This window comes from Nomascus leucogenys, chromosome 4, assembly GCF_006542625.1.
Source record: "Nomascus leucogenys isolate Asia chromosome 4, Asia_NLE_v1, whole genome shotgun sequence".
NCBI lineage: Eukaryota > Metazoa > Chordata > Mammalia > Primates > Hylobatidae > Nomascus > Nomascus leucogenys.
This window is the reverse complement of record NC_044384.1, coordinates 16,080,243-16,151,768: the sequence shown is the minus strand read 5'-3', so window position 1 is coordinate 16,151,768 and position 71,526 is coordinate 16,080,243. Positions and strand designations below refer to the sequence as shown.

Sequence of the window (71,526 nt, the reverse complement as noted above, 5' to 3'; positions counted from 1 at the left end):
AACTAAGTGTTATTTCTTTCTAAACCTTACTCAATTTGCAAGATTCTCAGTGCCTATTAAAAAGCAAATCAATTAAATGTGGCTTTGAGTTTGCTTAAAGAGTAACAATCAAAATATTTTGAAAAAAGTAAATTGTGAGTATGGAGATTGGAACACACATGACCCATATGCCCTTCGAGGCTGTGCATCTAGGGAGGTGTTCCTCTAGGCAGAAGGAAGAGCTAAGACGCCCTTCTAGGAGTTGCTGCCCAGCAACGATGGCAAATCTCCACGCCCTTTACTGAAGATTAAAGCTAAGACTAATCCAAGCACTGTTTCTTTTAATGAACTGGTAGGGCCAGTAGAAATGCTCCAGGGTTGGCAGGAAAAACTGGAATCTGGGGGGTGTAATTTCCTATTGAGTTTTTTTGGTGGTGTTGTTTTCCTGAAATCAGGAGGGTATGGAGTGCTTATGAGTTATTGGCATTAGACGCAGTACCTAGTACATAATAGACTTGATAAATGTTTATTGAATGAATTAAAATGAGATATTTTACAATTAATGGATGGAATACTTGAGAATAATAGGTGTGTGCGTGTGTGTGTGTGCGTGTACACGCGCATGCTCACTTGTGTGTGGCTGCCTAAAGTTTTCTTGTTCCTTTTTCTTGTTCTTTTGTAGCAAGATAGTTTTCTTTCGTTTTCTTCCTGGATTTGGCACTCCTAAATAATGCAACTGCAAAAATAACTCTGTTACAGAGAATGACTTGTCAGGACACAGCTCTGTCCATCTGTAGTAAGTAAAGTATGCATTTAATGTATGTCTTCATCAGGCTATATACCTTTGGTTCCCAGCGTTGGCTGCACATTGTAATCACCTGGGGTGATAAAAATTCTGATGCCTGGTTTCCACCTGAGAGATGCTGACTCAGTTCGTCTGGGGTGGGGCTTGGGCATAGATTTTTTTTAAAGTTCCAAGGAGATTTTAAGGTGCATGCAAGGTGGAAAACCACTGCTGAAGCAGATGTGGAGAACTATAAATTAAGAATCCCAGCTACATAATTGACTTATGCTTCCTAGTTCCTTGCCCAGCCACCACCATCTCTCCAAAAACCCGAGGTAAGTTCTTATTTTGGCTCCAATTTAAGACCTCTGTATTTTGAGAACGATGATGTTTGTTGTTTGAAAGAATTACTTTTATTGTGCATAGACTTTCTGGAGGTAGTTTTATTTAATTTAGTTCCTAATGGCCATGACAGTGTAAATTCTTTGACAGTAAATTAATCCATGTTATTTCTGAGTTAACCTGTAAAGGATCTCTACAAGGGAACCTGAGGTTGAAATGGAAGCTTTGATATCAGATGTGGGATGCGTTAGCAGGGATGAGCCCTTGAGGGCAAAAGGCCCCAAAAGTATTGGGCTTTAAAAAACTTTATTTTTCATTAGTCTTATTCTTGTTTTAGGATTCCTCCTAAAGCCTTTACTTACTAGTTATAAAGTAGTTGATAATGAAGCAAACATAAAAACAGTTCTACCTATTTATTTTTGGCAAATATTAATTGCTCTTTAAAAATTATTTTTGTGAAAGGATAAAAGTAATGCAAGCTCATGTACAAGCCTAAAACGACACAGAAAAGCATAAAAAAAGAAAATCCTTTTATCTCCACCTAATAATTCATGACCAGAGATATGTGGTTTCTGCTTCAAAAAAATTCAACCCAGAGTCAAGTTTTTATGCAGTTAGGGAAAGGGGTTTAAGAGATGTAATCAATCCTGTCACTCTCTGGGCTGAATTCTGAATCAATTGAGACATAGTATCAGATAAGGATTCAAGTCTTGGCTTTATTATTGCTAAGGTTGGATCTGAGAGCACTGCTTGAACTTGAGGCCCATGGAGATTCTTGTGCCTACCCCCCTGCCTTAGCTTGGGCCTCACATCTGGACAAACTGGTGTTGCCTGGACGAGGGCTGGGTCTACGTGAGGAAGCTTCCATGAAGAGGAGGCTGTGCGGAGGCAGAGGCAGGCAGGTTCAGACAGAGAACAAGAGAATAAAGCTATTAAAACATTAACCCTGCTCTCCGGGGAAATAAGAACTGAGCACCACCGGATGCTGGAAGACTCCAGCGGACTGATTGATGTCTCCCGGCAAGAGAAGGCCAAGAGAGGATGTGAGAAACAGGCAGCAGCGACCTTTCACCAAGAGGGTGGAAATCACTATATTCCGGATCGATGCAAGAAGAGGAATAGAAGCAGGAAGGGTTCCCCTGACACAGAGTAATTCAAATGTTCAGCTTTGATTGTTGTTCTTGCTGTTCTAGATCTTGCTAAAATCATCATGGATTCACTCGGCGCCGTCAGCACTCGACTTGGGTTTGATCTTTTCAAAGAGCTGAAGAAAACAAATGATGGCAACATCTTCTTTTCCCCTGTGGGCATCTTGACTGCCATTGGCATGCTCCTCCTGGGGACCCGAGGAGCCACCGCTTCCCAGTTGGAGGAGGTTGGGTGCAGTCGGGGGCTTCCTTGTTTTCTATGCACAAATTCATTTGGGGGGTTGGTCAGCCCTCTTGCATTGTCTTAAAAATATGCTCATCTTGACCTGTGGACCAGGAAACAAAGACTTTCAAGACAGGGAGCAATTTCAGATCTATCAGGAAAGCCCTCTTCCCTTTCCAAATACCATCTCCCCAACTGCTTCCAGATGCTTGAAATTTTTTTGAGTAGGGACTGGTTGAGTAACCTTGTCCAAAGCCATTGCACTCATAATTAAGACAGAGCATGAAAAGTACTTACGGAAAAAGTGACATAATCCCCACAAGGGTAAAAATGACACATCCAAGATGAACAGAGGAACACATAAGCCAATACGAGCTCCTTAGAAAAAAATCAGAGGTATTTTTAGTAGAGATGGGCATTCACCATGTTGGCCAGGCTAGTCTGGAACTCCTGACCTCAGGTGATCCACATGCCTTGGCCTCCCAAAGTGCTGGGATTACAGGCATGAGCTTAGCCGGGCGTGGTGGCAGGTGCTTATAATCCCAGCTACTTGGGAGGCTGAAGCAGAAGAATCGCTTGAACCCAGGAACAGAGATTTCAGTGAGCCAAGATCATGCCACTTCACTCTAGCCTGGGCAAAAGAGCGAAACTCCATCAGAAAAAAAAAAAAAAGAAAAATCAGAGGTAAACACAGACCTTTTCATGATTTTGCAAGGAGAGAATGTCACCTCGTATACCACCGAGGTTTCTTTCACAAGCGTCCACTCTCCCCTGACTGACTCTGTGTGTGGTTTTCTCTTCTCTGAGCACCACGGTAATATTTTCTATCTCTTCCAGGTGTTTCACTCTGAAAAAGACATGAAGAGTTCAAGAATAAAGGCTGAAGAAAAAGAGGTGGTAAGAATAAAGGCTGAAGGAAAAGAGGTGGGGAGATGTGTTTTACAAACTTCATTAGAGTTGCATTTTAGGTGTGGGTTCTCTGGGGAAAAGGACTGAGAAAGGCATGAAAGCAATATTGTTGCTTTATTATTAAGCAATAGCAATCACTGTGGACAAATAATGTAGTAAGGATTATATAATAATAATAACCCCTTAGTATTGAGAAGAGACCTTAGGTGTAATGGACAATACCGCTATGATAGAACTGGTAAAGGCTAATAGATGGAAAAGTTCCCATAGCAGAGGGGATGGGTTTAGGAGTTAAACAGACTTAGGTTCAAGTCCTGGCTCAGTCACTTAAGAGTGATGCTACTTTGGGCAAGTTGTTTATCTTCTTTCAGCCTCTGTAAAGTGCCCAATAGAGGCATCTGGTAACTGAGCCAGTGGTGGCGGCAGTAGTAGCAGTAGGTGATATTATTGCTAAACTCCACTCATATTTTTAACCCCCTGCTGATGTTGTATTTAAAAAATTAGTACAGGCACAATGACTTCCTGAGGTCTTTTCCGGCTCCAGTGTTCCTGTATTCGCCACCCAAAGGAGAGTCTACTCAAACACGGGAAAGGAATAAGCCCATTAGGTCGGGGCTAGGATCAGATGTTAGCACTCTCGGGAAGGGCACAGCTGCTCTGACAGTAGTCATAGTGCAATTCCAGACCCTCATAAAACCATGGCTCAGATCACCCAGCAATATGAGCTGCTCATTTCACAACCCCAAAAGGCTAGGTCCTGTGGGTGGCTCATTTGCACCTGTGGAGAGTCAGGCTTCCTTTCAGGGTTTGCACAACCAAGTTGGGTCATATGGCCACTGCAATGTCCCCTCAACTGAGGAGTGCAGTTGTCTTCAGAGCACATTCTTTCTCAGCCATGATAGCCCACGTAGAACCTTTGTGCAAATTAGAAAACGGCTCATTCTTTTGGATAGCTGCCCTATTCCAATGTGAAGGGCTAGATGACTGGGGTGGGAATTGAATTGCAGCTTCGTGTAAGTCACAGCTTACACGTACACACTGTCTAGCAGTTTTGCCCATTCCCCAGAATTTTCCTGGGAGCCACAGAGGTATGAAGAGAATAGAATTACTGACTGAAAGGATATTAGGACTAGAATACATCTTAGAGGTCATCTATTCCAATGTCCTCATTTAATAATTTGTCCAGAGACTGGCTTGACATGTACCCATTTGATTATTATTTAAATTCAGAGTATTCTCAATCTTGCTTTTAAAAATGCTGATAAAATCTCAAGACATATGTGCAAAAGGTATAGGGAAAAATTCAATAAACACACTTTAACCCTTCTTTTCAGTGTACGAAATAAACCATTACCAAATCAGCTGATGCCCCTTAGGCTGATGTATAACACCTTCCTTGAGCACACCCCCCATCCTCTCCTGAGAGAGGAAGTCCCACTATTGTGGGTTAGGTGTTCATTATTCCCACGTATTTATTATTTCATTACATACCACATATTTTTGTCATTATTCTTTGGAACTTGATTATTTTTGGCTTAGCATTGTGTTTATAAGATTCATCTGTTTCAAGGGGATACTTATAGCCCTATTTGATTCATTTTTATAGCTATTTCCTCATTTATTCTGTTGATGGGGCAGGCCTGCCTGCCTGCCTGCCTGCCTGCCTGCCTGCCTGCCTTCCTTCCTTCCTTCCTTCCTTCCTTCCTTCCTTCCTTCCTTCCTTCCTTCCCTCCTTTCTTTTTTCCTTCCTTCCTTCCTTCCTTCCTTCCTTCCTTCCTTCCTTCCTTCTACAAACAATGCAAAAATGGCCTTTTTAATACAAGCCTCCTAATTTGCCTGGGCGAGAGTTTATCTAGTCCCAAGCTATCCAGTATAGTAGCTACTCAAGTGGCTAGTGAACACTTGAAATATATCTAGTTTGAATCGAGATGTGCTACAGGTATAAAATGCATATTATATTTTAAGAACTTAGTATGAGAAAAGAACACAAAATATTTATTTTAATATGTTATTTTTGCTGAAATATGAATCATATAATATATAATTAATATTAATTAATATTTATTATATTTATATGTTGAAATAATGACATTCTAGATATGCTGTTCAGGTAACATATAATATGAAACCTTCAATCAGAAAACTGATGGGCCCTACATAAAATATTCAGAAAAGATTTTTTTTCCCCCTGGAGACAAGGATAAATCTCACTTCAGCCCGATGTGTAGTGACTCATACCATTAGGAATCACTCTTCTTATTCACTATCTGGAAAAATTTCCAAACTTCAATAGATGAGAATTGTCTGGGGAAATCATTTACTTTCCTTAGATGCTTAGAATCTTGTGGGGGGCTAAAAACAAGCTTATTGAACATTTAGTGAGTACTTTTATTTGAGACCAAAAAACCCCACAACTTGAGTTATAAAAGCAAGATCTGTGGTGTTGGGCCGGCAGAGAAGGCTTCTTTCTGGAGCTGAGATTGGTCATAATTCACATTATCATATGACTTGGGTAAAGGCCACCTGATATCCAGGGGCCACATCAAACACAGGGATCACCCTGAGGCTGACAAACTGAGGGAGAGACCCAGCAGCCACATCCTCTTAGGGGAGAATCTAGGCTTGCTTTTGCCAAGATAACCTGTTGAGATTTTGTTTTAATTTTCAAGATTGAGAACACAGAAGCAGTACATCAACAATTGCAAAAGTTTTTGACTGAAATAAGCAAACTTGCTAATGATTATGAACTGAACATAACCAACAGGCTGTTTGGAGAGAAAACATACCTCTTCCTTCAAGTAAGTTTGCTGTGCCTACCATATCTGTGAGTGGTATTCTGGAATGGCCAAATGGCCCTGGTAGGACTGTGGGTCCTGAAGTCGTGCTGCCTGGCTCTGGCCACATCCCTGCAGTACTTTTCCATCCTGATCTACAGACATTCAGAACTGCAGGGAGCTTCTTTTCAGTCCTGGCAATCTGAACCTGATTTTTGCCTCATCCCCAGAATAGCTGCATAAAAATGTGCATGCAGGAACTCAATGTGAGATGCTCAGGGCCTTAAAATTTCTCTTGCTGTATTAGCCGTCCTAGTGTATACATAAATTTATTTAGAGATGTTGGCAATTGATAAATTGAGTTTTAACCTCTTTTTATTCCTTCCTTGTTTCTCCTAAAGAAATACTTAGATTATGTTGAAAAATATTATCATGCATCTCTGGAACCTGTTGATTTTGTAAATGAAGCAGATGAAAGTCGAAAGAAGATTAATTCCTGGGTTGAAAGCAAAACAAATGGTAGAGTATGGGTGGTTCACTCATTGCAAAAAAACAAAAACAAACAAACAAACAAACAAACAAAAAACACTTCTTGACAACCTGCTGTGAGTGAAGCCCTGGACTTGTCACTGCGTGAGGTGCACAAGCTTTGGGAAGGGACTTGAGATAGGTTTTGCAGGGTTGGAAGGGCAAGCCTGGGCCTAGGAGGTAGGGAGGGCACTGCAGATGGTGGAGCAATTTCAGCAAATGTGGAGCGGCCAAGGGGAGCCAGCGGGGGGACTGCATGAAGCCAAATGCATGGAAACACTTGCTGGAGAACTGTTTACACATAGTCTTGGATCACAACATATTGGGGGTCCTGAAAATGGGATGATGCCTGTCTTGGGTTTCATTCTTTCCTTTATATCAGAGCCTTTCTTCCTGAGTTTTTCTCTGTCTGTGTTAAATGAGAAACACGCAGCTCTCCCATCAAGACTTGTCGTTCCCATCCACAGCTGGGGCCACCTAGTCTTCATCTTCACTTGAGCATCGTGCAGGGATAATGATAACCTACAGCCCTCCCCACAGCAGAGGATTTGACAAGTTTCTTATCCCATTCTTCCTTTCTCATCCCCTGGTATGAGAAATCTACAGAGAAATGTTAATGTGGAAATTCACCTTGGGGAGCAATAGCTGATACTTTAGTGTTAGAGTTTCAGATTCCATTTTTATACCAATTATCAGAGAGACCTTTGTTATTCAGAATGTGTGTTTTTTTGCCCTCATGCTTGGTCTGAAGAAAGGAAATGAAAGAAGCAGAAAAAATAGGATCTTTCAAAAAGTTGGTTGAACAGTATTTTTTAGAATTTATTGCGGGATGGGCTGAACTCGGAGACAAAAATATCAACTCCTTCTCCAATATAATAAGTAATCCCTCAATCTCAGGTGGTAACTATATCGAATGGTAAGCATAATAGCTAACACAGAGTGCTTATTATGTGTGAGATGGTGTTCTAAGACCTTTACATGTGTTAAATCATTTGCTCCTTTCAACAACCCTATGAGGCAGATTTTATTCCTATTTTACAGATGTGGAAACTGAGGCACAGAGAGTTTAAATAACTTGCCCAAGATTCCTCAGCTGATAAGAGGCAAACTGGATGCTAACAGAGGCATCTGACCCCAGAGTCCGGACTCTTAACCATGAACCTCAGTTTATCCAGTGGGATAAATAGGCAATGGGCAAAATGAGAACCTCCCCGTCGATTCTGCCAGCGAACCCTTTGTCAGCAAGGCCCTCAGGTGCTGACCTGGCTGGGTTTTTAATGATCAGTCAAGTCCATCTGCATCATATCTGTCATACATATTACTTGCCATTTGGAAGATGGGCCAACCTTTTTCTGTTTCTTCGTTTGCAGAAAAAATCAAGGACTTGTTCCCAGATGGCTCTATTAGTAGCTCTACCAAGCTGGTGCTGGTGAACACGGTTTATTTTAAAGGGCAATGGGACAGGGAGTTTAAGAAAGAAAATACTAAGGAAGAGAAATTTTGGATGAATAAGGTATGGCCCTTAATTTATTTTCGTGATGTGCTTACGCATGGAATGTAAAGTCTAAATTCATGGCTGGGCGTGGTGGCTGACACCTGTAATCCCAGCACTTTGGGAGGCCGAGGTGGGTGGATCACGAGATCAAGGGATCAAGACTATCCTTGCCAACATGGTGAAACCCCGTATCTACTAAAAATATAAAAATTAGCTGGGTATGGTGGTGCATGCAGGTAGTCCCAGCTACTTGGGAGGCTGAGGCAGGACAATTGCTTGAACCCAGGAGGCGGAGGTTGCAGTGAGCCAAGATCACGCCACTGCACTCCAGCCTGGCAACAGAGTGAGACTCCATCCCCCACCCCCCCAAAAAAACTAAAGTTATATTTGAGCAAATGCATACTGGTAGATAGTAAATGCTCATTCTGAGACTCTGATATTGGGTTTTATTTTAGATTGAGCTAATTATTTTGACGAACTAACTTGGTTGCCTTAATGCCTTTGGTCTTATGTCCTTTGATATTGTGTGCTCTGTTAATTTGTTGCAGAGCACAAGTAAATCTGTACAGATGATGACACAGAGCCATTCCTTTAGCTTCACTTTCCTGGAGGACTTGCAGGCCAAAATTCTAGGGATTCCATATAAAAACAATGACCTGAGCATGTTTGTGCTTCTGCCCAACGACATCGATGGCCTGGAGAAGGTAAACACTTACATCTGCTTATTCTTGCTTTCGTTTCCTAAGGCTTTTTGTCTCAGGGCTTCTGAGTAGGAGCTGTTGGCCAGCGGCCTCAGATAGAAAGTGTTTCTCACTCTCCAGCAGCTACAGATGGATGTGTACTGGGGAGCATTAAATAGTATGGGTCAGGTTTATTGAGAACAACTAATCCTAGAATGTTTGGGATGAACTAAAATGAACATTTAAGATTATATGGGAGTCCTAAAGATCACCCACCATTCTGAGAAATGGTTGATATTTACGGACCCCTTTCCTGGAAAAAAAAGAATCACGTATGCATATATACGACCAATTCTGCACACTGTTCAGTAGGATCTTGGAGCTTGTGAATTTCTTTCTTACACCCTTACACCATTGATTTAGTCTCACCCATTTTGTGGTTAAAAAAATTATGTGAGTTCCGGGTGCGGTGGCTCACGCCTGTAATCCCAGCACTTTGGGAAGCTGAGGTGGGCGGATCACGAGGTCAGGAGATCGAGACCATCCTGGCTAACATGGTGAAACCCTGTCTCTACTAAAAATACAAAAAATTAGCTGGGCGAGGTGGCGGCCGCTTGTAGTCCCAGCTACTCAGGAGGCTGAGGTGGGAGAATAGCTTGAACCTGGGAGGCGGAGCTTGCAGTGAGCCGAGATCGCGCCACTGCACTCCAGCGTGGGCGACAGAGCGAGACTCCGTCTCAAAAATAAATAAATAAATAAATAAATTGTGACTAGTGTCCTGTATTTTGAAAATCAGAAGAGTTTTGTTTCAAATCCTGTTTCTCTAGTGGCTTTTTGACCCTTGAAGCTTCTTAACTTCCTTGAACTTCAATACTCTCCCATCTCTGAAGATGGCTCCATGGTGCTTAATGTGCAGCAGTGTTGGAATGATTAGAGAAACGTAGCTTAGAAGGGGTCCAGGACATAGAAAGCACTCAACAAATGATAACTGCTGTCTTCTTATACTACCAGGTGCTGTGCTACTTCTGTGAAATGTTGCTAGTAGCATTTTAAGTTGGAAAATATTTTGGGACAGCAAAATGGCAATATGTCTGAGAGCTTTAGGAGTATTTCTGATTCAAAAAGCTCAGTTGTGGGAATTATTCCAAAGAAATAATGCAGAAGAAAAAAATTGCCTTTCTGAGTCAAATCAGTTATTTCGGTATTAAATACACTGGAATGCCCAGTTTGAAATTCATCATAATTATTATTTTTGTATCTTTAGTAACTATCAAATCTATCACAATGCCTGCTACAGACCAAATGTTTGTAAAGTGAATGAATAGCTAAATATTGGGAAAAATTTATCAACTTCATAAGAATATTATCTAGCTGTTTGAAGATAGGAGAGATATGCAGTAGTGTGAAAAAGTTTACTTTTTATCAAATAAAATGGACATTCACTGTGATTGCAACTATGTAAATATATATGCATTCAAAGACTAGGAGAGGTAGTTAAAATGAAATATATACTAGGTTGATAAAATAAGAAATAACTTATTTTTAATCTTTAAAAATGTATTCAGTGCTATTGGATTTCCACATATACACAGATAATTTAAATGGAGAAATATAAGACAACCGCCTGCAGTATAAAGACAACAATCTAGTGAAATAAAATTTCCACTTTAATATTACTAAAATTAATAACTTCTGACTGGTGCAAATCAGTGTTACACTGTTTTAGATTTTTATTGATAATCATACCATTCTACTCTTCTTTTTTTGAAAATAGATAATAGATAAAATAAGTCCTGAGAAATTGGTAGAGTGGACTAGTCCAGGGCATATGGAAGAAAGAAGGGTGAATCTGCACTTGCCCCGGTTTGAGGTGGAGGACAGTTATGACCTAGAGGCGGTCCTGGCTGCCATGGGGATGGGCGATGCCTTCAGTGAGCACAAAGCCGACTACTCGGGAATGTCGTCAGGCTCCGGGTTGCACGCCCAGAAGTTCCTGCACAGTTCCTTTGTGGCGGTGACTGAGGAAGGCACCGAGGCTGCAGCTGCCACCGGCATAGGCTTTACTGTCACATCCGCCCCAGGTCATGAAAATGTTCACTGCAATCATCCCTTCCTGTTCTTCATCAGGCACAATGAATCCAACAGCATCCTCTTCTTCGGCAGATTTTCTTCTCCTTAAGTTGATCGTTGCCATGGCATTGCTGCTTTTAGTGAAAAACAACTGCCAGTGTTACTCATATGATTATGAAAATCGTCCATTCTTTTAAATGTTGTCTCACTTGCATTTCCAGTCTTGGCCATCAAATCAATGATTTAATGACTCCAATAATGTGTGTGTTTATAACCATCCTTGAAAGTGAAATGTCCTTTTCTTTGTGCCATGCGTAAGGTGAGTCAAACCAAACCTCACTGATAATCTCCCCTTGGTTTCCTTTGAAAGTAAATCGGTATCTTGTAGTTTTGTGCACACGAAAGGAGAGAAAGTCTCTCCAGTGAAGAGTATGAACTAGTAATTTTGGGGGGTCTCTCTAATTCTAGTATTTTGACATGTTATAATACACAAGTAAAATAAAACAATAGTTTACTCAGCTCATGTTACTATTCCCCAACAGATATTGTGGCAAATCGCACATAGGAAAGAGAATTTAGGAATACAGTAGCAAAACATTAATTAAACCTCCAATGCCAGGACAAAATAAAACAATATACCAGATGGAGAAGATGCCCGTATTTTCATCTTCCATTCTATCATTATCCATTGTTAGATGCATAAGCATTTTGATATTGTGTAATAAATGTGGTATTTGAGAAGATAAATGATGTAGTTGATCAGTATTCCTCCTCTATCACCTTTTTAGACTTTATAAGGTAAATATTTGGAATAACTTTTAGAAAAGTTTCCCTTTTTTTTCTCCATTTACATTTTTCTGGGTTTTTTTTTGAGTGAGGTAGGAGCATTACCAAATGATATTTTCTGAAGATGCTTTTTGAAAAGCTCTGAATCTATTCCTAACGCTCTTAATTATTGGCTTGTTTCACTTTTTTCCTCCAGTTTTTAACAAGATCACATAACTGGCTTGTTTTTTAACAGCTTTGTCAAACTACAATTTGCATGCCATAAAATGTACACACCGTAAGTTTATAATTCATTAACTTTTAGTAAATTTCTAGAGTTATGCATCACCACAATCCAGTTTTAGAATATTTCCATGACCCTAAGAAGTTTCCTCATGCCTATTAATATTCCCAATCCTAGGCACCACTGAGTTGTTTTCTGTCTTTATAAGTTTTTCTTTCTACATCTTATATAAATGGAATCATACTACATGTAGTATTTTGTGTCTGGCGTCTTGCACTTAGCATGATGTTCTTGAGGTTCATCTGTTATAGTACGTATTGATACTTAATTTTTTATTGCCGAACACTATTCCATTGCATGGAAAAGACCTATTTTATTTATAGGTTCACCAGTTGAGGGACATTTGGATTGTTCCCACTTCTTGGCTGTTAGGAATAATGTTGCTCTGAACATGTAAATAAAGATCTTTGTGTTCACATATGTTTTCATTTCTGCTGGGGAGATTCCTAGGCGAGAAATTGCTGGGCCATATGACAAATCAATAGTTAGCTTTGTAAGAAACTGTCAAACTGTTTTCCAACATGACATTTCATATTCCCACCAGGAATGTTTAAAACTAGTGTCTTCAAATCCTCACCAACATCCAGGATTGTGTCTTTATGATTACAGCCATTTTTGTACGTACAAAGTGGCATCTCATGGTGGTTTTAATTTGCATTTCCATAATATCTAATTAGGTTGAGCATTTTTTTACGTGCTTATTGGCCATTCGTTTGACTTTGTTTGGTGAAATGTATACAAATCATTTGCTCATTTTTAATTTGGGTTGTCTGTCTTGTCTTCTCATTTTATTGAGTTAAAAGAGTTCTTAATAAAGTCTGGCTTACAAGTCCTTAATTTATCAAATATATGATGCGTGGACGTTTCCTCATAGTCTGTGGTTTCTTTTAATTTTGTTATTAGTCTTTTAGAACACATATAATAATTTTTAAAAGATATAATTTAATACCATAAAATCTGCATATTTAAAGTACAATTCATTGGTTTTAGTGTATTCACAGAGTTGTGTAGACACCTCCACTGTCTAAGTTTAGAACATTTATAACACCCCCCAAAAAATCCTATACTCATTAACAATCACTCCCCATTCCTCTCTTCCCCAACTCGTAGAAATTAATATTGTATTGTCTGTCTCTATGAACTTGCCCATTCTGGACATTTCATATAAATGGCATCATATAACATGTGGCCTTTTGAAACATGATTCTTTCACTTTGCCTAACAATTTTAAGTTACATTCAATTTGTAGTATGAATCAATACTTCATTCCATTTTTGGCTAAGTAACATTCCATTGTATGGATACATTAGACTTTGTTTATTCATTAATTAGTTAACAAACATTTGTATTTGACTTTTTGGCTCTTATGAATAATGTTATTATGAACATTTTGTGTGGAACAAGTTTTTGTGTGGATATATATCTTCATTTCTTTTGGGTATATACCGAGGAATGGAATTGCTGGGTCATGTATTACTAGTACCTTTGTGTTTATCATTTTGAGGAAATACTAAATTGTTTTCCAAGTCAACTGTACCATATTACAATACTACAGCAATGCATGAGGGTTCCAATTCTCTACATCTTAGCTAATACTTATTCTACTCTTTTTAGATTTTTGCTATCCTAGTGAATGTGAATTAGTAACTCAATAGTTTTGTGGGATCTTTCATAGGGTGACTGGAGTTCAGCTTATCATTAATATCTTTTTTTTTTTTTTGAGACGGGTCAATCTCTGTCACCAGGCTGGAGTGCAGTGGCGTGACCTTGGCTCACTGCAACCTCTGAGTCCTTGGTTCAAGTGATTCTCCTGCCTCAGCCTCCTGAGTAGCTGGGATTACAGGCATGTGCCACCGAGCCCAGATAATTTTTGTGTTTTTGTATTTTTTTTTTTTAAGTATAGATGGAGTTTCACCATGTTGGCCAGGATGGTCTCAATCTCCTGACCTCGTGATCCACCCACCTCGGCCTCCCAAAGTGCTGGGATAACAGGCGTGAGCCACTGCACCCAGCCCATTAATATCTTCTAAGGTTCAGGCTTTTGGTATCAAATCTGAGAATACTTCCCTAATGATTAGTCATGTTGAACATTTTTTACTGTATCTATTGGCCATTTTGTATGTCTTCTTTTGAGAAATGTCTATACACATTCCTTGCCCATTTTTAAAATTGGGTTTTTTGTTTTCTTGTTATTGTTTGTTATTTTTATATTTTGGATATTAACCTTTTTTTTCCCTTCAACTTTTATTTTAAGTTCAGGGATACATGTGCAGGATGTGCAGGTTTGTTACATAGGTAAAGCATGTGCCATGGTGGTTTACCACACAGACCATCCTATAACCTAGATACTGAGCCCAGCATCCATTACCTATTCTTTCTCCCTGTTAGAAGTGAGAACATGTGGTATTTGGTTTTCTGTTCCTGCATTAGTTTGCTGAGGATAACAGCTTCCAGATACATCCACGTCCCTGCAAAGGACATGATCTTGTTCCTTTAAATGGCTGCATGGTATTCTATGGTGTATATGTACCACATTTTCTTTATCCTGTTTATCATTGATGGATATTTAGGTGGATTTCATGTCTTTGCTATTGTAAATAGTGCAGCAATGAACATACATGTTCATGTATCTTTATAATGGAATGATTTATATTCCTTTGGGTATATACCCAGTAATGGGATTGCTGGGTCAAATGGTATTTCTGCCTCTAGGTCTTCGAGGAATTGCCACACTGTCTTCCACAATGGTTGAACTAATTTATGCTCCCTCCAACAGTGTAAAAGTGCTCCTTTTTCTCCACAACTTTGCCAGCATCTGTTGTTTTTTGACTTTTAAATAATAGCCATTCTGACTGGTATGAGGTGGTATCTCATTGTGGTTTTGATTTGCATTTCTCTAATGATCAGTGATGTTGAGCTTTCTTTCATGTTTGTTGGCCACCTGTATGTCTTCTTTTGAGAAGTGTCTGTTCATGTCCTTCGCCCACTTTTTAATGGGATTGTTTTTTTTTTCTTGTAAATTTGTTTAAGTTCTGTGTAGGCTGTGGATATTGAGCTTTGTCAGATCGATAGATTGCAAAAATTTTCTCCCATTCTGTAGGCTGTCTCTCTGTAGCCTCTGATGATAGTTTCTTCTAACCTTTAATTAGATATATGACTTGCAAATATTTTCTCCCAATCCAGAGGGTGTCTCTTCACACTCACAGAACCATTTCTCAAAAAGATGATTCTTTCTGCCTTGAATTGTCTTTGTATCTTTATCAAAAATCAGTTGACAATAAATACAAAGATTTTTCTTATTAAGCTTATGCCTAAGTATTTTTTTTGCTATCATGACTTACATTTCATTTTCCAATTTTTTGTTTGTATATATAAAGGTTATTAATTGTTGTAATTATAGTTTTATAAGCTATTATCTTATAAAATTATTTTATTGCTTGCATAGTGTTTTCATCAATTATTTTGTGTTTTCCAGATATTTAATTATATCACACTATATCAAATATAGCATACATAATTTTCAAATTGATTTTTATCTCTTCCTTTCTAAGGCTCTACTTTCTTCCTCTTCTCTGATTGCATGGCTAATACCTCTAATAATATGGTAAATAGTAGTAAAGATAGTGGGCATTCTTGTCTATATTCTGAATTAATGGTACTGCCTCTCATATTTCCCCATTAAATTAAAAAAATATGCTGGCTGTCAGGCTGAGTATATAAAATGTTCTCTTAAGTTCTGAAAGTATCCATGAACTCATGATACATGTGTTTTTTAACATTAATGGGAATTGATTTTTTTAAAATGCCTATTGTGCATCTAAACAAATGATCACATATTCTCTTTGGCTCATTACTATGTATATTTGTTTTGTTGAGTCCATTTAAAATTCTATTTAACTTCTGACTATCTTGAGTATTCAGTTTACATTGGCATTAATTTGGAAAATCCCCTTCCAGATAATTTCATCTAAAATTGTACCTACATTTTGTAAACTTCCTATTTGTTTGTTGGCTTTTCCCCAGGCTTTTCTGACATTTTTTATTCTAAAGACTTATAATTAATATTATAGAACTTTCCAATAATGCATTGATTTTAAAGCAAAGATTGTATGCACACATGTGGCCATTGTTCATTTTCATAATGTATTTTTTTGGTAATCAGTTTGTTTGATTTTTTTATATCTCCATCTCTTCTCTGAAAGGGTTTTTAAGATGGCAAAATTTTTAAATTTACCTTTTTAAGAGAACATGTGAACATTATTTTCTAGTTTATATCATTCAATTTTTTATCCTAAAATGATTGTGAGTTATCACCGTTGATTTTCAGAAAATGAAATTCTTCAGTTTGTTTCCATTGAGGATAGTACAAATTCCAAGCTATGGCTCTAAGAAAATCCCCAAGAAGTTCCCAAACTATTTTGAATAATAAAACTAACTTGAAGCCATCAGTTCTCACTTTTCAAGTTCCGACTGAGTACTCTTGTTAAAATCTCAGAGGGCAGTATAGGGATACTGTAAGGTAGGAGGAGATACTTTATTCTTTCTTTCTTTTTTTTTTTTTTTTTTGAGACAGGGTCTTGCTCTGTTGCCCAGGCTGGAGTGCAGTGGCATGATCTTGGCTCACTGCAGCCTCAACCTCCCAGGCTTAAGTGATCCTCCTGCCTCAGCCTCTTAAGAAACTGGGACTACAAGTGTGTGCCACCATGCCTGGCTAATTTTTGTACTTTTTGTAGAGATGAGGTCTCACTGTGTCACCCAGGCTGGTCTCAAACTTCTGGGCTCAAGTGATCTGCCCACCTCGGCTTCCCAAAATGCTAGGATTACAGCCATGAGCCACTGTGCCCAGCTATATTCTATTTGTTTTCTTCCTGCTCCTATCTCTATCTCTAACTTTACTCCAGCGAGGGTTCTTCTCTCCTGGAAGTGTAGGTAGTTCTAATCTCTAGCTTGGTTTTAGTCCTCCTAACCTTATTATGACCTTTTAGATACATCAGCATTAACTATGTAGTGCCCTTTCCTCCAAAATCTGAGTTCCAGATCCATAGAGATCCTCTACCAAATTTCTAGGCTCTGATATTCCCAACATTAGAGTTTGTTCCCTCACCTTTAGAGTGGTCATTCTTGTCTACAGTTACTTTGTTTTGTTGCTTCAGGGTTCCCTAACACCTGTTTATGAATTCCTCGTGTTAAATTCATTCTGTTGCAATACCTGGTGTGAGTCCTTTTTTTCCTGCCTAATCCCTAATTAGTGCACATATGTTATTTACGGTATTTTAGCATAATGAAAATTGCTCTTCTCAGTTCCTTTTAACATTGCACAACATCAGCTCCTTGAATATTATTTTTGGAATATTTTTATATGCTGTTTATTTAAAACATTTTCTTCTGCCTGGTAACAATTTTAAATTTATTTTTAGCTACAAATATTTCAGGAAAACAGAAACAAATAGAAAACAGTATAATCAGCAGATTCAACAGATAATTACATTTTGCATATTTGCTTCAATTTCTCTTTTCAAAGACAGGAAATGTTACATATACAGCTAAATCCAATTCTGTACTTTTTCTATTCCTCAGTATTGAAAGTTAATCACTGTTCTGAAGATGGTGTTTGTAACACCAGTTATGCTTCACACTTCTGAGGTAGGAGGCTGGACATGACTCAGCAGGCAAGACTTAACTCTGGCAGTGGGGCTCAGACATCAGACCAAATTGAGGACTAGCTAAAACAGGGAAGAGTTGGAAGAACCTCTGCATAAGACATGCCCACCAGTGTGCCATATCAGTTTACCCTTGCCATGGCTACACCCAGAAGTTATCACCCCTTTCCATAGCAATGACCTGACAATCCAGAAGTTACGACCCTTTTTCTAGAAACTTCTGCATAATGCAGCTGTTAATTTGCATATAACTAAAAGTGGGTGTAAAATGACTGCAGAACTGCCTCTGAGGGGTTAACTCTGGGTACACTGCCTATGGGGTAGCCCTGCTCCACAAGCAGCAGTACCTCTGCTGCTACTGTACACTGCCACTTGAAGAAAATTTGCTGATGCTACTGGCTCATCCTTGAATTTCTCCCTGGGTGAAGTCAAGAACCCTCCCAGGGTAAGCCCCAATTATGGGGCTCACCTTCCCTGCATTACTTCTAGAATATATCTACATGTACTTATAGAAAAATATAAAATTTTATGTTTTTAAATTTTATATGTATCTTTTCTTCTGCATTTTGCCTAAGTTATTTGAATGTTTATTTCAGATTTCACCACATTGACAAACAGAAATTTAGCTTAATTGTTATATGGCATTTCCTCATAGAATGGACAAATAAACCTACAAGTACCTTAATGTGTTCTTTCTAGTGTGATGTAAAATAGGTCTATCCTTTGAATCATGTAAAGTTAACTGAAGAATGAATTGTGTATTATGGTTAATTCCAGCACTTTGTTGATCATTTTTATTATTAAGTTTTTAGCTGCTTGTGGGCTAAACATTTGTAATTTGCTGAAAGCTGTTTGCAAGGTGAGTACTGAGCACCTTCTCCAGGTCTGTTACTAGCACAACCACTCAATACCACAGCAGTATCATTTATGATTTCCAGCACCTAGACTTTAGTCTCACACAGCATTATTCACTAAAAGGAATGAGGATCTTTTGGAAGATAGCTCTTCCGTGTATTGGGCAGGAAAAATTTAGAAGGGATTTGTAATCTGTGTTGTTGTGAGAAAAATTGGTGATGCCTAAAAGGATGAAGGAGCCAGGTTAGGAGGCTCTCATGGCTAAGTTGTGACAGCCTGGTCATGTTTAATTTTGGCAAAATATCTACAGTTAGTTGAAACTGGTTGCATCTTTAGAGACTGTATATTTATTATTGGTGTGAATGTAGACTGGTGTAGTCATTGTGGAAAATAGTGTGGAGGTTCCTAAAGAAATTAAAAATAATACTACCGTAAGACACAGCAATCACTCTTCTGGGTAAGTACCCAAAGGAAATGAAGTTACTACCTTGTAAATATATCTGCACTTCCATGTTCTTTGTAGCATTATTTACAATAGCCAAGATATGGACACAACTGAAGTGTTCATCTGTGGATGAGCAGATAAAGATATGATGATATCTATCTATCTATCTATGAAGAATCTCCTTCTTTTTTGTGGCTGTCATTAATAAAGAAGGAGGTCCTGGCATTTGTCACAACATGATGAAGCTGGAGGACATTATGCTAAGTGAAATGTAATACACAAAAAGAAAAGTACTGTAAGATCTCTCTTGAATGTGTAACTAAAAAAGTCAAATACATAGAGAAAGAGAATAAAATGGTAACTATCAGGGATTGGGGAGATGCAGGGAGAGGGAGAGAAAATAGAGAGATATAGGTCAAAGGATCCAAAGTTGAAGATATGTAGGATGAATGAGTCTAGAGCTCTAACGTACAAGACAAGGATGATGGTTAATAATAATGTATTATATATAAGATTTTTGTGAAAATAGTAGATTTTAGGTGCTCTTGCCACACATACAAAAAGGATAACTATGTGAGATGATGGATATATGTTAATTTACTTCACTAGAGCAACCATTTCACTATGTACATGTATATCAAAACATCAGGTTGTATACAGAGATATACAATAAAAAAGTAAAAAAAGATTGTGTGTTTAAAATGATATTCAAAAGAGGACATTTAAACAAAAAGGAGTTAAAATAATAAAAAAGCCTCAACACAAAATGTTTTAAGGAAATTTAAAAAGTGGGGAAGTATTAATTTTCATGGGCATTTTGTTGAGTGACATCTCTGATGCTCAAGAACTGGAAAGTGAGGCTCAAAGCTGGAACAAAGAGGCTTTAAGTGCCCTACATTCATAAAACCCCTGAGTATTGCGACAAGACACCTCAGGCTTAGGATGAAAAGGCCAAACCAGCTCTTCTGCTTCTGACCAGTTAGGTGGCCACCCCTTCTCAGTCTATTAAAAAAGGCAGCAATGAAGCAGTGGAGGTGATTCATCTGAGTTGTGAGTAATAAGCCTTTAGCAGGTGCAGTGAATGAAAATGCAGTAAGGATGGGCCAACAGGTAAACAGATAGAGCAGGAGTGTTACTAACCACAAGTACAGTTCAGGGCCTTCATCAGTGCTTCCCCTACCAGCTACAGATATGGGTCCCCTTCATTCCACACTCTCTTGACCAAATATTCAAGGTCTCTTTCTTTGGGTTTACAAGTGTCCACAATGGAGCTGGGCATGTCCATAAGTGGTAATAGGAGGATATCAGGAAACTGTCAGGTGATATAGTTGAGCAGTATCCTATCTGGCAAACAGCAGAGGAACAGCTGTTTAAACCCTCTCTTGGTGCCACTTGGCACTAATCTGGTAAGGTTGCTAATCAGTTGCAAAGGACCTCGACTGGTCACATGGCTCAGTCCTGGCCAATCACTGTCCCTGTTCAGCCACAGTATTCTGTCTAAGGGATGAGAATGTGGCCTTGGACTTCATATCAACATGATGGGACTGAAGCCCTCTTTCCCTGAGGTTACTAGATGACATAAAGTAATCTAGGTATTTCCTGAAGTCATATACTGTTCTTCTCATGGTGCAGGAAGCTTTCCCTTATACAGTAGAAGATGAGACCAATACTGAGAAACAATGCCAAGGGATGAATCTCATCTTCTCCACCCGCTGACACATACACACATGCGTGCACACACGCACACGAAACCTGATCCACCCTGTTTCACAGTTCTACCAGCCAGCAAATGTCTGTAGTTGGTTAAGCTAGTTAAAGCTAGGCTTCAATTCTGGGTACCTGAAGAAGCCTGAGGAATACACAGCATCTTTAGATGAAAGCTTATTAATAGCAGCCAGGTTGGAATCTGTTTCTGGGGCATGGCTGGAGTCCTAGTTATTTTGGGGAACTGACTGAAAAGATTTTCACTTGTTTTATGTGTGGGGGGGTGGGTGCCAATGGCACAGCTAGCATATTTTTAGAGAATATAAATTTTGCCTTATAGTTTGCCTAGATAGAAAACCATTTATTACAGGGAGAATAAGAAAAGTAAATCTCAGAGTTAAGCCTTAAAATTTTGTTTCAACTTTGGTAATAGTTTTCTTTTCTTACCTTTTTTCTTGGAGATGGAGTCTTGCTCTGTCGCTAGGCTGGAGTGCAGTGGCACAATCTCAGCTCATTGCAACCTCTGCCTCCTGGGTTCAAGTGATTCTCCTGCCTCAGCCTCCCAAGTAGCTGGGACTACAGGGGCACACCACCACGCCCAGCTAATTTTTTGTATTTTTAGTAGAGAGGGGGTTTCACCATGTTGGCCAGGATGGTCTCGATCTCTTGACCTTGTGATCCACCCAAAGTGCTAGGATTGCAGGCTTGAGCCATCGTGCCTGGCCTTCTTTGGTAATAGTTTTCAAAAGAATCTCTTGCTTCTTGTTTACATCTGAGAGATGGTTTATGAATTGTATAATTCACATCTGCTTCAAGGTAGGTTGGTAATATTTCAGTAGGCACATTATTGTAGTTGATCAAATTCTATGGATAAGAATGTATTTATTAATAAACAGAAACTCATCAGAATGAGCTCTGAGCATTCTTTTTTGCAAGACAATTTAGGGCAATGTTGTGTTGGCTTCTATGGTGATAATCACATTTACAGAAGTATTTGGGTCAAATATAAACTACTGCCCATGTTACATTCTTGGGAAGTGATCAGCTTCTGAGGAAAGACAGAGTGGCTGGTGTTGTGGAACATGTGGAATATGCATGAGAGATCCAATGGGGAAATGCTTCCAAATGAGGACTCTGGAATCAGATTACCTGAATTTGATTTCTAGCTCCACCACCACTTAATAATGTCGCTTTGAGCAAGCCATATAACCGTCTCTATCGTAATTTCTTCATCTGTAAAATGGGTAGATCACCCAATAAAGTAATGCCTTGTAGGGTTGTTTTTGAGGTTAAATAAGATTGTCTATACGAAGTGCTTAAGAAAATGCCTGGCACTTAAAAAATTCTCAGTAAATGTTAGCTGCTGCTTCTTTTTCCTTCTCCTTTTCATCGTCATCCTCCTCCTTCCTCTATAATTGTTTATAGTAACTGAATGCAGTAATTCTATCAGTTTGTGTCCCAGTAGGAAAGAGATGAGGTATTTAACTAGGTTTTTAAAAGAGAATGTTCTTTACATAAATTTTTATTTGGAGTCATTTTAGATTTGCAGAAAAGTTGCAAAGATAGTAGAGTGAGTTTTCATATGCCAGTCACTCATTTTCAGTTTCTGCTAATTATTGTAGTGCATTTATCAATAATAAACCAACATTGGCACATCACTGTGGCAAGCAGAATTCTAAGATGGCCCTTAAGAGTCAAGGCCCTTGATCTATGCACACCTTCTACTAGTTATTCCATCAAATGATCCTGTGGCTGTTGCTGTGAAGGTATTTTGGAGAAGTAATTAAGGTCCCAATCAGTTGACCTTAAGACAGAGAAATTATTAGAGTGGACCTGACCCAATCCTATGAGCCCTTTAAATTTTGGTCAAGAGGTGAGAGTCAGGGAAGTCAGGGAGATGCAAAGCCTGAGAGGGTTTTGACAAGAGTGACATTCTCATGCTAACTTTGAAGATGAGGGTGCCACTGGCAAGACTCAGAGCAGCCTCTAGCTGCTAAGAGAGGCCGTGCTGAGAGCCAACCAGGAAATGGGGAGCTCATGCCTGCAATAGCAAAAAAATGAATATGGGGAGCAACTCAGATGAGCTTGGCAACGTTTTCTTCTTCAGAGCCTCCAGAAAGGAGCACAGCCTGGTTGATACCCTAATTTCAGCTTCGTAAGACACAGAACAGAGAACTCCATCATGCTGTGCCCAGACATCTGATGAGCTAATAAATGCACACAGCTATGCAGGTGTGAGCTAACAAATTTGTTGTAATTTGTTATGCAGTAATAAAAAACTAGTAAAATCACTATTAGCTAAACTCCAGACTTTACTTAAATTTTACCATTTTAAAAAATCAATATTCTTTTTCTGTTGTAAGATACAGTATGGGGTATAACTATGCATTTAGTTGTCATGTCTTAGTTTCTTCTGATCCCGGAATCAATGACAATTTCTCATGCTTTCCTTGTTTTTCATGACCTTGGCAGTTGTGAGGGGTACTGGGCAGGTATTTTGTATTTTGGGCTTGTCTGATTTATTTTCTCATGATTAGAGAAGTGTCATGGGTTTTTGGAAAGGATATCACAGAGGTGAAATGTCTTTTCATTTTATCATATGAAGGGTTCCCCGGTATCTACATGACATCACCGGGGTGTTAACCTTGATCACTTGGTTAAGGTAGAGTTTGCCAGGTTTTTCCAATATAAAGTTTCTATTTTTTCCTTTCCATACTATATATTATTTGAAAGCAAGTCATGAAGTCCAGCCCACCTTCTTAGGGGAGGGTTTAAGCTCCACTTCCTGAAAGGGAGAATACCTGCATTATTTGGTATTTTTCTGTAAGGAAAAGTTCAGGAGTATGTAAAAAAATTAATAATCAACTTTGTTAAGATATAATTTATGTAAAATAAAATGTACCCATTAAAGGCTAGGATTTGATGAGTTTTGACAAATGAATACAGGAATGAAAACACCACAGTGACTAAGATACAGAACACCATCCTCCAAGTTCACTTCTTCTGCTTCCCAGGGAACCTCCCATGCAGCCTCGGCCCAGCAACCTCTAGTCTGCTTTTCATCGCTACAGAGCAGATTTGCCATTTCCAGGTTTGTGTGTTTTTTGTTTTTTAATAGAGACAGCAGTTATTCTGTCACCCAGCTTGAAGCTCAGTGGTGTGATCATAGCTCACTGTAACCTCAAACTCTTAGGTTCAAGCAAACCTCCTGCCTCAGCCTCCCGAAGTGCTAGGATTACAGTCACATGCCATCATACCTAGCCAGTTTTCAGGCTTTATACAAAGGGAATGATATAGTATGTAGCTCTTTGTGTTTGACATCTTTTGCTCAGTGATATGTTTTTGACATTCATCCATGTTTTGTGGATGTCAGTAGATTGTTACTTTCTATTGACAAGCAGTATGCCATTATATGGAAAAGCATATTTTGTTTATTCATCGATGGGCATTTATGTTGTTGCCAGTGTTTGGCTATGATGAATAACTACTATGAAAATTTGTGGGCATAAGTTTTGTGTGGGCACATGTTTTCATTTCTTTTGGGTAGATACAGTGAAATTGCTGGGTCATATGATAAGTGTAAGCTTCGATTTATAAGAAACTGCCAAAGTGTTCTCCAAAGAGGTTCTATCATTTTATATTACTATTAGCAATGCACAAGCAGTCCAGCAGCTCTGTGTCCTCTCTAATATTTAGTATGATCAGCCTTCTTTGTTATAGCCATTCTACTTGCTATAATTTAAATAGCATCTCATCATGGTTTTAATTTTTGCATTTCTTTTATGACTAATTATGTGGAGAATCTTTTCTTATGCTTATTGGCCATATGCATATCTGTTCAAATCTTTGCCCATTTTAAAACTACTTTGCTGATTTTCCTATTGACTTGTAATTTTTTTTTAATGTATTCTAAATACAAGGCCTGTGTGAGATCCATAGATTGCATCTTTTTTTTTTTTTTTTTTTTTTTTTTTTTTGAGACGGAGTCTTTCTCTGTCCCCCAGGCTGGAGTGCAGTGGCGCGATCTCGGCTCACTGCAAGCTCCGCCTCCCGGGTTCACGCCATTCTCCTGCCTCAGCCTCCCGAGTAGCTGGGACTACAGGCGCCCGCCAACACGCCCGGCTAATTTTTTGTATTTTTAGTAGAGACGGGGTTTCACCGTGTTAGCCAGGATGGTCTCGATCTCCTGACCTCGCGATCCGCCCGCCTCGGCCTCCCAAAGTGCTGGGATTACAGGCTTGAGCCACCGCGCCCGGCCAGATTGCATCTTGGTAATGTTTTTGAAGAGCGGTTTTAAATTTCCATGAAGTTTAATTCTTTAACTTTTTATTTTATGTTTTCTGCTTTTCTCTGTCTTAAGAAATATTTGCCAATTTTAATTTTGCTAAGACTTTTATCCTTTTTTTCTAGAGGTTTTATAGTTTTAACTTTCATATTCAGGCCTATGAGTTATTTTGAGTTAATTTTTGTGGGTAAGTGTTGGTATTAACTGTTTTCTATACAGATATTCAATTGTTTTACGGTCATTTGTTGAAAAGACTCCTTATTCTAATGAATTAATTACCTTGGACACTTTGTGACATGTAAATATACAGGCTATATCTGAATTATTCGTTTTTCTACTAATCCATGTCTATCATTATCTCGATACCACACTATCCCTGATAATAGTCCTTGTCCTGAAATTTAATTTGTCTGATATGAATGTAACTACTCAAGATTTCGTATGTTAGTGTTGGCATGGTATTTTCTTTTTGCATGTTTAATTTTATCTTAAAGGTGCCATTACATTTAAAGTGAATTTTCACATAGACATTATATATTTGGATGCTATAGTCACATCGTGAAGATAGGATAGATCCCCCCCACCCACCTAAAATTGGTTGAGTGTTGTGGCTCTTGACGCTACACATGCACCAGAAGGGTATGAAGATACTTATTACTCATGTAATGAGGCTTTCTGGGGAGAGCAGAGAAGATTCCCAAGCAGGCTCGAGAGAGTCAGGAGGGTCAACTGGCTTTGGCTTTTATTGTGGTTAGGGGCTAGGGCTGGGGCTGGGGTGAGGGTTTCTATAATGGTCAGGGATTGCTTGGTTTGAACTTCCTGCAGGCACCAAGGCAGGAGCCTCAGGGCTTTCTTCCCAAGCACATGCGGATCAGAGGGAGAGAGAGAAGGTGGGGTTTGATGCTGTCAGCAGTCAACCATCAAAAGTGGAGCCTGACTCCATTCCATTGGATCTTGCTTTGTAATGCAGTCTGACAGTTTCTGTCTTTCAAACAGAGTGTCCAACAATATTTACGGTAATTATCATTGAGCTTGGGCTTGAATTTACCATATTGCCATTTATTTTTTGCTTGTCTCATCTGTTCATTGCTCCCCTCTTCTTCTTTTCCTGACTTCTTTCTGACTATTTTAGTATTCTATTTCATCTCCACTCTTGGCCTACTCATGGCTGCTTTACAGGTTACAATATTCATATTTAACTTATTAAGGGTTACCTTCAAACAATATTATTCAACTTAATTTTTAATGTGAAAACCTTACTGCAGTGCACTTCCATTTCACCCTCTCATCCTTTGTGCTATGGTAGTCATTGATTTTATTTCTACATTTTTTATAGCCCCTGTAATACCTTTATATTCCTTTTGCTTCAATTAGTCACTCATATTTTAAAATTGAGCAAAATATCTTTTATATTTACCCACATATTACCATTTGGTCATTCTTCATTCTTTTGAAGTTTCTATTTTGTACCATTTTCCTACTGCCTAAAGAAGTCTTGGGGGAGGCCAGGCATGGTGGCTCACACCTGTAATCCCAGCACTTTGGGAAGCTGACCTGGGTGGATCAGAAAGTCAGGAGTTCAAGACCAGTCTGGCCAAGATGGTGAAACCCCGTCTCTACTAAAAATACAAAAAACAAAAACAAAAACAAAACAAAACAAACAAACAAACAAACAAACAAAAAAACAAATTAGCTGGCTGCAGTGGCAAGTGCCTGTAATCCCAGCTACTTGGGGGGCTGAGGTAGGAGAATCGCTTGAACCCAAGCAGCAGAGGTTTCAGTGAGCTGAGATCACGCCACTAAACTCCAGCCTGGGCGACAGAGTGAGACTGTGTCTCAAAAAAACAAAAAAGTCTTGGGGGAATTCCAACAACTTTTTCACTAGAAGTATAGAGGTGACCTGACCCCTCAGCATAGATATGGTGGACCCACAGGGACATACAGTTGGAATTATATTATTTTACCTTTTTTGAGACTCTGAATTTCTGAATAGAAAGATGTAATAGAAAGCAAGCATGATTTTTAAACCTGTGCTGTTCAATAGGGTAGCCACCAGCCATATGTGGCTACATTCATTTAAATTAATTAAAATTTGAAAATTTAGTTTTTATATTAGTTATCTATTGGCGCATTTAAAATACCCCAAAATATAGCAGCTAAAAATGATAAACATTTCTGATCTCACATTTCCTGGGGGTCAAGAATCTCCAAGAGCTTAGGTGGGTGCCTACGGCTCCAGGTCTCTCAGGAGTTTGTAGTCAAGCTGTCCCCAGGTCTGCTGTCATCTCTAGGCTCACCTGGAGCTGCAGAATCTGCCTCCAAGCTCACTCATACAGCTGTTGTCTTCCTGTCTCAAATGTACCATCAATTTTTTTTAAGTATTAAAAGTTTAGTTTTTTGTGGTGCTCTCATTTACTTATCCGATGAAGAAGTATATACCCTGCTAAAAGGTTTCTTAAAGGAAGGAATTGACAAATAGAATGCTGGAAGGAACGTTAGAACACATCTATTCAATTCCTTCATTTAAACCATGAGAAACAGAAGCCCAAAGTAATTAGCAATACAAAAGGAAAACTTTACAACTATAGCAATACTACCTCATATGCAAATTTTTAATATTTGATTAGCATAACCACCATAAATTCCATTATATATATAATTATGTATATGTATAATTTTTTTAAAATTATTTTTCACTTGTCATCATAAGATGCTTTGTAGGAGCTTGTCTCATAAAAGAGACATCATTATGAAAATGTATCCTAGATCAGATGTGTTTTGTGGTAACCTGCTTCTGGTATAGTATTAGAGAGATAGCCTGGGCTCATTCATGAATCCCAAGCCTGACCAACAACTCATCTGTAAACCCTCTCTCTGGAGAAGATTATTTTAGTGAACAAGGTCCACAACATCACATTAATTTTACGGAACTTTGGAGAGTTTTCATTTCAGAGATTGATATTTTCTGACTTTGTCTTGAGGTCAGTAGTCCCCTGGAGATTAACTAGGGACCATAATCTGCTTTAAACCAAATCAGGGAAGCCTGCTTGTCATGACAGTAACAGAGCTGAATAACAATAGGAGAAAGTGGGAAGTTAGAACCAGGGAAAGGGATGAGCTTTGATTTCGTAGGAAGAACTATTCTTTTCCTACCCGCAAATATCTGGTCCATACATCAAAAACATGCAAATAGAGAAACTCATGTTGGTATTGTGGGACTTGTGAATAAACAAAATCTATTTTATAAATATGATATTCTAATTTTGAGATGCATTTGCTACTTCAGTGATCATTAAAAGTAAAAAACTAAACATAACAAATTATAATATTAAAATCAGTTTTTAAAAACCAGCTATAAATGGTTTATATTTCCAAAATATCATTTGAGTATTTGTTAGACTGTGTAAGGTGGCAGTGACTCTTCCTAAGACAATGTATTTCATCCCAGATGCTTATTTGCTTTCTTGAAGACTCTGCCATTGAGTCTTTTCATGTTCCCAATACTTTTAGGAGCTGGAAGTTTCAGAGCTATTGCCAGAGAGCTGAGCTCTAGCTGCCCCAAAGTTCTGATCTCTCTCTCTCTCCAAATATAATACAATATAATATAATATAATAAATATAAAATAAAATAAAATAAAATAAAATAAATTCATCCTTTGACAGGGCACACAGCTAGGTGATACCAGAACTTGGAAACCGAAGCCTGGTCTCATGACTCCCAGTGGGGTTGTCTCCCCACCCCAACCGCACAGAGTTGTCCCCTGAGAGTATTACCCACATAGGTCTGAAGAAATCCAATCCTGGGTCAATTCACTGAGTATATCTATGGAGAATATAATATATATTTAGAATGACAAAAGTGCTTTCTTTGTCTACCACCATTGTGGAAAGGGTTTCTGGGTTGGAAGAAGATTTTAGTTTTAATCATATTTTTCCAACACATTCCACAATTATGAAGAGCGTGCTGATATATATCTATATGATGTGTGCACATATATACACACATATCAAGTATATTTTTTATATATACACACATATCTAGGATATATCTATCTATGTATCTATCTACACATATCAAGTTCTGAGATACATATATCTGATATATATATATATATAATCTCAGAACTTGTGTGTGTGTGTATGTATGTGTGTGTGTATATATATATATGCATATATATGTGTATATATGTATATATGAATCCTAGATATGTAATAAGTCACTCTAAGAATGACAACTTGGAGGGGAAGGTACAAAAAGCTCCAAGTTCCCTGTGAGCCTGTTCAGTCTTGATGAGGTCCCAGTGCACTCCTGCACCCGGATTCCCTCAGAGTACTGAGGTCCAAGCCTCTTAATAAAATTTTATCTAAGGGTCTCTCCATTCCACAATGCATCAAATGCTGGTAAGAAAACAAAGCCTCCTCTCTTCAATGTCACAATTACCAAGCATATTTTCCTTAAGCATCTCATGACAGGGTTCTGCTGGAACAAAACACCCTCTTCATAATTGTGGAATGTGTTGGAAAAATATAATTAAAACTAAAATCTTCTTCCAACCCAGAAACCCTCTCGACAATGCTAGTAGAGAAAGAAAGCGCTTTCCTTATTCAATAAGCATTGAACCAGAATGTTATCACGGGCAATCTGCTAAGAGATGGCCAAGTCAGGAAAAAAACTCACCCTTTTATATAGACAAGCAGATCCGATCCATTCCATAGATGTTCTCAAAATAAACAATAACTACTCAAGTAAGAGGACTTGACAGGCCCATTTATACACTTGATCTTAGCCAAAAGGCCGAGAAGCGATGACAGGCCCATTTATCACACATAATCCATCCCAGGTTCACCTGGTAATTCGGGTAACCATCTGTGTTAGTTAATTGGTTTTATACATAGGAAAAACAAACTTCTCCTATCTTGAGAAATGGAGGTAGTTTTGCAGCTTGGAGCCAGGTGCCTTCTGATGTTAAGCTCTACCCTCCTCCAGAAGCTGGGAGAGAGGGCAGCTATCTCTCCTGATGTTTACATTTCAAAGAGATGGTTCCCAGGTCCTTGAGAAAGATATTTCTTGGTCATAAAGTTGACAAAGACATATTTAGTCTTCAAATGAATTAATATACACTTCAAAGGAGGAGGAAATATTTAGAATTATAAACTTTCTAAAGTAAATACTCTGATAAAAATGAGGAGAGGAGAATCTCTTCCCTTATCTTTAATAGGGAGAATTAAGACTCTTAATTTTAATTTGTATTTGTCTTTACAAAGGTTAAGTTAAATTGGGGTTTTCATTTCACGTTAGGCCTATTAACCACAATCTGGTTATCACAACTACCATATCTCACTCATAAATGTATGTAAAACAATGTGGTCAGTAATATACTTTCAATTCTCTTTTTCTTTGAACTCATTGCATTGTTTTCTTTATCACGATTTATTATCTTAAACTAGTATTACCAGATGTTTGGAAATAGTAGTTGCCGAAACCACTTACTAGAATTACAGTGTATAGAAAATAGCGAATCTTTGTAGACAGTAGTAATGCACTATAATTAGAGGGCACTCTGCTTTGTTTAGTGTGAGTCAACTTATTCCAATAGCAGTGTTTATATCAGACTCTGTTCTTTGAGAGTTGACAGCTTATTAATGCAAAGAGCCATGCCTAGATGGATAGGTAAAATAAATCAGACTTAGAGCCAGTGAACTCTTTTAAAATTTAGATTTTATTGATATTTTTAAATAGGTGATACATTTGCATGATTCAAAATATAAAAGGTGAAAAGGGTTTACGCAGTGCACACTCTCTCTGCCACCAGCGTCACCAAGGCACTCAGTTACCCTGCCCTGGACCACATGGTGTTGTTCCTTATATATTCCTTCAGAGATATGTTATATGTGTACACACAAATACATGTGCACAGTTTTTTTTGCCTTTTTAACAAAAATGGTATCACACCATATAAACAAATCTCCTCTTTCTTTTTTTTAATTTTTTTATTTTTGACCAATTCATTCTTCAGTACTGATAAAAATAATAGTAATACTAGTGTTCGGGGTGGAGCCAAGATGGCTGAATAGGAACAGCTGCGGTCTACAGCTCCCAGTGTGAGCGACGCAGAAGATGGGTGATTTCTGCATTTCCATCTGAGTTACTGGGTTCATCTCACTAGGGAGTGCCAAACAGTGGGTGCAGGACAGTCGGAACAGAGGCCTCAGAAGTAACACCACACTTCTATATCTGATCTCTGACAAACCTGACAAAAACAAGCAATGGGGAAAGGATTCCCTATTTAATAAATGGTGCTGGGAAAACTGGCTAGCCATATGTAGAAAGCTGAAACTGGATCCCTTCCTTACACCTTATACAAAAATTAATTCAAGATGGATTAAAGACTTACATGTTAGGCCTAAAACCATAAAAACTCTAGAAGAAAACCTAGGCAATACCATTCAGGACATAGGCATGGGCAAGGACTTCATGTCTAAAACACCAAAAGCAATGGCAACAAAAGCCAAAATTGACAAATGGGATCTAATTAAACTAAAGAGCTTCTGCACAGCAAAAGAAACTACCATCAGAGTGAACAGGCAACCTACAAAATGGGAGAAAATTTTCGCAACCTACTCATCTGACAAAGGGCTAATATCCAGAATCTACAATGAACTCAAACAAATTTACAAGAAAAAAACAAACAACCCCATCAAAAAGTGGGTGAAGGACATGAACAGACACTTCTCAAAAGAAGACATTTATGCAGCCAAAAAACACATGAAAAAATGCTCATCATCACTGGCCATCAGAGAAATGCAAATCAAAACCACAGTGAAGATACCATGTCACACCAGTTAGAATGGCGATCATTAAAAAGTCAGGAAACAACAGGTGCTGGAGAGGATGTGGAGAAATAGGAACACTTTTACACTGTTGGTGGGACTGTAAACTAGTTCAACCATTGTGGAAGTCAGAGTGGCGGTTCCTCAGGGATCTAGAACTAGAAATACCATTTGACCCAGCCATCCCATCTGAGAATATACCCAAAGGACTATAAATCATGCTGCTGTAAAGACACATGCACACGTATGTTTATTGTGGCACTATTCACAATAGCAAAGACTTGGAACCAACCCAAATGTCCAACAACGATAGACTGGATTGAGAAAATGTGGCACATATACACCATGGAATACTATGCAGCCATAAAAAATGATGAGTTCATGTCCTTTGTAGGGACATGGATGAAACTGGAAACCATCATTCTCAGTAAACTATTGCAAGGACAAAAAACCAAACACCACATGTTCTCACTCATAGGTGGGAATTGAACAATGAGAACACATGGACACAGGAAGGGGAACATCACACTCCGGGGACTGTTGTGGGGTGGGGGGAGGGGGGAGGGACAGCATTAGGAGATATACCTAATGCTAAATGACGAGTTAATGGATGCAGCAAACCAACATGGCACATGGATACATATGTATGTAACAAACCTGCACATTGTGCACATGTACCCTAAAACCTAAAGTATAATAATAAAATAAAACAAAAACAAACAAACATATAAGGAAGGACTAATACCAATTCTTCTCATACTTCCAAAGAAACTGAAGTGGAGGAAATACTTTCAAACTCATTTTAGGAGGCCAGGATATGGAAATACTGAAGCCACACAAGACCACTACAAGAAAAAAAAATTATAGATGAATATCCTTGATGAGCATAGATGCAAAAATCCTCAAAAATTACTAGCAGACTGAATTCAATAGCACATGTAGTTGATCAATTGACATAATGAAATAGGATTTATCACAGGGATGCAAGGATGGTTTAATACATGAAAATCCGTAAATATCATACATTTTATTATCAGAATAAAGGACAATGATATGATTATCTTGAGAGATGCAGAAAAAGCGTTTGAATAAATTCAACGTGCTTTCATGATAAAATTTCTCAATAAATTAGGTACAGAAGGACTGTATCTTAACATAATAAAAGCCATCTATGACCAACCCACAGCTAAAATCATATACAATTATGAATATTTAAAACTTTTCCTTTAAGAATAAGACAAAAATGCCCACTCTTTTATTCAGTTTGGTACTAGAATTCTTAGTCAGAGCAATTATGCAATAGAAAAATGTAAAAGCCTTCAAAATCAGAAAGAAACAACTTAAATAGTCTCCGTTTGCAAGTGACATGATCTTATATATAGAAAACCCTAAGGATTCCACAAAAAATCTGTTAGAACTAATGACTTCAGTATAGTTGCAGAACACAAAATCAACATACAAAATATTAGTAGTGCTTCTATGTACTTACAAGCAACCACCTGAAAAAGAAATCGAGGAAACAATTTCATTTGCAATAGTTCAAAATATACTTAGGAATGAATTTAACCAAGGAAGTGAAAGGCCTGTATGCTGAAAATTATAAGACATTGATAAAAATTGAAGTAGACAGAAAGCATTGGAAGGTTGTACCATTTTCATGGATTGGAAGAATTAATATTGTTTAAATATTCATACTTCCCAAATTTATCTATGGTTTCAATTCAATCCCTATCAAGATTTCTTTAAAAAATTCCTAAAATACGTATAGAACCACAAAAAACCTAGAATAGTCAAGCAATTTTGAACAAAGAGAACAAAGCAGGAGGCATCACACTACTTAACTTCAAAATATCTTAAGAATCAATATTAATCAAAATGGCATGGTACTGGCATAAAAACAGGCACATAAACAAGTAGAAGAGAGTACAGTCCAGAAACAGACCCAGATATTTATGGCCAAATAGTTTTTAACAAAGGGCCAAGAACATTTAATGGGAAAAGGATGGTCTCTTTAATAAATGGTTTTAAGAAACCACATACACATGCAGAAGAATGAAATTAGAACCATATCTTACACCATATAAAAAATCAATTCCAAATAGATAACAGATAAGACTTAAAACTGTAAAACAACTAGTAGAAAACATAGGGGAAAAGTTTCATGATATTGGTTTGGGCAATAATTTTTTGGTTACGAAATTAAAGGCAACAAAAGCAAAATTAGACAAATGAGACCATATCGATTTAAAAAGCTTCTTCACAAATGGGAGAAAATATCTGTGAAGCAGACATCTCAAAATGGATTAATATACAAAATAGATAAGGAACTGAAACAACTGAATAACAATAAAACAAATACCCCAATTAAAAATAGGCCAATAATCTGAATAGACACTTGTCAATAGAAAACATGCAATATCAATAATCATTTGAGAAATGACAACAAAACCACAATGAGATATCACCTCACTCCTGTTAGAATGGCTTTTTGTCAAAAACACAAATGATAACAACTGTTGACAAGAACATTGCAGAAAAAGACTTGTTTTACTCTGTTGGCTGGATTATAAATTAGTACAGACATTATGGAAAACATCATAAAGATTCTTTAGAAAATTAAATATAGTACTACCATATGATTTAGTAATTCCAGTTTTGAGTATGTTTCCAAAGGAAATGAAAGCAGTTATGTTGGAAAGACATCTTTGTTCCCATGTTCATTGCAGCATTATTCACAATAATCAAAATATGGAATCAACCCATCTATGTAATAATGAATGACTGGATGAGGAAAATGTGTTATATACATGCACAGTAGAATACTTACTATTCAGCCTTTAAAAGGAAGGAAACCCTGTCATTTATGACACCATGGTAAACCTGGAGAACATTATGTTGAGTGAAATAAGCCCTGCAGAGAAAGACAAATATTGCATGATCTCTCTTATATGTGGAATCTAGAAAAGTTGAACTCATATAATTAAAGAGTAAAATTGTGGTTACCATGAGCTGGGGTGTGAGGGGAATTGAGGAGATGTCGGTCGAAGGATACAAATTTCAGTTAAACAAGAGAAATAAGTTCAGAAGGTCTATTTTACAACACGGTGACTATAGTTAATGCATTTTACTGTTGAAAATTGCTAAGAGAATAGACTTGCAGTGTTCTTACCACAAAAAATTATGTGAGGTAATGTATATATAAATTAGCTCTACTGACTCATTCCACTATGTATACATATTTCAAAACAACATGTTTTACAACATAAATGTATACAGTTTTTATTAATTAAAAATACATTTAAAAACAACATTTAATGAAGAAGATTTTTTCACCTAAAGATATGTGTTTCGGACAATTCTGTTTTTCATTTTTTGAGTCAACTTTATGGAGGCATAATTAATTAAAATAAAATTTAAGTGTGTAGATCAATGATTTAAGACTGTTTTCCAACGTGGGTTGCACCTTTTGTATTTCCATCAGCAGTGTGTGAGAGTTCCAGTTGCTTCAAATGTTTTTCAAAACTTGCAATGGCTCAGTATTTTAAGTTTTAATTTTGGCCATCATAGTTGGTACAAAGTGGTATTCCATGGGGAGGAGATTTGAAAACACTTAAATTTTGCATTTCTTATGAAACTTTTAATTTAGTCATTTATTTTATATCAGCAGGGACTCATATTCTGTTTTATTCAATAGATTTTAATTCATTATTTAAAAAATCAAAACAAAAAATTTGGCTTTCCCTTCAGTGTCTCTTGCAGATGGCTACAATGCAGGTGTAACTGGTTTTCTGGTGGGCCTAGAATATACGTAAATATTTCAATTCTTCTAACAAAACATCAACTATGCCCTCTACTCATAAGACTCTAATGCATCTGAGCCTTTGTCTTAACATGTTCATTATTGTAAAGTCCCTTCTTTTAAACCTGGAAAAATTAATAATAGTTGAAAGATATGGTCTAAAGTGATTCTAACAATCTGTTCTTCAAAACTATCCACTCTACCATTTTCAGCTTCATTGAATCATTAGAAATTAATCCTCACCTGTTGGACAGAATTTGAGCTTTATAATTCCTTACAATTTATCATTTTAAATTACACTTCAAAATCACAGGTCCTGGCCCAAACTTCTGACCTCTTCTTATTTCTCATAAACTCAATACCATCCTTATTTGACCTCAGTAAGTATTGTAATGCACATCTGTTCTTCAAGACTACCACAGCCTTCTTTGCTTTCTTTCCTCGGCTCCGTTCACTGAACAGATTGTTCATGTTATACACCCTCTGGCTAGTCTGTCAATTCCCCTGACAACTTGACCAAGTCTCATAGTTATGTGGTGAAACATTTGTTTCCTCGCCTTAATCTTGGACTGCTGAATCTTGCTGAAGAAAACTTCAACCTTGTTCAAATTCTCTACAACTTACGTTTTCTGAAAGCAGGAGGGATTCAGTACTGACTGGGAAGAATCTATGGGAGTAAATATGGAACCCTAAGAAAAGCTACTTTCTGGAAAATAAAAATGATCAATTCCTGATCTTTACACATGTTGATCTACTTCAAGGTCAATTCTAGATTCTTCTTTCTTCTAACTGTATCCTTTCTCCCTAGGATCTTATCTTTGCTTTTAGCTACAGTTACTATACTTATCCCAGTAACTCTAAAGTATTTATATTGAATATCACAAATTTAGAGCTTCAGATCATATTCTGTTTTTGAGATTAGGCTAATATCTTCAAGTGCCTGCCAGGCAAATCCATTTGAATCTTAAAAGTACCTCAAATTCAACAAGTACAAATTTAAATCCATGATCTTTTTTTTTTTTTTTCTGTCAAAAACAACAACATTGGCCAGGTGCGGTGGCTCATGCCTGTAATCCTAGCAGTTTGGGAGGCCGAGAAGGACAGATCATGAGGTCAACAGATTGAGATCATCCTGGCCAACATGGCGAAACCCTGTCTCTACTGAAAATACAGAAATTAGCTGGGCGTGGTGGCATGCACCTGGAGTCCCAGCTACTCAGGAGGCTGAGGCAGGAGAATCGCTTGAACCCGGGAGATGGAGGTTGCAAATTAGCCGAGATCACACCATTGCACTCCAGCCTGGTGACAGAGCGAGACTCTGTCTCAAACAACAACAACAACAACAGCAGCAACAACAACATCAACAACAACATTCTCTTCCATGCAAGCAATTGGCCAGGTCAGAAACTTAGATGTCTTTCTGCAACTATTACTTTCTAAATAATTTCCCCAGGCTGTTTCTTTCTCTCCATTTCCACTCCCAATACTCTAATGGTTTCCTAATTTATATGTGGTAACCACAGTGTTCTTTCCTCTCATCCACTGATGTTACAGTAGCCAGAGATGTATTTTCAAGATGCAGATATGATAATTTTATGCCCCTCTTTGACAAACAATCAAAGCCTCTAATGAGCTTATTATCCCTATTAGCATAAAATAGAAAGTTTCTAATGTGGTTTACAAGGCTCCTTATGTTCTGAGATCTGCCTTCTACTCCAGGTTCATCGTGAACTACTCTTGTTTTGAATTTTCCTTTGTATATGATTAATATATTTCTAAATTATCTTTCCTGTGTGTAAGTGGACAATTCTCCTTTCCTGAGAGAAAAAAGGTAAAGCAAAAACGATTTAAGTAAGTCATTATTTTATTGATGATGTATTTTATTGATGATGTATTTTATAGAATCACAAAATTTAGAAACATAAGAAGGATTTCAGGTATCACCTAAATTCAAAGAAATGTGGGTGTCTAGGTTGCTAAGTTTGAAGAGAAAGTATGATTTGGCGTGGTCCATTTAAAACAGGTCACAAACAATTATATTTCAAATTTAGATGGTAGAGTATTAAAATATTCATCTTATCTTGGACTTTTCCTCAAGGAGAATTTTTCTGGAAGAAAAAGTAGGTTTATATGTCTTCTTATAAAGAGAAAGAAAGAAATGTATGCTATTTCAATCATTAAATTCTTGATGATGACTATGAGATTGAAAAGAAATATGAGTCAAGTGAGTCTGTTGTTGCCAGCAATCAGTTTACCAGAACACCTCTAGGTGAACATTTTCTAAATGGAGTGACAGACTAATTGCATCTAAGGGGATGAGAATCTGCCAAAGAAGAGGATGCTGTTGGTCTTATTTTGCCTGATGAAGAATAGGAAAGGGTGATTACAATGGAACTCTTCATTAGTTGAAACTGTTGATGTTAATTCTACTACTACAGCGGTGGCAGCTGCAGCCTCTGCTCCCTCCTCAGTGACCTCCACAAAGGCCTTGTGTAGGACTTTAGATACCACGAGACCGCGGCTCCCAGTCATGCCTGAGAGGTCTGCATCCCCATTGAAGATATCCACCATTCCCATGGTTCTCAACGTGTCCTTGAGGTCATAGCTCTCTTCCACTTTGAACCGAGGTAAGTGTAAATCCACACGTGTCTTTCTCATATTCTGCAAACTTGTCCATTCCATCAGTTTGTCAGCAGTGAGTTTCTCTTCAAGCTATACAAATGGAAAAAAGAAACTGATATGACTATCGATCTCTAATACACCTTAACAATGAATTGACTATGTGGAGTATCTTTATTTTGGCAATAAATGTGAAATACAGAAGGTTCACTATTAGATATTATTCTAATAGGCAAAATATGAATCCTGAATATATCAATACACTGAACTATATGTGTATATGTAAATATATGTATCTAAAAACAGAATCATGTTTTTATATATATGTAATGTGTACATATGTATGTATACAAATGTATAATACATATGTAAAATATGATAACATTATTTTGTGCACAATGAACTATATATCACTATTTCTTGTGCCAAAAGCCTACTACATGTGTCAATTATTAATAGGCTCATCTTATTTTTCTATATACGTTATTTAGTACACATTGCAATTATTCTACATACCCTAAATTTCTATTCCCTTTTTTGCTTGGTGTATTTGTAAACTTTCCTCACATTGCTATATATTTCTCCCAGTCAAGATTAAATTGCTGCATAATAATATCATCAAATTGATATCCTATGCATGTAACTCTAATAAATTAATCATTAACTAAGCCTTCAATTTGTGTCAGGCCCTATGCTTAAATATTTGTAATATGAAAGTGAGTAATTATTCCTCACTTTGAATTTTTCATTGTTTTGGGGCGACTTGGTCACAAGCTTTTACCTTGCTTAAACTTGGTATCTTTGGAAAAAAGTCAGGCAGTAGAAGAGTTGTAGATGCAAGTTTTTACCTTCTGCAGACCATCGATTTCATTTGGCAGCAGCACAATCATGCTTAGATCTTTGCCTTTGTATGGTATTTCGAGGACCTTGGCCTCTACATCGTCCAGCGAGGCAAAATGAAAGGACATGTATTGCCTCATCATCTGTATGGGCTTGTATGTATTCTACAATAAATCAATGTGTCCAGCAAATACCAAGTGAGACACAAGACAAAAAGATAATATTATTGAGATATCAACAAATCCTTCTTTTAAGAAATAACCCAAGAATTTAATGGGTTAGAGACAATAGCTTCTTCAGGTATTCCTAATTAATAAAGTTATAAGACTAAAACGACAGAATAACAGACATGAACGATTTTACTTTTTACTTGTCATGGTAGTACATTCCATCAGAAATGTTTAAATTTATTAACATATTACATTATATAAATAAAATATAGACAATACCTTGCTTGGCCAAAACTTTTCCTCTTTAGTATTTTCTTTTTTAAATTTATTCTCCCACTGCCCCTTGAAATAGATTGCGTTCACAAGAACCAGTGTGGTAGCATTGCCAATAGCCCCATCAGGAATTAGGTTTTTAATTTTTTCTGCAAGGGAAAGAATAAGAGTCTTTTATGCAAGTTACAAATGGTTTGTCTGGAAGATGCTTTGCAAATTTTCATGACTGATAATTAATTATTCATCTAAATCCTTACTTTAGACTCACTGACTTTGATCTTTGAATTATTACACTCACTGACCAAAATTCACCAAGTGCAGCTTTCTTTAAGGCTCCAGTCAGATAAAGTTACCCTTGATGGAGACATCACTTCTTGTGATAGAGAAGGAATTCATGTTCTCTATGACTGACTTCAGTCATCTGATATGGAATACTGATAAACTGATTTTATCTAATCTTTCAAAACATGTCTTTCCTTTCTCCCTCCCTCCTCTTCCTACTTTTTTTTTTTTTAAACTATGGGGTCCCAAATCAGAGGAAGTAGGCCCTGATTGCTTTTCAGGACAAGTGACATGAGCTCTGTAATATGAAACACATGTCCTGTGCTCTCAGCCACTACTTCCTGGGGTGTCTTCCTATTCACTCTCATGTTGAGTTGCTGTAAGTTTGGCCTGTAATGAGAGGTGGGAGGTAGGATAGATGTCTATAGAATGGAGACTTTGTTAAGCTCTTCGCCCTTGATGGGGAAGACAGCTGTGATAATCCCTGCAGAACTTGTGGCTAGAGATGTGGTCCAGGCAGCTCTAGTTCAGATGGCAAGAGGGTGATTTACCGGAGAGCTGCTTGTTTCCCAATTAGTAAAGGGGAAGGGAGATGCTTTCTAATGTTTTCTTTTAAATATTCATCATAAAAAATTGGTTCTGATTTAAAGTAAAGGACATGATCTCAAAATGGGCCTGAGTGGAGACAAGGGATCCACAAAGCTATTGTCATCCAAGAACATGAGCAAAGAATCCTCCGGCTATGTTTTCATCTAATTGGCTTCCTGTGATTTCCTCCCTGGCCCCCCTAGGCTCTCTTCATAATCATTTGGAAAAACTCTTCGTCTGGAGTGCCCTCTTCTGTCCTCCCTGCAAAGCCATCTCAATTCCTATCCCTGGTTCCCCATGCAGTGTCAGGCACAGGGCTCACTCGCATAGGTTTCTCAAAGGTGTTTCTATAATGGGTGGTTCTCCTACCATTCGTTTGACTTTCCACCCAGGAGTTAATCTTCTTTCGGCTTTCTTCTGGAGCATGTGCAAAATCAACAGATTCCACACTGGTCTTATAAAAGTTCTTGATGGCTTCTAAATATTCCTTTGAGATATGAAGGAAGAAAGTAGATATTAAGAGTAATTTATCTAACTATATATTACCAAATTTAGTTATTTATAATTAGAGTAAGCTGAATACAGACCCTGAACAGATGCAGTATCTCCTGTCTATGCATATTTTTATACAGGTGCCACGTAGGCAATGCAAAAGGGGAGTGTGGGCTGGCACAAAAAACAGGTCACTGAAGGTCAGTGCCAGTTTATTGATGGTATCTTATTACTCACTCTACTACCCAACCTCCTCTTTTATTACAAGATTATCCCTAAATCCACACTTCACTGATGTGTTATCAGGGCCTGGGACGGTGGGAGAGTTGTGGAAATGGAGCTAATACACTCTGAGTAAATGCTGTCCACCTGGGTCAGACAGACTCATGTGCCTTGCCTTCTTCCATTTGGCTGCTCAGAGACACAGATAGCAGGCTGCAGATGAAAGGTGAAATTTACCTGTAAAAATTGATATGTCTTTTCTCCAAAGAGCTTGTTGGCGATCTTCAGCTCATATGCATCAGTGGATTTGTTTAATTCAGTCAGAAGCTTTTGAAACTGGTAATGAACATTTCCTGACCTATTAACCTTCAAATGTCAAAAAAGGAGATCATTCAATTGCTGTATCAATGTAAATACTAAACACATGCTAAGTCTGTTAGATCAGTTCCTAAAGGCTGGTAGTCTCAATGAGGACCTTTGTGCTTATTCCCTGATACTTGGTGTATTTCACCTCAAATACCCTTCAAAATCCACCTTATATTTGACTTCTTCCAGAAAATTCTTCCTGCACTAATGTACTCCAATCTTTTCTCTTCTGAACTAAAGATGCATTATTGTCTACCATTGGGTTTTCCCCTTGTTGGTTTAAAGGGTTAGGTTTAGCTTCCCAGTTAAACTCTCAGCTCCTTGAGGGCAAGGACCTTATTATACTTCTAACAGACATCAAGAATATGAGTATATTAAAGTTTGGATATTTTAAAGAGGTTACGCTAGGAAGCCCTGTTGTACCTGTTGGTGGTATCATCTTGTAAGACACATTGACTGATCTATGGCTCTTTCCTCATGATGGTCATTCTCTGCATGTAAGAACAGTGTGTGCCAGGTACATGGCTAAGGACTTTACTTGGGTAACTCTAAGTCTTTAGTTCAATTCAGATGAACACAAGAAAGCTCAGAGAATGGGAAAAAAAACCCCTGTTTATAGAGACATAAATTAGAAGTGCCAAGTTTTGAACCTAAGCCTGTTTAAATCTAGAACCTTCTACTTTCCAGCAAAGCATTTTGCACTAGTAAGGCTCTAAACCAATATATTCCATAGCAATCATTTTCCAAAATATACTTGGACTTGTGCTTATTCCTCTTAATCTCATTAATGACTCAATTAAAATTAAATTATTTTTGCAACATTATTGTGATTCGTATAATTATAGCTACTTTATAATAATAATAACATTTATTATGACTTTTTATGGGCAAGGCACTGCTGTAAATGTTTGCATGTATTTGCATGTATTGAGTCAGATTTTTATTACCCTTAGTTTTCTGGGATGGGGTCACTGGGAATCCGAGCAGTTGTGTCCCGCTCGTGTTCATCATTTGTGAAGAGCAAAGCTGGAGTTTGAACCCAGCCTATCCTGATCCAGACCTATGCTCTGAAGTACAGTGCTGACTGTCTTTCACTAAAGCCAAATGTGGAATAATAATTATGTGCCATGAAATGCCAACCCACTCTGTATGTCTCAATCTTTTCATCCAGGCTTTCCCCTAAAAATGGCCTTTTCTTAGTTTCTGTGAAGTTTCAGGTTAAAACTACGACCTGCTCAGGCATCTAAAGCTGAACCGTAGTGCTCTGTGACTCACGTGATACGTTGCAGCCTTTTCTGTGGTGTTCTCTGTGACTTGATCAAAGTGAAGAACCTGGAAAAGACATGGAGCGGGACAAGAAAACTTTACTCAAAAGATCTGTTGAAGTCAGTGGTCTCACAGTTATGGAAATTCCTGCTCAGCCCCCTGTGCTACCCATCAGGCCACCACATCTATTACCATCTGCGTGCTAGCTGACCGAACCACAGAGAAAATCTGCAACAGGACAATGCAATGAAGCTGATACCTACCTTGTTAATTTGTTTTGCGGTGTAGTCTTTGGCCCCTAAGAGGACCATCCCTAATGCTGATGTGATGCTGATGGGGGAATAGAAGATGTTGTTGTCTTTTGATTTGCTAAACTGTTGGAACAGGTCGAACATGAACTTGGTGTTGGCTTCACTGAGTGAATTCATGGTGAATGTGATGTGATCTGGACTCCTGGAAAAGCATCAGATTCCTGTCAGAATGACTTTAATATATGGAGTGTCATTCTGTAGTACGATTTTCTTAAAGAAAATAACATATCTAGGTTGTGGGATTTTGACATTTAAAGTTTCTTTTTTTTTTTAACATCTCAAGCTTTTTACAATGTGCATATATTAAGTGTATTAATCTCTTAATTAGAAGGCTTACAAAATTACTGTTTTTAAAGACTATTGTAAATAAGTAATAGACCATCTTTATCTTTCCTTCATTGCTGGCTACACTAGGGCTAGGTAGGAAGGCTTTATAATGTATGCTAAGAGGAGACCTCTGTGGATCACATCCAACCAGCTCTTAAGAGGAATCCCTGACGTTTCCTTCAAGGCTCTGTGGCTGCAAGGCACTCACCGTCTGTGTTCCTAAGGGTGCCTTGGTTTACTCGGAACTAAGCAATTTAGATAAAGGACAAATCAGATGAAATAGTTATTTTAACTTTGCCCTGGAAGAATAAGTAAAATATAATCAGACAGAATGCAGGAGATGCATGATATAGAACACAGTATCATTATTATTCTCAAAAATAATTCATGTTTTTAAGCTGGAGTGGCTTGAAGCACTTACCTGTGTTCCTAGAGGAAGCAGAGGTGGGCAGAGAGCCTGTGTGTGTCTGTGGAATGAAGGGTGAGATCCTGAATTTATACCTCTCCTCTTGCTACCTCTCCCTCTGTGGAGAGGAGATTTCACAAGCAGGCTAACACTCGACTTGATGACAAAGGACAGGATTACTATTCTACCATTGTACCTCCTTTTTAATCTATAGGGAAAAAATGCAAATGCAAATCAGCAGTCACTGGCTCATTTGAAATACATGTAGGTGACTTTCTTGCTGCCTCTCCCTCAGTGGAGAGGAGATTTCACAAGCAGGCTAACACTCACCTTGATGAGTATGAACATTCATGACAAAGAACAGGATTACTGTTCTACCATTGTACCTCCTTTTTAATCTATAGGGAAAAAATGAAAATGTGAATCAGTAATCACTGGCTTATTTGAAATAATGTAGGTGACTTTCTATTACCAATGAGAATAAGGTTAGAATTCCAATTTCCTCCCATTAGTTTCAACTCCTTTCCTTTGTATACTACTCCAGATGTAAAAAAACAAAGCAAGAAAACGAACAAACAAACAAAAACAAAAAAAAGTGCCATTATTTTCTTGGATGTTGCATTGTCTTTAAGGCATACTTTGAACAACAAACAACTAAAAAGCTTACATTTCCTGTTTTTCAGTTCTGAAAGTTTTTGTCATCCTATGAATTTCATTAGTAATTTTTCTGTTAAACAAGGAATATATTTCTAATTTTAAGTCCAAAGATATACTTAAGAAGTGTACTTCAGTATCTCATAGCATACTATGGAGAACAGGATTCTATTGCCTTCTCCTGAACGCTCAGCCTTGGCAGTGATCCTGCCAGTCACCTCCCGTGCCCCTTGCAACCATCCCGTATGTTTTCTGTTGCATAGGGTCAGTGAGAAAGTTATCTTCCTTGCTGAGTGATATGGTTTGGCTGTGTCCCCACCAAAATCTCAACTTGAATTGTATCTACCAGAATTCCCACGTGTTGTTGGAGGTACCCAGGGGGAGGTAATTGAATCACAGGTGCTGGTCTTTCCTGTGCCATTGTTGCGATAGTTAATAAGTCTCAGGAGATCCGATGGGTTTATGAAGGGTTTCTGCTTTTGCTTCTACCTCATTTTCTCTTGCTGCCACCATGTAAGAATAACTTTTGCCTCCTGCAATGATTCTGAGGCCTCCCCAATCATGTGGAAGTGTAAGTCCAATTATACCTCTTTTTCTTGCCAGTCTTGGGTATGTCTTTATCAGCAGCATGAGAACAAACTAATACACTGAGTTAATAGGCTGACACTGAGAAGAACAATTGAAGCAAGCAGGAGACATTTTGAATGGAAGCTTTCTAATTTTTCATTTAAAAATGAAGCTGAAAAATAAGTTGTTTGACCTGTCAGGATCACAACATTTCTCAGTGGTTCTACCATTTAGCACCTGGCTTCAGACTCATTCCAGTGTTCTCCCTGGAATATCTTGTAATCTGAAGAATGTCTGTGGCCAAGGAGAGGGTTGTCATCCAAGGCCATTTAATCCAATATCTCCCTGAACACCAGAATAGAGGGCGGGTTCTCATTTGTGGACCCCCCTTTTTATTAAGATGTACTTTGTATACCACAAGGTTCACCATTTTCAACTGTACAATTCAATGATTTTTAGTACATTCACAAAGTTGTGCTACACCATCATCATCTCATTCCACAATAATTTCACTACCTCCAAAATAAAACTTGTCTTTCATTCTTCCCACTCTCGAGACCCTGGAAACCACGAATGTACCTCTTGTTTCTATGGATTTACGTATTCTAAACATTTCATATAAACAGAATCATACAGTATTTGTCCTTCTGTGATTGGCTTCTTTCATCTAGTATTATTTTCAAGGTTTCTCCATGTCGTTGCATGGATCAGCACATCATTCCTTTTTGTGGCTGAATAATATTCCATTGTATGAATAGGCCATATTTTGTTTATTCATAACTTGATGGACATTTGTGTTGTTTCCATCTTTTTACTATTATGAATAATGATGCTCTGACCTTTCATGTACATTTTCTTGCATAGCATATGTCTTCATTTCTTTTGAGTATAAACCTATGAATGAAATGGCTGGGTCACATGGTAACTCCAGGTTAACATTTTGAAGAAATGCCAGACTCTTCTCCATAGAATTCTGCACAAGTGTGCATTCCAATCGACGTGAATAGAGTTCTGATTTCTCCACATCCTCCCCAACACTTGGTATTGTCATGGGCCCTTTTAAACACCAGCCGTGAGTTTGTTTTCTTAGCACATCACAAAATCAAGGGAGATTCATCTACAACAAGGTGCCAGAAACACATAGGCTGAAAGTAGGGGCTTGATGGGAGAAAGGAAGCTGTGTTTCCAATCTGAAAGTTTCTCACCTGCCTGTTTCCCAAACCCCCAAGACATGTTGTTCTTAGGTCTCCTGTATCAATATATATATTTTGAGTCTCTGAATGAGATTGGGAAGTATAAATTCCCTGATTTAAGTTGGGGAATAGTCTAATGGGGTGTTGATGGACTAAAAAGTCCAAAGATAGAAGAAAAAGAAACAAGAGGAAATATCTGAGATAAAGAATTCCAAAAATGAATAATGGTCTTCTCAGCTGAGTCTGCATCCAGGGCTATAAGACAAAAATGGACCTTCCTCTATTTGAGTAGGATGGATTTACTCGGGTACCAAAGAAAAGGAATCTAACGTCTCATAGGACAGAAGCAACAAGCTCATCCTGGGAATGGAGGGAAGAAAAAAACAGGATAACAAGCTGAGACAATCTGAGGTTACAGGGGACCAATCTATGGAAGAGAATTTCAGACTATGGCTAAATGTCCTGAGGCGCTGAGGTTTGCCATGAAGGTTGAACTTAAGGAAAGGTACTAATTGAAAATGACCAGGAGTTTGCTTAAATGTAGAGAAAGCTTGGATGAGTTCAAATGAGAAGTCATTTCAGGCATTTTTTTCTGTTCCTAAAATGTTCTCCTGGCATGTGATAGACAGGCTAGACTGGACATATCCTGATGTGTGAGACGGGACATATCCTCATGTCATATATTGCCACAGAGAACTCAGGAATTCCAAGAAGTTTTTGCATGTGAACACTTGCCAACTTATGTCTCTTGGTATTTCATAAACATACACCAACTTCATTGGCTCCAGGAATCCAGAAATTAAAAACAAATCCTCAATGGGAAATTACACTTTCAGGAAATATCCCGTCATTACTAATGCCTTTATAGATTGGTTAAGAAATATCTCCTAGATTTTCCTGGACCTCACTTCCTTATGAAGGCTGTAAAGTTTTCTCAGCATTATTAAGTTACAAATTAAAGAGAACATTTATTTATTGTTTCTTACTCTGTTCTTGTGCCTATCTATAGGGAAACTTGTTAGTGGATGAAATTTTTCAAGCATCAAATAACAGAATATATGTCAATTACTGTATTCCCAAGGATCTGTCTACAGATATAGATATGTACATATTGAACAACCTCAGAGCAAGACTAACAAGCTTTCCTTTCTTAGTTTACATGAGGGAAAACAACTCCAGAAAGGTTTGAAAAGCAGAGACGGAAATCGTCTCATATGTAAGTACAGTTGGAGCACAGAGAAAATGATATTATCTCTTGCCTCCCTTCCTCCTTCCTACTCAGCCAACACCGCCAGGGACAGACGTCATATTTACTATATGCTTTCAAACCAAATCAAATCTAACCCTGTCCCCTTGCTGATCTCTTATAACTCTCTCCCTGATTTCTCTTGGCCTTCTTTTTCTGTTGCTAAGAAACATCCTATATTGATGTTCTCCCTTTTACTAGAACTGTCCTTCTTCCTCCTTGCTTTATCTGCACTATGGATTTTCCCCTATGGCTGCATGCCCCTTGATCTTTTCTCGTGGGTATCTACTCACTCCCCCATTCTCATACCATGAAGCCAGGAAGCATGGTCTTCTCTTTTATTCCTACTGCCTTTTCTAGCCATTGTTTTCTCTGTCTTCAATGGCCTATTTTAATTTTTTTGGCTATGCAAGTATACCATGTACTTCTTGTGGGAAAGAGAGTTTCTGGGGTGCCAGTTGAGTTGGTCTCCCCTTTGTGAGACACCCATGGGTAGCCATGGGCACCCTCTGAGGAGAAAAGTCTCCTTATTGCCTTCATGTCTTTATGCCCTGAGAGCATAACAGCTCAGCGGTATTCCACAGGTTGCTCAGGGAGATAACACTCCTTGAAGCAGGGGAGTATAATCAAACATCTTGGCTCCTCCTGAAACCCACTCCCACCCATTTCAGTCTCTATAAGTTAAAGATCTTAAGTAGTTTAGACACATGCCTTTGCTCAAAGAAATTCAAAGAAACTACCACTGCTATACATCTTATTGAATGACTCATGAGTTCTCTTTCACTGATTAATCCTTTTCCTCATCCCTTCCTCCTCCTCTCATCTGCCTTAGGAACAAAGAACTTGTAAACCAATAAATTAGGAGAAGCCTGAGAGCTCCACACTTTCTTTATCTAGTCTGTCATTGATGGGCATTTGTGTTGGTTCCATGTCTTTGTTATTGTAAATGATACTAACTATTCTTAAATACATAGGATTAGTGTGATGTGGACAAATAAAATTGACAAAAATGCTGTTGAAAATCTTTACTGGCAAAACTATTTTGGAAAAACTTGGCAATATCTAGTTATTTTAGCAATTCTGTGTTTAAATATGTACTCTAGGCCAGGTGTGGTGGCTCATGCCTGTAATCCCAGCAATTTAGAAGATTGAGGGGGGTAGATCATTTGAGGTCAGGAGTTCCAGACCAGCCTGAGAAACATGGCGAAACCCTGTCTCTACTGAAATTACCAAAAATTAAAAATAGGGTCAGGCATGGTGGCTCACGCCTGTAATCCCAGCACTTTGGGATGCCGAGGCAGGTGGCTCAGAAGGTCAGAAGTTCAAGATAAACCTCGCCAATATGGTGTAACCCCATGTCTACTAAATATACAAAAATTAGCTGGGTGTGGTGGCAGGCAATTATAATCCCAGCTACTCAGGCCGGGCGCGGTGGCTCACGCCTGTAATCCCAGCACTTTGGGAGGCCAAGGCGGGCGGATCACGAGGTCAGGAAATCGAGACCACGATGAAACCCCGTCTCTACTAAAAATACAAAAAATTAGCTGGGCGTGGTGGCGGGCGCCTGTAGTCCCAGCTACTTGGAGAGGCTGAGGCAGGAGAATGGCGTGAACCCGGGAGGCGGAGCTTGCAGTGAGCCAAGATCGTGCCACTGCGCTCCAGCCTGGGTGACAGAGCGAGACTCCGTCTCAAAAAAAAAAAAAAAAAAAAAAATTAATAATAATAATAATAATCCCAGCTACTCGGGAGGCTGAGGGGCAGAAGAATTGCTCTAACCAGGGAGGCAAAGGTTGCAGTGAGCTGAGATTGAGCCACTGCACTCCAGCCTGGGGACAGAGAGAGACTCCATTTCAAATAAAATAAAATAAAACAAAATAAATAAATAAATAAAAATTAGCCTGGTGTGGTGGTACATGTAATCCTAGCTACCTGGGAGGCTGAGGTGGGGCATTGTTTGAAGCCGGGAGGTAGAGGATGCAGTGAGCTGAGATTTTACCACTGCACTCCAGCCTGGGTGACTGAGTGAGACTCTGTCAAAAAAAAAACAACAAAAAAACTCTCTCTTTCTCTATTATAGCCTAGATGAACCCATGTACTATGTTTCACAAGACACATACAAAGGCATGAATTGCAGCATTCTTGCCAATGGTGAAGAATTAGAAACAACTTAAATATGTATCAAAAAAATAAAGAAAAAATTAAGCTAGGTTCATACAGCTGAGTATTCTACAGCAGTGAATATAAATGAACTGGATCATCATTTGTTAAAAAGAATAAATCTGTAGATATAACAGCAAGGAACAGGAAAACAAATGAAAAAGAATGTGTAAATATCACTTATGTAAAACATTTTAAAAGCACCTATAACATTATATCTGTCATGTATTATATTTTAACATAGGAATGACAATATATTAACTTTGTGTTGGTTCCATGTCTTTGTTATTGTAAATGATACTAACTATTCTTAAATACATAGGATTAGTGTGATGTGGACAAATAAAATTGACAAAAATGCTGTTGTGTCAAATTGAGGTAGTAGGCATATGAAGTTCTTAAATTGTTTTCAGAAACTTTTTTACAGTTAATTTTTTTAAAAAATGGTAAGTAAAAATTATGTTTATTAATGGTATGGAACGTAATGTTTTGATATATGTACACATTGTTGAATGGCTAAATTAAGCTAATTAGCATATCCATTATCTCATGTAATTATTCTTTTTTATAACAAGAATGCTTAAAATCTCCTCTCTCAGCAAGTTTGAAGTATACAATATTGGTACTAAATATAGTCGTGATAAGATGCCTTAAACTTATTCCTCTTGTTTAACTGAAATTTCATATCCTTTACCAACATCTTCCCAACCCCTCCACCCTACCAGCCTCTTGTAGCCACCATTCTACTATCTGTTTCTACGAATTCAACATTTTAGACTCCACATATAATTGAGGTTGTGTAGTATTAGTCTTTCTGTGTCTAGCTTACTTCACTTAACATAATATCCTCCAGGTTCATCCATATTGTTGCAAATGACAGAACTACTGTCTTTTTTTATGGTAGAATAGTATTTCATTGTGTATATATATCAAATTTTCTTTATTTATTCATTCGTTGGTGGACACAGGCTGATTTCATGTCTTGGCTATTGTGAATAATGCTGTAATGAACATGAGATACAAATAATTCTTTGACATATGTATTTCATACCCTTTGTATATATTCCAAGAAGTTGGATTGCTGAATCATATGTTAGTTCTGTTCTTAATTTTCTGAGGCATCTCCATAAGGTTTTCTAAGTGGCTGTACAAATTTTATTCCCACCAATAGTGTACCAGGGTTCCCTTTTCTCCAGATCCTCGCCAACACTTGTTATCTTTTGACTGTTTGATGATAGCCATCCTATGGGGTGTAAGATGATATCTCATTGTGTTTCTGATTTGCATTTCCCTGAGGATTAGTGATGTTAAGTATTTTTCTATGTAACTGCTGGCCATTCGTATGTCTTCTTTTGAAAAATACCTGTTCAGGTTCTTTGCCCATTTTAAAAGTTTTTTTTTTTTTTCTGTTGAGTTTTTTCAGATCCCTTTACATTTTGAAGAAGAATACTTTATCAGAGATATAGTTTTCAAAAACTTTTTCCCATTTGGTAGGTCATCTTCTCTCTCTGTTGATTGTGAATTCTTCACTCCTTTGCTGTGCAGAAACTTCAGTTTTATGTAATCACATTTGTCTATTTTTACTTTTGTGGCCTGTGCTTTTGGAATCATATCTAAAAAATCATTGCCCAGACCTATGTCATGAAGCTTTTCCTCTATATTTTCTTCTGGTAGTTTTACATTTTCAGTCCTTACATTTAAGTCTTCAATCAGTTTTCAGCTGATTTTTGTATATGGTGTGAGATGAGGATCTAATTTCCTTTTTCTCCATATGGATATCCAATTTTTTCAACACTCCTTATTGAAGAGACTGTCCTTTCCTGATTGTGTGTCCTTGGTGTCTTTGTCAAAAATCAACATTTTTAGATTCCACATATAATTGAGATTGTGTAGTATTAGTCTTTCTGTGTCTAGCTTACTTCACTTAACATAATATCCTCCAGGTTCATCCATGTTGTTGCAAATGACAGAACTGTCTTTTTTTATGGTGGAATACTATTTCATTGTGCATATATATCATGTTTTCTTTATTTATTCATTTGTTGGTGGACACAGGCTGATTTCATGTCTTGGCTGTTGTGAATAATGCTGTAATGAACATGAGATACATGCCTGGGAGGCAGAGCTTGCAGTGAGCAGAGATTGCACCACTGCACTCCAGCTGGGCAACATAGTGAGACTCCAACTCCAAAAAAAAAAAAAATCCTAAAATATGTATAGAACCACAAAAATCTTAGAATAGTCAAGCAATTTTGAACAAAGAGAAGAAAACAGGAGGCATCACACTACTTAACTTCAAAATAACTTATGAATCAATATTAATCAAAATGGCATTGTACTGGCATAAAAACAGGCACTTAAACAAGTAGAAGAGAATACAGTCCCGAAACAGATGCAGATATTTATGGCCAATTAGTTTTTTAAAATGGGCCAAGAACATATAATGGGGAAAGGACAGTCTCTTTAATAAATGGTTTTAAAAAACCATATTCACATAGAGAAGAAAGAAATTAGAACCATGTCTTACACCATATAAAAAATCATTTCCAAATAGATTACGGGTAAGACTTAAAACTATAAAACAACTAGTAGAAAACATATGAGAAAAGCTTCATGATATTGGTCTGGGCAATAATTTATTGGATATGAAATCAAACGCAAAAAAAGCAAAATTAGAAAAATGAGACCATGAAAAAGCTTCTGCACAAATGAGAATCAGCAGAGTGAAGAGATAAACGGGAGAAAAAATATCTGTAAAGCATGCATCTCAAAAGGGATTAATATCCAAAATATATAAGGAACTGAAACAACTGAATAACAATAAAACAAATAGCCCAATTGAAAATAGGCCAATGATCTGAATAGACATTTGTCAATAGAAAACATGCAATATCAATAATCATTTGAGAAATGCCAACTAAACCATAATGAAATATCACCTCACTGCTGTTAGGATGGCTTTTTGTCAAAAACACAAATGATAACAAGTGTTGACAAGAACATTGCAGAAACAGACTTGTTTTACTCTGTTGGTTGGATTATAAATTAGCACAGACGTTGTGGAAAACATCATAAAGATTCTTTAGAAAATTAAATACAGAACTACCATATGATTTAATAATTCCACTTTTGGGTATATTTCCAAAGGGAATAAAAGCAGTCATGTTGGAAAGATATCTTTATTCCCATGTTCATTGCAGCATTATTCACAATAATCAAAATATGGAATCAACCCATCTATGTAATAATGAATGACTGGATGAGGAAAATGTGTTATATACATGCACAGTAGAATACTTACTATTCAGCCTTTAAAAGGAAGGAAACCCTGTCATTTATGACAACATGGTAAACCTGGAGAACATTATGTTTAGTGAAATAAGCCCTGCAGAGAAAGACAAATATTGCATGATCTCTCTTAAATGTGGAATCTAGAAAAGTCGAACTCATATAATTAAAGAGTAAAATTGTGGTTACCATGAGCTGGGGTGTGAGAGGGATTTGAGGAGATGTCGGTCGAAGGATACAAATTTCAGTTAAACAAGAGAAATAAGTTCAGGAGGTCTATTTTACAATATGGCGACTATAGTTAATGCATTTTATTGCTGAAAATTGCTAAGAGAATAGACTTGCAGTGTTCTTACCACAAAACATTATGTGAGGTAATGTATATATAAATTAGCTCTACTGACTCATTCCACTATGTATACATATTTCAAAACAACATGTTTTACAACATAAGTGTATACAGTTTTTATTAATTAAAAATACATTTAAAAACAACATTTAATGAAGAAGATTTTTTCACCTAAAGATATGTGTTTTGGACAATTCTCTTTTTCAGTTTTTGAGTCAACTTTATGGAGGCATAATTAATTAAAATAAAATTTAAGTGTGTAGATCAATGATTTAAGACTGTTTTCCAACGTGGGTTGCACCTTTTGTATTTCCATCAGCAGTATGTGAGAGTTCCAGTTGCTTCAAATGTTTTTCAAAACTTGCAATGGCTCAGTATTTTAAGTTTTAATTTTGGCCATCATAGTTGGTACAAAGTGGTATTCCATGGGGAGGAGTTTTGAAAACACTTAAATTTTGCATTTCTTATGAAACTTTCAATTTAGTTATTTATTTTATATCAGCAGGGACTCATATTCTGTTTTATTCAATAGATTTTAATTCATTATTTAAAAAATCAAAACAAAAAATTTGGCTTTCCCTTCAGTGTCTCTTGCAGATGGCTACAATGCAGGTGTAACTGGTTTTCTGGTGGGCCTAGAATATACGTAAATATTTCAATTCTCCTAACAAAACATCAACTATGCCCTCTACTCATAAGACTCTAATGCATCTGAGCCTTTGTCTTAACATTTTCATTATTGTAACGTCCCTTCTTTTAAACCTGGAAAAATTAATAATAGTTGAAAGATATGGTCTAAAGTGATTCTAACAATCTGTTCTTCAAAACTATCCACTCTACCATTTTCAGCTTCATTGAATCATTAGAAATTAATCCTCACCTGTTGGACAGAATTTGAGCTTTATAATTCCTTACAATTTATCATTTTAAAGTACACTTCAAAATCACAGGTTCTGGCCCAAGCTTCTGACCTCTTCTTATTTCTCATAAACTCAATACCATCCTTATTTGACCTCAGTAAGTATTGTAATGCACATCTGTTCTTCAAGACTACCACAGCCTTCTTTGCTTTCTTTCCTCAGCTGCATTCACTGAACAGATTGTTCATGTTATACACTCTCTGGCTAGTCTGTCAATTCCCTCGACAACTTGACCAAGTCTCATAGTTATGTGGTGAAACATTTGTTTCCTCACCTTAATGTTGGACTGCTGAATCTTGCTGAAGAAAACTTCAACCTTGTTCAAATTCTCTAAAACTTACGTTTTATGAAACCAGGTGGGATTCAGTACTGACTGGGAAGAATCTATGGGAGTAAATATGGAACCCTAAGAAAAGCTACTTTCTGGAAAATAAAAATGATCAATTCCTGATCTTTATACATATTGATCTACTTCAAGGTCAATTCTAGATTCTTCTTTCTTCTAACTGTATCCTTTCTCCCTAGGATCTTATCTTTGCTTTTAGCTACAGTTACTATACTTATCCCAGTAACTCTAAAGTATTTATATTGAATATCATAAATTTAGAGCTTCAGATCATATTATGTTTCTGAGATTTAGACCAATATCTTCAAGTGCCCGCCAGGCAAATCCATCTGAATCTTAAAAGTACCTCAAATTCAACAAATACAAATTTAAACCCATGGTCTTTTTTTCTCTCAAAAACAACATTTTCTCCCATCCTTCCAGTCAGCTAGGTCAGAAACTTAGATGTCTTTCTGTAACTATTACTTCCTAAATAATTCCTGCAGGCTGTTTCTTTGTCTCCATTTCCACTCCCAATACGCTAATGATTTCCTAATTTATATATGGTAACCATACTGTTCTTTTCTCTCATCCATTGATATCAGAGTAGCCAGAGATGTATTTTCAAGTTATGGATATGATAGTTTTATGCCCCTCTGACAAACAACCATCAAAGCCTGTAATGAGTTTCTTATCCGTTTAGCATAAAATAGGAAGTTCCTATGTGGTTTACATGGCTCCTCCTGTTCTGGGATATGCCTTCTACTCCAGGCTCATCATGGACTACTCTGTTTTTAATTTTCCTTTGTATATAATTAATGTATCTCTAAATTATCTTTCCTATGTGTAACTGGACACTTCCCCTTTCCAGAGAGAAAAAAGGTAAAGCAAAAATGATTTTATGTCATTATTTTATTGATGATGTGTTTTACAGAATCACAAAATTTAGAAACATAAGAAGGATTTAGGTATCACCTAAATTCAAAGAAATGTGTGTTTCTAGGTTGCTAAATTCGAAGAGAAAGTATGATTTGGTTTGGTTCATTTAAAACAGGTCACAAACAGAATTATATTTCAAATTTAGAAGATACAGTATTAAATGATTCGTCTTATCTTGGACATTTTTCCTCAAGGAGAATTTTTCTGGAAGAAAAAGTACATTTCTATGTGGGCTTATTAAGAGAAAGAGAGAAAGGCATGCTATTTTAATCATTAAATTCTTGATGATGACTATCATCATCAAGATAAGATAGAAAAGAAATATGAGCCAAGAGAATCTGTTGTTGCCAGCAATCAGTTTACCAGAACACCTCTAGGTGAACATTTTCTAAATGGAGTGACAGACTAATTGCATCTAAGGGGATGAGAATCTGCCAAAGAAGAGGATGCTGTTGGTCTTATTTTGCCTGATGAAGAATAGGAAAGGGTGATTGCAATGGAACTCCTCATTAGTTGAAGGAGGTGATGTTACGCCTCCTACTACAGCTGTGGCAGTTGTAGCTTCCACTCCCTCCTCAGTAACCTCCACAAAGGCCTTGTGTAGGACTTTAGATACCACGAGACCGCGGCTCCCAGTCATGCCTGAGAGGTCTGCATCCCTATTGAAGATATCCACCATTCCCATGGTTCTCAACGTGTCCTTGAGGTCATAGCTCTCTTCCACTTTGAACCGAGGTAAGTGTAAATCCACACGTGCCTCTCTCATATTCTGCGAACTTGTCCATTCCATCAATTTCTCAGCAGTGAGTTTCTCTTCAAGCTATACAAATGGAAAAAAGAAACTGATATGACTAACTATCGATCTCTAATACACCTTAACAATGAATTGACTATGTGGAGAATCCTCATTTTGGCAATAAATGTGAAATACAGAAGGTTCACTTTATTAGATATTATTATTCTAAAAGGTAAAATATGAGTCCTGAATATATCAATACATTGGGTTATATGTGTATATGTATATACATGTATGTAAAAACAGAATCATGTTTTTATGTATATGTAATGTGTACATATGTATGTATACAACTGTATAATACACATGTGAAAACATGATTACATTATTTCATACACAGTGAACTATATATATCTCTATTTCTTGTGCCAACAGCCTACTACATGTGTCAATTTTTAATAGGCTCATCTTATTTTTCTGTATACATTATTTAGTACACATTGCAATTATTAAATTGTAATTCCCTAATTTCCTAAATTTCTATTCCCTTTTTTACTTGGTGTATTTGTAAACTTTCCTCACATTGCTATATATTTCTCCCAGTCAAGTTTAAATTGCTGCATAATAATATCATCAAATTGATATCCAATGCATGTAACTCTAATAAATTAATCATTAACTAAGCCTTCAGTTTGTGTCAGGCCCTATGCTTAAATATTTGTAATATGAAGGTGAGACATCATTCCTCATTTTGAATTTTTCATTATTTTGAGGCAACTCGGTCACAAGCTTTTACCTTGTTTAAACTTGGTATCTTTGGAAAAATATCAGGCACTAGAAGGAAGAGTTGTAGATGGAAGTTCTTACCTTCTGCAGACCATTGATTTCATTTGGCAGCAGCACAATCATGCTTAGATCTTTGCCTTTGTATGGTATTTCCAGGACCTTGGCCTGTACATCCTCCAGCGAGGCAAAATTAAAGGAATTGTATTGCCCCATCATCTGTACGGATTTGTATGTATTCTGCAATAAATCAATGTATCCAACAAATAACGTATGAAACACAATACGAAAAAGATAATAGTATTGAGACAGCAACACATCCTTCTTCTTCTAAGAAATAACTCAGGAATTCCATGAGTTAGAAACAATAGTTTCTTCAGGTATTCCTAACTAAATAAAGTTATAAGACTAAAACAACAAAATAACAGACATGAAAAATTGTAATTTTTTACTTGTCATGGTACATTCCATCAGAAATGTTTAACATTCCATGTATTAACATATTACACTATATAAATAAAATATAGACAATACCTTGTCTGGCCAAAATTTTTCCTCTTTAGTATTTTCTTTTTTAAATTCATTCTTCCACTGCCCTTTGAAATAGATTGCGTTCACAAGAACCAATGTGGTAATGTTGTCAATAATCCCATCAGGAATTAGGTTTTTAATTTTTTCTGCAAGGGAAAGAATAAAAGAGTCTTTTACACAAGGTACAAATGGCTTGTCTGGAAGATGCTTTGCAAATGTTCGTGACTGATCATTAATTATTCACCCAAATCCCTACTTGAGACTCACTGACTTTGATCATTGAATTAATAGGCTCATCTTATTTTTCTGTATACATTATTTAGTACACATTGCAATTATTAAATTGTAACTCCCTAATTTCCTAAATTTCTATTCCCTGACCAATGGTTCACCAGATGCAGCTTTCTTCAAGGCTCCAGTCAGATAAAGTTACCCTTGGTGGAGACATCACTTCTTGTGATAGAGAAGTTCAGGTTCTCTGTGTTTGAATGACTCCAATCATCTGATTTGGAATACTGATAAACTGATTTAATCTACTCTTTCAACATGTGTCTTTCCTTTCTCCCTCCCTCCTCTTCCTACTTTTTTTTTTCAACTACGGGGTCCTGATTCAGAAGAAGTAGGCCCTGATTGCTCTTTAGGACAAGTGACTTGAGCTCTGTAATATGAAATGCATGTCCTGTGCTGTCAGACACTACTTCCGGGGGTATCTTCCTATTCACTCTCATGTTGAGTTGCTGTAAGTTTGGCCTGTAATGAGAGGTGGGAGGTAGGATAGATGTCTATAGAATGGAGACTTTGTCAAGCTCTTTGCCCTTGATGGGGAAGAGAGCTGTGATAATCCCTGCAGAACGTGTGGCTACAGATGTGGTCCAGGCAGCTCCAGCTCAGAGGCAAAAGGGTGATTTACCGGAGAGCTGCTTGTTTCCCAATTAGTAAAGGAGACGAGAGACGCTTTCTAATGTTTTCCTTTAAATATTCATCATAAAAAATTGGCTCCGATTTAAAGTAAAGGATATGATCTCAAAATAGGCCTGAGCGGAGACAGGGCATCCACAAAGCTATTGTCATGCAGGGCCATAAGCAAATAATTCTCCAGATGTGTTTCCATCTAATTGGCTTCCTGTGATTTCCTTCTTGGCTCCCCTAGGCTCTCGTCATACTCATTTGGACAAATCCTTCATCTGGAGTGCCCTCTTCAGCCCTCCCTGCAAAGCCATCTCAATTCCTACCCCTGGTCCCCATGCAGTGTCAGGTACAGGGCTCACTCGCATAGGTTTCTCAAAGGTGTTTCTATAATGGGTGGCTCTCCTACCATTCGTTTGACTTTCCACCCAGGAGTTAATCTTCTTTCGGCTTTCTTCTGGAGCATGTGCAAAATCAACAGATTCCACACTGGTCTGGTAAAATTTCTTGATGGCGTCTAAATATTCCTTTGAGATATGAAGGAAGAAAGTAGGAAGTAAGAGTAATTTATGTAACTATATATTACCAAACTTACTTATTTGTAACAATAGTCAGCTGAATCCAGACCCTGAACAGATGCAGTATCTCCTGTCCATGCATATTTTTATATAGGTGCCATGTAGGCAATGCAAAAGGGGAGTGTGGGCTGGCCCAAGAAAGAGGTCACTGAAGGTCAATATCATCTGGCAAAAGGCAGAAGCAGAAGACGCTGTGGTTTGCAAACTGCAGAGCAGGCTTCCCTGAAGGAGATTCATTGCTTCTCAGACTTCTCTCCAGTAATTTCAACCATGATGTTTCTGACCTTTGTTTTTGTCTTTCATCCTGTGCGTTCAGTATTTCCTGGTACTTCCTCAACTATTCTCAGGAACTCACCCAAGCCTGCCCATTCCAATAATATCCCATTAGTCATACATTTCCCACCAAGATGTATGCTATGTGACTGAGTCAGTGCCAGTTTATCGATAGTATCTTATTACCTATTACTCTTACTCACTCTATTACCCAACCTCCTCTTTTATTACAAGATTACCCCTAAATCCACACTTCACTGATGTATCGTTGGGGTCTGGGACACTCCAGTGGGGAAGAGTTGTGGAAACGGAGCTAATGCACTCCGAGTAAATGCTCTCCATCTGGGTCGGCCAGGCTCATCTGCCTTATTTTCTTTCATTTGGCCACTCAGAGACACAGACATCAGGCTGCAGATGAAAGGTGGGTAGGCCAGGTGAAATTTACCTGTAAAAATTGATATGTCTTTTCTCCAAAGAGCTTGTTGGCGATCTTCAGCTCATATGCATCAGTGGATTTGTTTAATTCAGTCAGAAGCTTTTGAAATTGGTGATGAACATTTCCTGACCTATCAACCTTCAAACATCAAAAAAGGAGATCATTCAATTGCTGTATCAATGTAAATACAAAACCCATGCTAAGTCTGTTAGATCAGTCCCTAAAGGCTGGTAGTCTCAATGAGGACCTTTGTGCTTATTCCCTGATACTTGGTGTATTTCACCTCAAATACCCTTCAAAATCCACCTTATGTTTGACTTCTTCCAGAAAATTCTTCTTGCTCTAACGTACTGCAATCTTTTCTCTTCTGAACTGTAGATGCAGCACTGTCTACCACTGGATTTTTTCCTTGTTTGTTTAAAGGGTTAGGTTTAGCTTCCCAGTTAAACTCTCAGCTCCTGAAGGGCAAGGACCATATTTCACTTCTAACAGCCATCAAGGATATGAGTATGTTGAAGGTTGGATATTTTAAATAGATTATGCCAGGAAGCCCTGTTATACCTGTTGGTGGTATCATCTTGTAAGACACATTGACTGATCTATGGCTCTTTCCTCATGGTGGTCATTCTCTGCACGTAAGAACAGCGTGTGCCAGGTACATGGCTAAGGACTTTACTTGGGTAACTCTAAGTCTTTAGTTCAATTCAGGTGAAAACAAGAAAGCTCAGAGAATGGAAAGTAAACCTCTTTATAGAGACATAAATTAGAAGTGCCAAGTTTTGAACCTAAGCCTGTTTAAATCTAGAACCTTCTACTTTCCAGCAAAGCATTTTGCACTAGTAAGGCTCTAAACCAATATATTCCATAGCAATCATTTTCCAAAATATACTTGGACTTGTGCTTATTCCTCTTAATCTCATTAATGACTCAATTAAAATTAAATTTTTTGCAACATTATTGTGATTAGTATAATTATAGCTATTTTATAATAATAACAACATTTATTATGACTTTTTGTGGGCAAGGCAATGTTGTAAATGTTTGCATGTATTTGCATGTATTGAGTCAGATTTTTTATTACCCTTAGTTTTCTGGGATGAGGTTACTGGGAATCCGAGCAGTTGTGTCCTGCCGTGTTCATCATTTGTGAAGAGCAAAGCTGGAGTTTGAACCCAGCCTATCCTGATCCAGACCTATGCTCTGAGGTACAGTGCTGACTATCTTTCAGTAACGCAGAAAGGAGGAATAATAATTACGTGCCATGAAATGCCAACCCACTCTGTATGTCTCAATCTTTTTGTCCAAGATTTTCCCTAAAAATGGCCTCTTCTTAGTTTCTGTGAAGTTTCGGGTTTAAACTACGACCTGCTCAGGCATCTAAAGCTGAACCATAGTGCTCTGTGACTCACGTGATACGTTGCAGCCTTTTCTGTGGTGTTCTCTGTGACGTGATCAAAGTGAAGAACCTGGAAGAGACATGGAACAGGACAAAAAAACTTTACTTAAAAGATCTGTTGAAGTCAGTGGTCTCACAGTTATGGGAATTCCTGCTCAGCCCCCTGTGCTACCCATCAGGCCACCACATCTGTTACCATCTGCGTGCTAGCTGACGGAACCGCAGAGAAAATCTGCAACATGACAACGTAATGATGCTGATAGCTACCTTCTCAATTTGTTTTGCGGTGTTGTCTTTGGCCCCTAAGAGGACCATCCCTAATGCTGATGTGATGCTGATGGGGGAATAGAAGATGTTGTTCTCTGGTGATTTTCTGAACTGTTGGAACAGATCGAACATGAACTTGGTGTTGGCTTCACGGAGTGAATTCATGGTGAACTCGATGTGATCTGGAACTCCTGGAAAAGCATCAGATTCCTGTCAGAATGACTTTAGTAAATGGAATTGTAGTACAATTTTCTTAAAGAAATGACATATCTGTGTTGTGAGATTTTGACATTTAAAGTTTTTCTCCTTATTTTTAATCTTTCTACAATGTGCATATATTAAATATATTAATGTCCTAATTAGAAGGCTCACAAAGTTACTGTTTTTAAAGACTATTTTAAATAAGTGATAGACCCTCTTTCTTTCATTGCTGGCTACACTAGGGCTAGGTAGGAAGGCTTTACAATGAATGCTAACAGAAGACCTCTGTGGATCACATCCAACCAGCTCTTAAGATGCATCACTGACGTCTCCTTCAAGACTCTCTGGCTGCAAGGCACTTTCCCTCTGTGTTCCTAAAAGTGCCTTGGTTTACTTGGAACTAAGCAATTTAGATAAAGGACAAATCAGATGAAATAGGTATTTTAATTTTGCTCTGGCAGAATAAGTAAAATATAATCAGATAGAATGCAGGAGATGCATGATATAGAATACAGTATCATTATTATTCTCAAAAATAATTCATGTTGTTAAGCTGGAGAGGCTCGAAGCACTTACCTGTGTTCCTAGAGGAAGCAGAGGTGGGCAGAGAGGCTGTGTGTCTCTGTGCAATGAAGGGTGAGATCCTGAATTTATGCTTCTCCTCTTGCTGCCTCTCCCTCTGTGGTTAGTATTTGAAGTTACTCAACTTTAGATTTCACAAGCAGGCTAACACTCACCTTTATGAATATGAAAATTTATGACAAAGGACAAGATTACTGTTCTACCATTGTACCTCCTTTTTAATCTATAGGGAAAAAATAAGAATGCAAATCAGCAATCACTGGCTCATGTGAAATACATGTAGGTGCCTTTCTAATGAAAATGAGAATTAGTTTAGAATTCCAATTTCCTCTCATTTGTTTCAACTCCATCCCTTTGTATTCTACTCCAGCTGTAAAACAAAAACAAAAACAAACAAACAAACAAAAGCCCCACCTTTATTTTCTTGGATTTTGCATTGTCTTTTAGGCATACTTTGAATACTAAACAACTAAAAAGCTTACATTTCCTGTTTTTCAGTTCTGAAAGTTTTTGTCATCCTACGAATTTCATTAGTAATTTTTCTGTATAACAAGGAATATAGTGCTAATTCTAAGTCCAAAGAGATACTGAAGAAGTGTACCTCAGTATCTCATAGCATACTATGGAGAACAGGATTCTATTGCCTTCTCCTGAATGCTCAGCCTTGGCAGTGATCCTATCGGTCACCTCCCGTGCCCCTTGCAACCATCCCAGATGTTTTCTGTTGCATAGGGTCAGTGAGAAAGTTATCTATCTTGCTGAGTGATATGGTTTGGCTGTGTTCCCACCCAAATGTCAACTTGAATTGTATCTACCAGAATTTCCACATGTTGTTGGTGGGAGAGGTTGTTACCAGGTAGAGGTAATTGAATCATGGGGGCTGGTCTTTCTTGTGCTATTCTCATGATAGTTAATAAGTCTCAGGAGATCTGATGGGTTTATCATGGGTTTCTTCTTTTGCTTCTTCCTCATTTTCTCTTGCAGCCACCATGTAAGAATAACTTTTGCCTCCCACCGTGATTCTGAGGCCTCCCCAATCACGTGAAACTCTAAGTCCAATAAAACCTCTTTTTCTTGCCAGTCTTGGGTATGTCTTTATCAGCAGCATGAAAACAGACTAACACTCTGAGTTAACAGGTTGACACTGAGAAGAACAATTGAAACAGACAGGGGCCACTTTGAATGGCAGCTTTCTAATTTTTCATTTAAAAATGAAGCAGAAAAATAAGTTGCTTGACCTGTCAGGATCACAACATTTCTCGGTGGTCCTTCCATTTAGCACCTGGCTTCAGACTCATTCCAGTGTTTCCCCTGGAATATCTTGTAATCTGAAGAATGTCTGTGGTCAGGGAGAGGGTTGTTGTCCAAGGCCATTTAATCCAATATCTACCTGACAACCAGAGTGGGGGGCTGTTTGTTTTGTGGACCCCCATTTTATTAACATATAATTTATATACCATAAATTCAACTATACAATTCAATAATTTTATTATATTCACAAAGTTGGGCTATCACCATCATGATCTCATTCCACAACAATTTCACTACCTCCAAAGGAAACCTCATACTTCATTCTTCCCTTACTCGAGACCCTGGAAACCAGGAATCTACCTCCTGTTTCTATGGATTTACCTATTCTAAACATTTCTTGTAAATGGAATCATACAGTAAGTCCTTTTGTGACTGACTTCTTTCATCTAGTATTATTTTAGTCCTAACATATTTTTGGTAGCTGCTTTAGGATTTTCTATACATAAGATCATGTCATCTCCAAACAGAGATTGTTTAACTCTTCCTTTCTGATTTATTTTTATATAAAACTCCTGTCCTTGACCTTGTCCCAGGGGTGTCATCTCTAACATCATGTACATTAATTATAGTTTATGTTGAAAAATTGTTCCTGAAAACCACTGCATTAAGTTGAATATTTGGTCAATATTTGTTTTGATTTGTAATATTATTCCAGGGATGCTTAGCTTTGCTTCTTTAAAAGTTACTATTTTTTAAAAATTATGAAAATACTAGAAGCTTGCCATAGTAAACTAAAACTGCAGAAAAGTATGTAGGAAAATGTGAGAGGGGACTCCTCGCCTACAGGGCAGTGGTGGGAGCAATGACAATTTTCCATTCATACCTCAGCCTCTTCTAATCCTTGACTTTTGTCAAATTGCATTCCTCTGCAAACCAAAGCAAAAGAACATCTACAAGAGCTACTGAATACTCTACATGGTGTTTTTTCTTGTTTTTTGCCAATGAATTTAAATGTGATGAATTCCTTTCTACTCTTCTTGATACTTAATCCTAGTATAAGAAAAATACCCAATCAGGTAAAGCAGTATATGTTATGTGACTGATTATTTTAAATTTATCTGGGATGTTTTACTGAGTATATATTTTTAAGCTACGTTGAATAAAACCCATTACATTTTGTAATTTCTTTCAAGTGTGCTGTGTATTATTTAATAAATATATAAGAACCATTTTATCAAATAAGATAGTTTTTATTTATTTATTTTTACTATTTTTATCTTACTTTAAGTTCTGGGCTACATGTACAGAACGTGCAGGTTTGTTACACAGGTATACATGTGCCATGGTGGTTTGCTGCACCTATCAACCCATCATCTGGGTTTTAAGACCCGCATGCATTAAGTATTTGTCCTAATGCTCAAGTAAGATAGTTTTTACCATGAAATGTTTACGCATAGCACAGGCCATCTTCATTATATTTTATCTTATAAAACGATTAATGTTTTAATCTCCTATTATTAAGATCTAAGATTCTATCTAAGGTGCAGAGTCAATACATTTTAAAAAGTATTTTGCCTACCAAATTGTTGTCCTGAATGAAAGACCACAGAAAAATTTTTCTTCTCATTCACTTCATTAAGAGATGCAACTACAGTAAAAATTAGCTTTTATGTTTAATAATTATTTATCAAAATTTAAATATATGTATTTTCAATTGTATACTAACAACAAGTATAGTGATAACTGAATCCAGATGAAACTTTTTAAACATTTAAAACAATGACCACGGGCCATAAGAACATTTTGTATTTAAGTGCATGTACCTACTTTCATTTCAGAGAAATATGGCAGGGTTATCAATAAAATACTCTCAAACGTAAAAGTATATTAAATTAGAAGAAAATTCTTTGGAGGAAATGAGGTGGAAATACAACACTAGGGTAAAAGGAATGATGTAAAATATCTGAATGTTCAAGAGGTTTTTCATTTGTATTTCTTAGGTTTTTCATGTGCATTTATTAATGATGGTGGATCTCACAAGGTTAGATTTCACTGCATGCATGTAAAGAATGATGGAACTGTTTTATTTTAAAACAACAGCACTCACAATTTGCCTGAATTAAATCATCTGTAATTATTTAGATTATGGGCAACATTTTAGCTATCAGCTTGGAAATGTGCAAGGAATATATGCTTTTCATAAAATAGACCAAAGTTATAGTGTGTTCTTGGGCAAAGGTTTCAGAGATCACTGGTACCTTATTGGTGTGGTGCAGCACATTGCTGGCCACACCGCCTGTGACACTGTGTGGCAGTGACTGCAATAGCACTTCAACAGCACAAGACTTCCTGGGGACAAGAAAGGGCTCTGGCTTTTTCACTTTAAGGCAACAGCAAGGCTGAAGATTCCTCTCCTCATCCCTAAAGTTATTAAGGGGGAGAAGATTACGGGAGAGAGAATAACATCGTTCCTCAATAGCATGGGGAAGGAAGTAATTTCATTTGATTATGGAAAAGAATGTGGACTTATTTAATGATATAGTTTTTGCTTAAGTTCACCCTGGTCTTTCCGATCAGAGATTCTCTATGTGTGATCTGTGGATCCCTGAGAGTTTCTGAGACCACAAGATCACAACTAATTTTATAATAATACTAAAAAACTTTTGCCTTTTCCACTGTGTTGCGATTTGTGCTGATGGTGCAAAAGTGATGGATAGGACTACTGTAATTTAGCATGAGGTAGGGCATTTTGGCTCCAAACTGGGCTGGTAGTCATGGATTCCTCACTGCCACACATATGTGAAAATGTCATTTTTCACTTCTGAATGTTCTTGATGAAGCAATAAGTATTGAATACTCTTGAATACACATCTTCTAATATTTGGTGTGATAAAATTGGAAGTATCTATAAACATCTTTAAAAAAACTTGGAAATACTTATAAGTTAGCAGGAAATTGCCAAAAAATGTATAAGGAAATTTTCTACCAGTTTCCCCCAATAACAATATTTTGCACAATTATAATACAAATAGAAAAACCAGGAACTGACATTCGTGCAATCCAAAAGACTCTTCAGAGGAAGAGAAGACCTTCTCAGGGTTAAAGGATGAATAGGAGCTCAACAAGTGGTTAAGTCTGAGATGGCATGCATTACAGCAAAGGGAGGAGAGACGCAAATTGTGTTAGGGGAAAAGGAAATAATTCTGTTTTGCTAAAGCAAGAAATGCAGGAAGAGACACTCACAAGGGTGATGAGACTGGGAAGGAAAAATTGCCTAATGAAGGCCTCTTGTGTCATGATGAAAGACCTGAATTTTTTTTCTGAAGGCCCTGGGGAACTATTGAAGGGTTTTAAGCATGTGGGTGGTATGACTAGATTTGTATTTCAGGATAATAACTCTGGACTTTTTTTTTTTTGAGAAACGAAGGACCAGTAACAGTAATAGGAAGCCCATTAGGAAGGTTTGCAATAATGTATCAATAGGTCATGAGATTTTGAGCTAACGCAATCCACGGAGGGAGGAATATTTAAGAAGCAAAAACTACAGGGCTTGGTAGTGGATGAGGGAGGTAGGGGAAAAAGGAACCTAGGATGACTCACAGATCTCTGACTTACATGGCAGGATTTAATGATGGTACCATTCACCCACATGCTCAATTTGGGAATATCTGAGTTTAACTTTTTAAGAAACATCAAGATGTAGATAGCTGGTTTTGCTAGCACAGAGTATGGTAAAATAATCAGATTACAGACACATATTTGGATGTCATCTATTTAGGACGTTGTTAAAATAATGTGAGTGGTGGAGGTCATCCAGAGAGAGAGAAGACATAATTTAATAATAAGGAAGCAAAGGACGAAAACTAGGGGAAAACCAGATGGTGGAAAGAGGAAAAGGAGTTGGAATGGTGCACTGAAGAAGATGAGAGAAGAGAAATGAAAGCTAGAAGAGAATGTTCAGCATACTAAATGCAGCAGAAATGTACAGTACAGCTGGTACCCAGACATTTTGGTTTCAGGACCCCTTTAAACTCTTCAGAATTATTAAGGAATTCTCAAAGAACTTTTGTTTATGCGCATTTTTCTAAGATAGTTACTACATCAGAAATTTAAACAGAAAAAGTTTAAATATAAAATTATAAAATAACCTCTTAGTATTAAAAAACAATACAACCATTGCTTGTTAATGTAAATGACACATTTTTATTTTAAAAAGCTATGTTTTCCAGGATACAAAAAATAGTGGTAAAAAAGGCATTGTTTTACATTTTTATGAATCTCTTTAATGTTTGATTTAGTGTAATTATGTCTGGCTAGATTTATGTATCTGCATGTGCATTCAATCCGTTGCAATGTGTTGTTTTGGTTGAAGAATATATGGCTTCATATAGATATGTGGTTTGAAAACAAAGGAGAATTTTTTTTTTTTTTGAGACGAATTCTTGCTCTGTTGCCAGGCTGGAGTGCAGTGGCACGATCTTGGCTCACTGCAGCCTCCACCTCCCAGGTTCAAGCAATTCTCCTGCCTCAGCCTCCCGAGTAGCTGGGACTACAGGCAGGTGCCACCACACCCAGCTAATTTTTGTTTCTTCATAGAGATGGGGTTTCACTATGTTGGCCAGAATGGTCTCAATCTCTTGTCCTTGTGATCCGCCTGCCTCAGCCTCCCAAAATGCTGGGATTACAGGTGTGAGCCACTGCGCCGGGCCTAAAGGAGAATTTTCATAGACTTTTCAATTAACTGTGATCTTTCTTTCTTTCTTTCTTTCTTTCTTTCTTTCTTTCTTTCTTTCTTTCTTTCTTTCTTTCTTTCTTTCTTTCTTTCTTTCTTTCTTTCTCTTTCTTTCTTTCTTCTTTCTTTTCTTTCTTTCTTTTTTTTTTTGACAGTCTCACTCTGGCGCCCAGCCTGGAGTGCAGTGGTGTGATCTGGGCTCACAGCAATCTGTGCCTCCTGGGCTCAAGTGATCCGCCCACCTCAGCCTCCAGAGTAGCTGGGACTACAGGCGTGCGCCACTACATCCAGCTAATTTTTGTATTACTATTATTTGCAGAGACAGCGTTTCACTATGTTGCCCAGGCTTGTCTCTAACTTCTGGGCTTAAGTGATCCACCTGCTTCAGCCTCCCAAAGGGCTGGGATTACAGGTGTAAGCCACTGTGCCTTGCAGATATTTCTTTTTTATACTACACCAAAATTCAAAAAGTGGTCTATGAGGTGAATTGTTGGAACAGAGAAACTGCATAATACTGGAGCCTTTAATGAGCAACATGCTTGGTGAAATATTGGATTAGGAAAATAATTTAACCACATGGAAGAAAGATTTAAAGGGCACACTATTATCTTGGCCTGGCCTTTAAATTAATAATAATAATAATAAAAAAAATAATAAATTATAGCCGTGGGACTGTAATACCATGGTTTTGAATTTATAGTACTGAGTTAATTTGAGAACTGTCAAGCTAAGAAACTGAGATAAAAAACAGTATGATATACCCCCCGAGTTCCTGACAAAAACAAAGACAAAACTCCTCCGAAGAGTATTTCCTCAGCCTGAATTGCACAGAATTCTTCCTCTGAAGAGAAGCTTCCAAATGTAATACTGCAAAAACACTGGAGGAGGCAATCTCCCAAGACTTAGAGTCAGTGAACAGAGCAAACAGAAAGATTAAACTTTTCAACAGCTTCAGATAAGATAATATGACATTTTCATTCATGTAATTAATAGGGCTAGAGTTAACAAAATGATTAAACATATAAAAGACATTAATGATTAAGTAATTAAATACATAAAAGGTAGAATCAAAACCACAAGAAACTCCAAGACTGGGTAGTAGGAAGCACAGTGATGGATGCCCAGCAAAGAGGAGACTGAAGGTGAAAGGCGAGCAGGAGGGGGAGCCGGTAGGTAATTTACCCTATTGAATCCTCCTCTGTGTGAGAACCAGCAGCAGATGAGAGGGCAAAGGTGCCTCACTGCACATGGCCCCACGAGTCTTAACTGTGCTTGAGAGTGAATGGACAGTCTAGTCCAGAGATGAGTCCAGACTTAGTCACAGTTTATCTGTATCCAACAGAAAATATCCTTCCTGCGACTTGTCCTTCCGATCCTGAGTCGGCCTGTCTTTATACAGCTATTGAAAGTGGAGATAGTATATTCTCTGAAGAGCAGTCTTAAACAAAAATATTCAAAAGTTTGAGTTAAGAAAAGATCAGCTTGCAATATCAGAACATACTGAAATATACCTGATTCTTTGAATGACGGATGACAAGAAGCTTCTGAGTCACCTCCTTTGAAGTTTTCCAAATGAAGAAAGCATTCAGGTTTGAGTGCAAGAAAAGCCAGGAGGGAAGGCTTATGTAACACACTTTTCATTTGTGTTAGTTAAAATTTTTGTTTTGATGAGTACTTGTCCAAAAGAAGGAAATCAGTGCATCAAAGAGATACCTACACCCCCATGTTATTGCAGTACTATTCACAATAGCTAAGATGTATAATCACCCTAATCGTCCATCAACAGATGAATGGATAAAGAAAATGTGGTAACTGTACACAATGGAATACTATTCAGCCTTAAAAAAGAATAAAATCCTGTTATACACAGAAACATGGATGAGCCTGGAGGACGTTATGTTAAGCAAAATAAGTCAGGCACAGAAAGACAAATGCCACATGTTTTCACTTGTGTGTGAGAGCTAAAAAAAAATGGAGGTCAGTAAAGTAGAGAGTAGAATTGTGGTTATTAGAGGCTGAGAAGGATAGAAGATAGGGGAGGATAGGGGGAGGTTGGTTAGCAGGTACAAAATTCAGTTAGATGGGTAGAATAACTCTAGTGTTCTATAGCACTGTAGGGTGAATATGGTCACCAATAATTTAGAGCATATTGTTAAAAAGCTAGAGGAGAGGATTTTGAATGTTCCTAACACAAAGAAATGACAAAGGCTTGAGGTGACGAATGTTAGCCAGAATGGTTCATTACACATTGTACACATGTATTAAAATATCACTAATTAATCAAGTCTGTTTTGTACACTACTCTATACCAGTATAGTCCTAGGGTATGTAAAAGATGAAAAGTAAAATGAGACCAGATTCTATGCTCATGGTGCTCAGCCACTCATTTTGTAGTATCTGCCAATAATACACATTAAATAAGTAAATAAGTAACTTGAGAGGCCAAGACATCAAATGTGTTTAATCAATGTGCAAATATATCAACATTGATTCTGTGTGAAGGTGCCCAGGAAATCTGAGACCATTATTTAAACACAATAAATCTAAAAACCTCGGCAGTCTTCACACTATTTTGCCTCCATGGGCAAGTTCCAGTGATTCTGTGAGCTTTTGTTCTTTAATAAGTTGAGCAAATGTGAACTACAAATGCTGTCACCTTGTCTCTATTCATTGTGCTGCTATGTAATTGGAAGAAGAAATTCTGTTTGTTTCTTCCCTGTGAAACAGACAGGCAAAAGACCAGTCTTCTGACATTTGTATCTGGGACAGTTACAGAATCTTATGATTCAATGCTTTATAGACTCTCTTGCTTGCTTAATAGCACAGTATCTCATTTCCTGGAGTCTATGGGCTGACATTAAAAGCTGTGAGAAGCAGGTAATCGGATAGCTGTTGGTTCCAGAATCATTGACTCTTGGACCCATAAAGGACCCCAGAAGAAAAAGCAGCAAGCGTAAATTACAAAATATACTTTGAGGGAGAAAAAAATACAAGCTAATTAATGATTTAGCAGAACAAACAGCAGTATAAGTGCTTTCATGGGTCTGCTGAACTTTGGCCACTCACAGGGCCACCTTTAGGCCTCAGAGATGGGGCAAGACCAGGTCAGAGAAGTGACTCCAGCAAATCATTAGATGCAACTGCCTTGATCTGCAGCTGAAAAATATGAGGCCGGGAGGATTTTCCCAAGATTGCCCGGAAACCAGGACTAGTGGTCCGGCCTGGATGAAATCAATCACGGAGGCCATGTTTGATCTCCCACAACCCTGTTCCTACTGGAGCCTGTTGTTTCACACACTTTTTCTTTCCCATTAGCTCTGGCATCTTCCTTTCTTCTGCCTTCGTCCTTCTCCTCCCTCACTGCCCATCTCTTTATGCCTCCATTTTGATCCCTCCACATTGACTTCTAGCTCCTTTCACTCTTCCTTCTTTGGTATATTATATAAATTTTTAGTATTTCTATATTTATTAAAT

At 37.5% G+C, this 71,526-nt stretch overlaps 3 protein-coding genes across 12 annotated transcripts; 1 reads left to right on the top strand and 2 right to left on the bottom strand.

Moving 5' to 3' along the window:
- Positions 1–947: 947 nt before the first annotated feature.
- On the top strand, positions 948–12,874 carry SERPINB13 (serpin family B member 13). Of its 7 annotated transcripts, XM_030810087.1 has the most exons (9): positions 991–1,098; positions 2,299–2,480; positions 3,314–3,370; positions 6,055–6,183; positions 6,561–6,678; positions 7,729–7,941; positions 8,058–8,200; positions 8,731–8,886; positions 10,637–12,867. In XM_030810087.1, the coding sequence occupies exons 6-9, from the start codon at positions 7,878–7,880 to the stop codon at positions 11,039–11,041; spliced, it is 768 nt and encodes a 255-aa protein (XP_030665947.1). In that variant the 5' UTR covers positions 991–1,098; positions 2,299–2,480; positions 3,314–3,370; positions 6,055–6,183; positions 6,561–6,678; positions 7,729–7,877; the 3' UTR covers positions 11,042–12,867. The 7 variants fall into 7 exon arrangements, with proteins under 7 accessions (XP_003264355.3, XP_030665943.1, XP_030665947.1 ...); XM_003264307.4 differs by lacking the exon at positions 7,729–7,941 and having other exon boundaries at positions 948–1,098; positions 3,314–3,400; positions 10,637–12,874; XM_030810083.1 differs by lacking the exon at positions 7,729–7,941 and having other exon boundaries at positions 976–1,098; positions 3,314–3,373; positions 10,637–12,874.
- Positions 12,875–37,818: 24,944 nt separating this feature from the next.
- LOC100602073 (serpin B3) lies at positions 37,819–43,809 on the bottom strand. 2 transcript variants are annotated; one of them, XM_030810080.1, is made up of 8 exons: positions 43,754–43,809; positions 42,962–43,148; positions 42,708–42,764; positions 41,304–41,432; positions 40,722–40,839; positions 39,489–39,631; positions 39,048–39,203; positions 37,819–38,292 (listed from the first exon to the last, which is right to left on the bottom strand). In XM_030810080.1, exons 2-8 carry the CDS (start codon positions 43,124–43,126, stop codon positions 37,888–37,890), a joined length of 1,173 nt encoding a protein of 390 aa, XP_030665940.1. In that variant the 5' UTR covers positions 43,127–43,148; positions 43,754–43,809; the 3' UTR covers positions 37,819–37,887. The 2 variants fall into 2 exon arrangements, with proteins under 2 accessions (XP_030665940.1, XP_030665939.1); XM_030810079.1 differs by lacking the exon at positions 43,754–43,809 and having other exon boundaries at positions 39,048–39,140; positions 42,962–43,126.
- Positions 43,810–55,335: 11,526 nt separating this feature from the next.
- LOC100601950 (serpin B3) lies at positions 55,336–62,203 on the bottom strand. 3 transcript variants are annotated; one of them, XM_030810076.1, is made up of 8 exons: positions 62,064–62,203; positions 61,287–61,477; positions 61,033–61,089; positions 59,633–59,761; positions 58,746–58,863; positions 57,434–57,576; positions 56,984–57,139; positions 55,336–56,200 (listed from the first exon to the last, which is right to left on the bottom strand). In XM_030810076.1, the coding sequence occupies exons 2-8, from the start codon at positions 61,449–61,451 to the stop codon at positions 55,796–55,798; spliced, it is 1,173 nt and encodes a 390-aa protein (XP_030665936.1). In that variant the 5' UTR covers positions 61,452–61,477; positions 62,064–62,203; the 3' UTR covers positions 55,336–55,795. The 3 variants fall into 3 exon arrangements, with proteins under 3 accessions (XP_030665936.1, XP_030665937.1, XP_030665938.1); XM_030810077.1 differs by having other exon boundaries at positions 55,482–56,200; positions 56,984–57,076; XM_030810078.1 differs by lacking the exon at positions 56,984–57,139 and having other exon boundaries at positions 55,482–56,200.
- Between the last annotated feature and the right edge of the window lie 9,323 nt (positions 62,204–71,526).

What these genes read in the sequence shown, in the direction of transcription:
- SERPINB13 (XM_003264307.4), top strand. Translation starts at nt 2,316, where the DNA reads ATGGATTCACTCGGCGCCGTCAGCACTCGACTTGGGTTTGATCTTTTC. An exon ending in TAAAGGCTGAAGGAAAAGAG is followed by an intron (nt 3,401 to 6,054) that starts GTGGGGAGATGT and finishes TTAATTTTCAAG; the next exon opens with ATTGAGAACACAGAAGCAGT. An exon ending in AGAAATTTTGGATGAATAAG is followed by an intron (nt 8,201 to 8,730) that starts GTATGGCCCTTA and finishes AATTTGTTGCAG; the next exon opens with AGCACAAGTAAATCTGTACA.
- LOC100602073 (XM_030810080.1), bottom strand. Translation starts at nt 43,126, where the DNA reads ATGAATTCACTCAGTGAAGCCAACACCAAGTTCATGTTCGACCTGTTC. An exon ending in CCGCAAAACAAATTAACAAG is followed by an intron (nt 42,765 to 42,961) that starts GTAGGTATCAGC and finishes TGTCTTTTCCAG; the next exon opens with GTTCTTCACTTTGATCAAGT. An exon ending in AAAAGTTTTGGCCAAGCAAG is followed by an intron (nt 39,204 to 39,488) that starts GTATTGTCTATA and finishes GATTTATTGTAG; the next exon opens with AATACATACAAGCCCATACA.
- LOC100601950 (XM_030810076.1), bottom strand. Translation starts at nt 61,451, where the DNA reads ATGAATTCACTCCGTGAAGCCAACACCAAGTTCATGTTCGATCTGTTC. An exon ending in GGTGGAAAGTCAAACGAATG is followed by an intron (nt 57,577 to 58,745) that starts GTAGGAGAGCCA and finishes TTTCCCTTGCAG; the next exon opens with AAAAAATTAAAAACCTAATT. An exon ending in AAAAATTTTGGCCAGACAAG is followed by an intron (nt 57,140 to 57,433) that starts GTATTGTCTATA and finishes GATTTATTGCAG; the next exon opens with AATACATACAAATCCGTACA.